Genomic DNA, 61,814 nt, shown 5'->3' with positions numbered 1-61,814 from the left:
AATTCAACATTTTAAAAATTGTCAACATTAATGTATCACAATATTCCACAATACGTTATGCTCTGTGAGAGCCTAGATGTTTGTTCAGCTTACTGCTGTAACTTCCATGCCTATAGCAGTAGATCTTAGTAGACCCTCAAAAATATCTATTGACTGAGAGATATTTTCTCTTCAAAAATTAGAAAATCTGGCATCATCTCCTCATAGCAGTATCCAGTGCCTCCTTTACTGATCTGTTGCTTGCTTGCCACTGAAGGCATTTGAGTTTATCATCCTTGTATAATAAATCAGATCCACATCTTTTTTATTTTAAACAAAAATCTTGGTGCTGCTAGTGGTTCACCTCAGAATAGAATAAAGTAGCCTTCTTCTCAGGTATCCTTCCTTATTAGATTTTCAGCTTTCCCAGGGGGAAGATAATCCTATTCCATATTCCATTGTTCATTAAGGCATATCAGAGTATATACAGGTTGTCTTGTATGGAAGAAGCAAGCACTCTTGGTACTTCCAGGGAGTAAGTTTTAAACTCACTGTTAATCAATATGTATCAAAAAAGCAATAGAAATTATTTTCAATCAGAATTAATATAAGTACACATAGTCAGTACACCCTTACAGATGTTCTGGAGAAAGTTCTTTGATACAGAGAGCCTACTAATTGTTGCCATTGACTGGTGTGAAGTCACCAGCATATATTGAAGAACATTTTTTTTTAAATCTGTCCTGCAAAACTCACCATTGCATCTTTATAGGACACCACAATGAACACCATTTTGTTCATTATACACTGTCTTTTCATGAAGAATTATAAGGAAAGTCATATCTGAATTGAGTATGAGGAGTAGTTGAAATGGAAAATTTTCCAGGATATATTATTCAGTGTAGAACATAGCAGCATAGCATGTTCCTATATGGCCTGGTTCTAGAACTTCCTAGACTGTGTATAGGAGCAGTCTGGGAAGAGCATGGCTTTGCTGTGAACAGAAAGGCAGATCTGAAGGTATGACAACTGGAGGATGTCAGCCAATGACAGTCCCGAGAGCATACTATCTTGAAAGATAGGAATGATGCTCTTCCATGGCTACCACATTTACCAATTCAAAAAATAAAAGAGGAAATGCTTTTCTCAAGAAAGACAGAAAGGAGTCATTCTTTCCTGAGCATTTGCCTTGCTTTTAACTCATAAAACATGAACTGTAAGACAGACAAGATTTTCCTTTTTGGGTTCACTGCTAGAAATCTCAGAGCCAAATTTATAGTCCTAAAAGATACACATTTTAGCTTCATTTTTGGCTCTACTTTGTTCCCACTCTTGTTTCAATTATCTTCTTTGGTTCCACTTTAATTTGTATTATTTTGTATTTTTCAGAAGTCTAATTTAAAAAGCTTGTAGAACATACGTGGATCTAGCTCACAGTTTGGATCCCAGCCCAGCTGAGCCTACTCTAGATCAGCCAACCCCCAGCCAACAAACCAGAAATAAATGTTTACTGTTACAAATATTATTACAGCAATAGGGCTGGTAAAATTATATTCTCTGATCAAATTAAACAAAACTGGAAATTACTAATAAAAGAGTAATATACATAAATACCCAACCATGGAAATAGAAATTTAAAAATAGCTCCAGGGATTTACTGATTGAGATGATGGATTTAAATATCATCAGAGAATTGCCCTCTCCTGATACTAATTAGCACATATGAACAAAAAGTTAAAAGAGCACCAACACCAAGAAAACAAGGAAAGGAGTATAACGTAATAGAATAAGCTCCCAAAGGTTTCTATTGCTATCATTTCCTGGGTGTCTAAAGAAATTAATAAAATTCTAGAGAACAGCAGGAGATACAGCATTGAACAAAGCTATCCTTACCTCACTCCTAGAAGCTGGACCAGGTAAGGTAACAAAAATAGTGAGATATCTCACCAATACTCCTAAATATGAATAGATGCAATTTAAATGATATATATTCCTCTTCTATTGGAAAGAAAAGGGTGAAACTGAAACCCAGATTAGGGGACTAGTTTTCCTGAGATCATGGTTCAAGGCCCTCAGAGTGAAATTAGAAATTATTCATAGCCAAAAGATAATGTTCCCATGGAAGAGTATATATTTATATATGCTCTCGTTCCTTTCCAGTCATTTCTGATACAAGCCATTTAACCAAATGTCGGAAGAGATTAGAGCTAGGTATTCCAAAAATTGCACTAGTATTAGTCAAACTCATCCCCCTCCTGCTAGCCTCTGAGGCTACAGAAGGGTGTGTAGAATACAAATTACCCTGCTCTAAAGGGCAAAACAAATTAGCCTTAGATAAGAAGATAGAGTCAAGGACATTTCACCAGAACAAATAGAATGTCTGGACAGAGCTACCCAAGCATGAGCAAACTTTTCAAAAGAAAATAGCAATACAACTATGCAAACATTCCACAGAAAAATTAAAATACGGCATGCAAAAGAAATCATCCATCCAAAGAGAAAATATACTTTTGAATTTAATAAAATAATGCAAAGCTATAATAAAGTGAGGTGAAAAGGGCTATAGGTCTAAGGAACCAACTGAGCATTAAATACCATTATAGAAACATCAAGAAGCAATGACTTTGTGGATTTTTATACACAAAGTATATATAGTATATATAGTATATATAGTATATATAAAGTATATATAGGAGAGTGAATAAATACCTAGACACAGCTCTCTTGTTCACAATTACTAATATCTCCCTAGTAGACAAATTGCACTCATCCCATTCCAAGACTCCCAAAGTAACATTAGCCTTAAGACCTATGAACTAAAAAAGGTAAATTATTTGCCTCCCGGACCCCACCTCACCTCAACATACAATTATAGGACAGACAAAGGCTGGCTATAATAAACACACTCAAAAAGGGGAAGGCACATAGCAGTCAATGATCCATAATAATTACGGAATCTTAAAAGGGAGATGTTTCTATATTCCCCTACCTTAGGATGCATGGGTAGTTCAGTGGTTAGAATGCCCGCCTTCCATGCGAGAGACCCAGGTTGGATTCCTGGACCATACACCCACCCCGCCCCCCCCCCAAAAAAAGTCTTTGGGCTATATTTCCCTACCCCACGCAAAGTGAATGTTCTGTGACTAAGCTCTTGTTCTACTTGTGGGAGTAGCTCCTCAATCCATTGTCCTCCATGACTTGTTCCACCCTTTGGGTGGTTCTTCCTCTTCCACAATCCTTGATCACTTCTGAAGAGGGTTCTGAAGTGAAGGAGTTTCTCAACCTGTGTCTTGCCTATAAAAAAATTCAGAACCCAGAGGGCTTTTTATATCTGAAACTGTGTGTTTATTTTAGTCCAGGCGGGTAGTGCTTTTGCCAAAACAGCTTTATAAAAGACTGGGTTTTCTATGTACTTAATTCTAGTCAAGGCCATGTGTCAAAAGTCACATCCATAATTCTTAAGAAAATATGCCTTTCTCTATAGTCTTAATTATGGTTATTTGGGGCCAACAGGGTTTCTGTGGGACCACACCATTAAACTTTCTGGGACTCCCTGTGTCCAGCTGACAGATTCTATTAGATACCATGTTAATCCTCAAGAGGTCTTAAAAATTAAGCCACACCCTTAATTTGGTCTGTGCTATTACTTGCTCAGTAGCACTATGGATTTTGTCCTTTCCTTGAGGCTATGCCATAATGGCCACACCTTTCATTTAGTAAAACAGTTTCATTTTACAAACTTACAATTTCTGGGCTTTCAATATTCACTATAAATTCTGCTCTTCTTAAATGCAATCAGCTTTTGCTTTCTGCCCTGAATTTTATTTCCCAATTCTTTAAGTTCAGTCAGTACATTTTCTGCTAAGTTATCACACACAATGGATTTAATAAAATATTTTGACCCTTCACAACAAGTTGCCATTTTTAGAGCCTCCTATAATGGTTTACTAGCCACTGTTGTCTGATTTCAAAGTCACTAAACATGTATTTTAGCTTTTTCTGTTATGGCAGCAACCATTTCTCAGTACCGGTTTTCTGAATAAGCCATCTATTGCTGCAGTAATACCACATAATGAACAACCTTGGGATGTCAGTGGCTTACAACAAACAACTTTTATTTCTGGCTTATCATTTGCAGCTCAGCTTATTTCACCAGCCTTTTTGCACTTGGATGCTGGTTGAAACTAGGTCCATATTTCTTATCTTCCTTAACCCAGCTGTTATCTGAGGCTGTTCTCATGGCAGGAGGTAGCAATGCCAGAGTGCAAGCCCAGCTTCACACACAAACATTTCAAGTCTCTGCTTGTACTATGTCTGTTACTATTCCCAGTGGTCAGAACAAGTCACAGGGCTAAGCACAAAGTCCAGGCAAGGGAAAGTACACTGTCCACTTTGAGGCCATGGCAAGGATATGGATGTATAAGACTACAACAGTTATACTGTTTTTATTTTTGTCACTTATTTAAAGTCTTCTTTGTGATCTAATATACTGTCAATTTTATAAATGTTCCCACTATCCTTATAAGGAAGTGGCATTATTGAGACCCTACATTTCTTAATTTTTTTGTCATCTTGATCTATTTATAGTTTAACAAAAGAGAAAAATTCTCTCTACCACTATTTTTTTCCTGTCCAGATTTCACCTCATAGTTTCTCCCCCCGACCCCCCGCCCCATTTTCAACTCATGTACTTTAGTTCTCATTACTTGGTGCCTAAAGATTCATGACAGCTAAATCCTCTTTTGTAGGTTGCAACTTTTATTGTTATAAAATGCCTCCAGACCTACACATCTCTAAGTATTCTCTTTCTGGATTTGATATTGATTTAATATTCGCCCCCAACTTAAGGGCATGCTGGTTTTTTAATTATATGGGTTTAAAGACAAAAATAGGTGGAGGCAGAAGGAGAATTGGCTTCCTATTGCAAGGTAATTCTCTCAGGCAAATGGGTTACAACATCTTCAACTAAGGGTGGAATAGCTTCATTACAGTAAGATCTGCTTCATCTGACAAGGAAGTTCAACGAAAGCTGGAAATTTAGGGTATTTCAAGAGCTCTGAAGCCTCCCAGGAACTCACATTTCTCCGGGCCCAAGTTCTTTGTCGATCAATGCCCTACTTTTCATATAAAAGACCTGATGAAACTGTGAGTTCAAATGATGCTATAATTTGGGCAAAGTTTCCATTTTTTACTTACTACTTTAGCCCTGCAGTTGAAAGAGATAAAGCTCTTTTAGCATGGCCACAATGCGACTTGAACTGAGATTTGTCATTTTCCTTAAGTTGACCAGAGCCAGTAGAAGCAGATACTTCACTGAAGTCCCTTAATATTGTTCTTTGGTGGTAACTTGGTCTCCCATAGCCTTTGATGGGCATGCCATCCTAGATGACCACATTTCAGTAAGAAAATCACCTCATTTCCTATGAACTATTATGAGCTTCCCAGACTCATACCTCAATATTCACATGATTTTTCACTGTATTCATCCCCAATTAAATCTGATAACCATTTCCAGATTTGCATTCCTACCGATTTTCCTGAATCTCTGTTGCCTATAACAAATACTAATTTTTATGTCAGTCAACTACTTTTTTGCAAAGGCCAGAAATGAACTCGGCCAACTTAAGCAATAAAGTTTACTGGAAGGATATATGATAGCTCAAAGTTCCAATGGGAAAGTTCAAAGAATGGAATCAGAAACAGGAACTAAGGGAGCAAATATAATTATCATGCCACAGAAAAATAGTGTTAGGTAATGGCTACTAGCATAGCCACTCACTATCACTGAACTCTCAAACTCTCAAACACTAGTCTCCATCTGCTATGAATAACCCATGAATCTCTGAGACACTCCCTCCGGATTCAAAGTTTGGAACAATAGAATCAAATTGTATGGGCCTTCTTTACATGCCTACACTCTGTCAGGCCATGGGTGAGAAATGTCCATCTCTTTGGCCTCCTGAATGCAAACTAAGAGTTTTGTGATCTAGCTTTCCTGCTACATATAAGTTTTCACTCATCATTTAAGAAATTTTCCAAATGAATCTCCAAATTTTGTAATGGTATAGCCCATCATTAAAAAATGTTTGAGGGCGGGCCGCGGTGGCTCAGCGGGCAAAGTGCTTGCCTGCTATGCCGGAGGACCTCGGTTCGATTCCCGGCCCCAGCCCATGTAACAAAAAACGGAAAAACAAAATACAATAAAACAAGAAAATGTTTAAAGATGTTTCCCTTTCTTCCTTCCTTCCTTCCTTCTATCCTTCCTTCCTTCTCTCTGTCTTTCCTTTAAAAAAAAAAAAAAAAAAAAAAATGTTTGAGTACACCCCAATATATGCATATATATCCATAAATTATATATGTATATACTAGAGTATGCGCAAAAATTTTTATTCACATTTATTCATAAATAAACTATATGTATATAGCTATACATAATGTAAATTATAAAACATGCAAAAGATGAGATATAAAGTGTAAATTTTAATATTTCTTCCAACATGATATAATGGACTATTTTCTATTCTTGACTGAAATGCACCATGTTTGGCAACCTGTTTGTCATTTTCCTCTTGGACCAAAACTATACTATTTCCTTGGGACCCGAGCAGTTAGCTATGGCTGGAAGTGATATGTCCCACTTCCAAGCACGGCCCATAAAAATCTCTTGGTTCCAGGTGTTCCCCTGCCAGATGAAGGAATTTCCTCAAAAACTCAGGGTAGAGGAGGTTGCTTTCACAATATGGAAAGAGTCTACGACCTTGAAAGACTACATAGAGCAGAACCCTCACCCCGCCACTTCACCCCACTGTTGACAAGACTTTGTATGAGTTAGAAATAACATTCTGTTTTGTTACAGAAGCTAGTGTTAACCTAACCAATACACCTGTTTAAATATTAACAGAATTAAAGAAGCTCCTAGTAAAAGTAAATACATCTAAAAACACTTTTTACTAAAGAAGTTTCATGTTTTTCTTTAAGTATGTGCTAAAAAAGTTGTACATTGCTCTAGGTCATTAAAATTTGATTTCCCATGTTCTGATATTCAAAGATTGAATACAACTGAATATTTTATTTTTATATTTCAGGTTTACTTATTCAAAGTGTTCAATTACAACAATAATGTGATACTTAGAAATAAAGCAATTATTACAAAACAAGTATAAGGGATGACAAGGGGTTTAAAAATACTTAAAGTATTAATGGAAACATCTGGAACTTTTATTTGAAGATTGTTTTTATAGTTTACTAATTTGTTGGGTCAGATGCTAGCTATATTTTAAGTAACAATGCTCTTGGTTTAGCCTTAGAAAATAGTGAGCTATAAAAATTCTGATAGGTTCTCTTGGTGCAAATCAAAGCAGTGAAGACAAGAGGTAAATTAATCAGCTTACCATTTAAAGGAAGGGAGCTGATAAATGTTTAGTAATTTTTCTATTCTTACTATTTTTACTCTTCTTTACTATCAAATAGAGGTAAGTGTAGAATCTCTGAGTATCAACTTTCTAGCCATTCATCATTTATTTCTACTGATTAAACTCATGAATTTGAACTTTGCTCTCTAATAGACTAAAAACTAAATCTGGATGGGTAGCCAGCATTTTCACTGGGGAACAGATTTTTTGTAGTACTTGATGCAAAATTTACAGCAAGTCTTCTAAAATTAAGGTAACCCTTTCCCCAGAATTATATAATATTTCCTGTATATGAATTCAACATTCAAATATTTTCTTTTGATAGCAAGAGCGGCATAGAGGACAAGTATATATTTCTCCCAAGGAAAACTCCTCTAAAGCAAGAAGACAATTGTAATGAAACATATGTGAACAAGACAAGAGAACAATCTCACGGGAATCCTGATTATTACTTCTTCTTAAAGATGCACACTGAAAATTACTGTTAAATGAGAGTGGTGTAAGGCAAATCGAACATTCAGAGATCTCCTGATGAAGCGCCTGTAACACAAGAGAAGAAATGAGTTTTCTTATGGGAGGTTATTAGTTTTATCATGCTAGAAAGTTACTTAAATTTAAGAGAGAAAATATATAACAGATATGTATCTTCAAAAAGACCAAGTTTCATTCTGTCTTAAAATAACTAGTTATACCTATATTCTGTTACTCTTTTAAAAAATGGAAAAGATATAGTAACCCATTTTTGATATACAATTTAAAACAAAAATACTTTATAAAATGCTAAACATTAATAATGCATGTCTTTAAGCAATAAAGAACACTTCTCAAAATACTTGGTTCAATGAAACTGCTAAAGTTCTTTTTAAATTTGCCTACTTTTATGATTTTTTTAAAGTAGGTTTTCCCTCTATATTCTTTTTTTTTTCTTCTTTTTTTTTTAACTACAGAAGCAAGAGAAGGACAAGCTAGAACTAATAGGAAAGTTTCCATGTAGGTAATAGGTATGGCATTTTTTTCCCCTTCAATGTTTTCATTTTTTCACAAAATAGCATCATCAAATCAAAATTTCAAACTAAACAGACCTCAGAAATAATCACTGACGCCATGACTAAGGACATGAGAGTGCCATTCCTAGAGCCAAACTACAGCTAGGGCATGATATATCCAGTCTTATATATCTGGGCTTGACATTACCAGTCATAACTCCTCAAATAAATCCTCCAGAAACTAAAAACCGAATCCAACAGAATTTCCCCTCATATGTCATGGTTGCAGACTTGTGATTTTATTGATTTAGTTTTTTGATGAGAGAGCCATCTAAAGCATACCTGTATTTGAATTTTCTCCCAGTCCTCTTCTGTAATTTCATGGCCACATTTTTCCTCCAACTGCTGTAGAATGCTTCTATTTATAGCTAAACAGTGATCAATTTCTGAAAAGAGCTCTTCTACATTTGTGTCATATGAACATAATATTCGGTGACTGATTTCAGTGAACTGAGAAGGACAAATAGAGGATGGGAAAACTTACACATCGATTTTGACATTTTTGGTATAGATATAAGGAATGCATTTTCTTGAGTCATGATTGCCTATTTTATTAACTTTCTTCAAATATCTGTTATCTGAATAACGCTTTTTGAGGAAATGGATATATGGCTATTTAATAATTAAAAATCCAAGAATACATATGAAATTAAAAATTGAGAAATGAATTAGAGTTTTAAAAAAACTGGTCACATTATCATCCTATTCTGGCACCATTTTACTCTAATCTTTATGAAGGACTGTCACTGTACAATGCCACCATTTTATATCTCTTTGCTTGCCAGTTAGCCATCTTTCCAGTATAGCTGCACATTGTAAGTAATCATTTAGCATGACTATTAGAAAGAGAAAAGCTGAGAAAAAAATAATCACTTTCTTTTAACCTAAGTTGTTCACTCTTCTTTTCTCACTGAGTTCTAAAATCATAATTTGAAAATCCATTGTCCACGGACCTTAACAATCTATTTACAAAAGAGATTTTTAGGATTTTTCTTTAAATTCTGCTTTCACTACTAACATAGATACCCCAGAGGCAGATACTACATTTTATCTAAAACCTTTTAAAAGTTTTCTCTGAAAGTACTGCCCTAGAGTACAGCCTTTAATGTTTCCTCAAGGTCAGTTCTTTTTATAAAATAATGTTTTTGATACAAAAAGATTTAGAAAATTGCAGTCATCTCTTCTATAACAAATGATTTAACTTGAATCAATTACTGGTTGGTTGTGGCATGTCATGCTGTCACCTCCTGATGGCAATCAACCAAAATTGCTGTTCTGCTAGAGAGCATGTATCTGCAATGTAAATTAGCTCATTAGTGATTAGTAAAATGGAGCAATGCCTATGCAAGATAGAAGTCACATGGATTGATTCATGGGTGATTTTTTCCCCAAAATGTTAAATTTTTGCACCATTAAGAAGTAATAGCTGATAAATGCAAAGTATAATATGATATCCTTTAGTCTGCTTTCTGCCTCTGGTCTCAGTTTGGTCATAAGCTTTAAGTTAGAAATGTTTACTACATGACCATCCCAGTTCCACCTTTCTCTATATGCCTTTCCACCAAGATACCATCACCCCTTTCTTAAAAAGGTAAAGTCCTGTACTTACTGTGTTATTAGACATTTAGACATCTGCTAAACTCTAGTAGAATTTCCATTAAGATGGTAGTTTTGTTACTGTTTTGGTTAAAAAGTTGTACAGATTTTAAATGGTTTGCCTGGACCCATTTCCCTAGAAGTCCTCCACAGTTTTTCAGGAGTTAATGATTATGGTAGGTAGAGCTATGTACCCTAGAAAAAAAGCATGTTCTTAATCTTAATCCCATTCCTGTGGATGTGAGCCCATTGTAAATAGAACATTTTGAAGACGTTATTTATAGTTAAGGTATGGCCAACTGAATAAAGATGGATCTTAATCCTACTCCTGAAGACCTTTTAAAGAGAAAGCCACAGGAAGAAGCCAGAAGTCAAAGGAACCTGGAAGAGAAAGGAGAGGGTATCCCCATGTGATACGAAGTCGAGGAACCACAAGATTGCCTACCAGGTAGAATGCTACCAACCCCAGAAGAAGCGAGCAGTCTAGCATCCAAAACCAGAGACAGTAAATCCTTATTGTTCAAGTCAAAACCAGTTTATGTGGTATTTGTCATAGCAGGTTGGAAACTAAGAAAATGTTACACAGTAGGAGAAACAATTACACAGATAAGTGATATAATGATTACAAAGGGCTTTAGGAGCCCATAAGTCAATATCCTTTAATGAGCTAGTAGAAATGAATAGTTTCATAAATTTGAGGTTTCAAAGTTTCATGGGTTTTAAAGATTGAGTAATCAAAATAGGAGGGAAGGCAATCCAGGTTTAGAAAATCATATAAGAAAAAACTAAAAAACAGTGGGGGCATGGGTATACAGTGAATGGCTGTTATTAAAGATTTGGGGCATAGGACAATATTTGATTTTATTATTTGTTTATCCACAATCTTCTTAAAATGGTGTATGAATACTAAGAAAAAACTTTTAGCATAATAAAATTACTTTAAGAACTTTCTAAAATGTACAAGTTATGAAATACTTCAGATCAGCACTGTCCAAATATAAATAAAATGAGCCACATATGTAATATTAAATTTTCTAGAAACCACATTAAAAGTTTTTAAAACTCGAAATTAATTTTAATAATTTATTTAATCCAACATACCCAACATATTATCATTTCAGCATGTGTAAATAAACTATTGATATTATTCCCTTATTCTTCTTATATTTTTATAACATTAATCACTTCCTGAAAGTTATAATATTCTTGACAAATATTTTATTGTTTTTCTCCCCCCAATCCATGAAGGTAGAGCACACTTGAATCAGATAGCTGTAGTCCTTCCATCACCTTGTACAGTAACCGACACATAGAGATTTTCAGTGTATATTTGATGAATGGATGGTTAGATGATGAGGATTCTCCATGCTCATATTGTGTATCCTTGAAGAAGAGCCTTGTAAGCTCAAAACCTTCTGATAGTTCATTATTTAAAATTAAACTTTGCAAAGTATAAAAACTCCAAGTGTCAGTCCATGAAAAAATTTGGTTTGCTTTTTTTATTAATATTTTTTATTTGTTAGAGAAGTTGTAGGTTTACAGAAATAGCATACATAAAATATGTAAAATACAGAGCTCCCATAAACCATCTTATTATTAACACCTTGCATTAGTGTGGTACATTTGTTATAACTCATGAAAGAATATTTTAATAATTGCACTATTAACTACAGATCATCATTTATAATAGGGTTTAACTTTGTTGTATAATCCTATGTTTTTCCTTTTAATTTTTATCCTAGTAACATATATATGACCTAAAATTTCCCCTTTTAACCACATTGAAACATATAATTTGGTGCTGTTGATTACAATCACAATGTTGTGCTACCATAACCATGATCCATTACCAAAACTTTACAATCAACCCAAATAGAAATTCTTTATAATTTATGCATTAACTTCCCATTCCCTACCTTCAAACCAGCATTTGGTAACCTATATTCTAGATTCTAACCCTATAAATTTGCGTATTCTAATTATTTCATATCCATAAGTTCAACCAATATTTGTCCTTTGGTCTGGCTTATATCACTCAACATGCTTTCTTCAAGGTTCATCCATGTTGTCACATGTATCAGAACTTCATTCTTTTTTTTCTTTTTTTGCATTGGCAGGCACCGGGAATCGAATCCAGGTCTCTGGCATGGTAGGACTCTGCCTGCTGAGCCAGTGTGGCCCACCCCATTCATTTTTAATGCTGGAAAATATTCCACCATATGTATACACCACATTTTGTTTATCCATTCATCTGTTGATGGACATGGGGGATTACTTCTATCCTTTGGCAATTGTGAATAATCCCGCTATAAGCATTAGTATGCAAATATCTGTTTGAGTCTTTGCTTTCCATTATTTTGTGTATATACCTAGAAGAGGGATTGCTGGGTCATGTGTTAATTCTACACTTAACTTTCTAAAGAACTGCCAAAATGTCCACAGTGCCTGCACCATTTTATGTTCACACCAAAAATGAGAGTTCCTCTGCCTCCACTTCCTCTCCAATATTTGTAGTTTTCCTGTTTTTATTTTTTCAGTAGCCAATCTAGTGGGTATGAAATGGTATCTCCTTGTGGTTCTGATTTGCATTACCCTAATGGCTAATGAATGATATTGTCTTTTCATGCACTTTTTTTTGCCATTTGTCTATCTTCTTTGAAGAATTGTCTATTCAAGTTTTTTGCCTATTTTAAAATTAGGTTGTCTTTTTAATATTGAATTGTAAGATTTCTTCATATATTCTGGATATTAAACCTGTATCAGATAGGTGTTTTCAAAATATTTTCTCTCATTTAGTAGGCTGTCTTTTCATGTTAATGATAAAAGTCCTTTGGTGCACAAAAGTTTTTTCATTTTGTTAAGGTTCCATTTGTTTATCTTTTTTGTTGTTGCTTGTGTTTTGGGTGTAAAGCCTAAGAAACCATTGCCTAACACAAGATCTGAAGATGTGTCCCTACATTTTCTTCTAGGAGTTTTATAGACCTAGCTCTTTATTTAGGTCTTTGATCCACTTTGAGTTAATTTTTGTATATGATTTGAGATAGGGTTCTTACTTCATTCTTTTGCTTATGGATATTCAGTTCTCTTAGCACCATTTGTTGAAGATACTGTTCCTTCCCAATTGAGTCGACTTGAAAGCCTTGTCAAAAAATCAATTGGCCATAAGGGATGCAAGGGTAGTTCAGTGGTAGAATTCTCACCTGCCATGCAGGAAACTTTGATTCACGGTCCATGTACTTCCCCAACCAACCAACCAACAAACAAAAATCAACAAATGGTGCTGCAATAAGAGGATACTCACATGGAAAAATAATGAAATCTGACCCTGCCATACAGCATACAAAAAAAAAAAAAATTGGCTACAGATGTGAAAGCCTCTCAATTTTATTCTACTGGTCTATCTATCTATACATGAGTTAGTTAGTTGTGTAAGCTTAGTAATAAGTTTTAGTAAGTGTCTTGGAGTATGCCTAGTATAAGTTTTAAATTCACGAAGTTTGAGTTTTCAACTTTGTTCTTCTTTAAGAAGATTTTAGATGATTTTTATTTCTTTTTCTTGCCTAATTGCTCTGGCTAGAATTTCCAGTACAGTGTTGAATAATAGTGGTGACAGTGGGCATCCTTGTCTTGTTCCTCATCTGAGAGGGACAGCTATCAATCTTTGAGTATGATGTCAATAGTGGGTTTTTCTTTTATACCCTATCATGCTTAAGAGGTTACCTTCTATTTCAATCTTTCAAAATATTTTTTATCAAGAAAAGATGTTGTAATTATGTAACTACACTGAGTGAAGCTGAAGGTGAGAATGATAGACAGAGAATGGCTGGGGCACATATGAAATCAGAAGGAAAGATAGACAATAAGGACTGAGAAGGTATAATTTAGGAATGCCTAGAGTGTACAATGATAGTGACTAAATGTACAAATTAAAAAATGTTTTTGTATGAGGAAGAACAAAAGAATGTCAATATTGCAGGGTGTTGAAAATAGATGGTCATTCATGTCTTAAAACTTCAACTTCTGTGTGACTAAAGCAAGAAATATTTATTTGGTGCAAAATTTATATTTTAACTAGTGCATTTCCTAATTTAACTTATATGGACAGTTTAACTGAACATAAGTACATGGAATTTTGAACAGGGCATGAATTTTTGTTGCTTTGTCCAGGTTAGTGTGATTCCCCAATAAATCCCAGAGTGATATGAACAGTGAATAAAGAAGTATTTGCAAAGTCCCCTTGGGGGAATGGGGAGAAAGGGGGAAATTTTCAACTTCCCTATTTGAAGAATTCCTGATATTCCTTTAAACAGTGGGGACAACAAAATCAGTAGGCTGAGCCCTCAATTTGGGGTTTGCCCCTATGAAACTTATCCCTACAAAAGACAGGCTAAGCCTACTTAAAATTAGCCCTACCCCCAGAGAACCTTTTTTGTTGCTCAGATGTGGCCTCTCTTTCTCTCTCAGCTGACATGGCAAGTGAACTCACTGCCCTCCCCCTCCTACATGGGACACGACTCCCAGAGGTATAAACCTCCCTGGCAATGTGAGACAGAAATTCTAGAATAAGCTGGGACTCGAGGGATTGAAAAATCCTTCTCGACCAAAAGGGGGAAGAGAGAAATGAGACAAAATAAAGTGTCAGTGGCTGAGAGATTTCAAACAAAATCAAGAGGTTATTCTGGAGGTTCTTACGCATTATATAGATAGCCCCTTTTTAGTTTATGGTGTATTAGAATGGCTAGAGGGGAGTGCCTGAAACTGTAGAGCTGTGTTCAGTAGCCATGTTTCTTGAAGATGATTGTTCAATGGTAAAGCTTTTGCAATGTGACTGTGTGATCGTGAAAACCTTGTGTCTGATGCTCCTTTTTATTTATGGTATGGACAGATATGGATAAGTAAAAAATATGGTTAAGAAATAAACACAGGGAAACAAAGGTTGAAATAAATTGAGTAGATTGAAATACTAGGGGTCAGTGAGAGGGAGGGGTAAGGGGTATGACATGTATGAGTTTTCTTTTTTCTTTCTTTTGCTGGAGAGATGCAAATGTTCAAAAAAATGATCATGGTGATGAATACATAATTATGTGATGATATTGTGAGCCATTGATTGTAACCATGTTGAGAATGTTTGTATGTTTGCTTGTTTACAATAAAAATATATAAAAAAAGAATGCTGGATTTTGTCAAATGCATTTTCTGCATCAATTGAAATGATCATGTGTTTTCTTCCCCTTTGTTTTGTTGATGTAGTATATTTCATTAATTGAATTTCCTGTGTTGAACTACTACCCTTGCATACCTAGGATAAATCCCACTTGATCGTAGCCAATACTTATTTTAATGTGCTGCTGGATTTAGTTTGCTAATATTTTATTGAAGACTTTTTTTTTGGGGGGGGGGGGGTGCATGGGCCAGGAATTGAACCTGGGTCTCCTGCATGGCAGGCAAGCATTCTACCACTGAATGACCTGTGCACCAGTTTGTTGAGGATTTTGAGTGTATATTCATAAGAGGTCTGTAATTTTCTTCTATCTTTATCTGGCCTTGCTATTAGGGTGATGTTGGCCTCATAGAATGAGTTAGATAGTGTTTTGGAAAAATTTGAACAGAATTGGTATTAATTCTTTTTGGAATGTTTGGTAGAATTCACCTGTGAAGCCTTCTGGATCTGGGGCTTTTCTTTGTTGGGAGATTTTTGATGACTGATTCAATCTCTTTTCTTGAAATTGGTCTGTTGAGATCTATTTCTTCTAGAGTCAGTATATATTGTTTGTGTGTTTTTAATAATTTGTCCATTTAATCTAGGTGGTCTAATGTATTGGTATACAGTTTTTCATAGTAATCCCTTTCAGTCCTTTTTATTTCCGAGGGGTCACAGTAATGACCTTCTTCTTCTCATTGTATTTATTTGTATATTCTCTTTTTTTCATGTCAGTCTAGCTAAAGCTTTGTCAATTTCACTGATGTTTTCAAAGAACCAACTTTTGATTTTATTGATGCTATTTTTTTTAATTGTCTATTTCATTTATTTCTGCTTGTTTGTCCTGCTTGCTTTTGGTTTAGTTTGCTGTTCTTTTTCTAGTTCTTCCAGGTGTGCAGTTAGGTCTTTGAATTTTGCTTTTTCTTCATCTTTAATGTGTTTATGGCTATAAATTTCTCTCTCAGCACTGCCTTCGTACTGTATCCCTTAAATTTTTATGTTTTGTACTCATTTTCATTCATATGAAGAAATTTACTGATTTCCCTTGTAATTTCTTTTAACCATTAATTGTTTAAAAGTGCTACTTGTAAATTTTCCAGGTCTCTGTTACTCATTTCCAGCTTCATCCCATAGTGGTCTGAGAAGATAGTTTATAATATTTCAATCTTTTAAAATTTATTAAAAATTGGTTTGTGGCTGAACATCTTGTCTATCCTGGAGAACAGTCTATGTACAGTTAAGAAGAACATTTATCTTGCTCTTTTGGAGTGCAGTGTTCTGTTAGGTCTAGTTCATTTATCATTACTCAAGTTTTTTGTTGTTGTTTCCTTGTTGATTTACTGTCTAGATATTCTATCTGTTGATGAGAATGGTGTATTGATGTCTCCAACTATTATCGTACAGCTGATTCTTTCTCCCTTCAGTTTTGCCAATGTTTGCCTCTTGTATCTTGGGGCACCATGGTTAGGTGTATAAATATTTATGACTTATTTTTCTTGTTGGATTGATTCTTTTATTAATACACAGTGTCCTTCTTTGTCTCTTGTAACAGCTTTTGACTTAAAATTTATTTTGTCTGATATTAGTATAGCTACCCCAGCTCTTTTATGGTAACTATTTGCATGTATTTTCTTTTTCCATGCTTACACTTATAACCTATTTGTGTCTTTGGGTCTAAGGTGAATCTCTTGTAAATAACATATAGGATCATGCTTTTTAAAAATCTATTCTGCCGATCTGTGTCTTTTGACTGGGGAGTTTAATTCCATTAACCCTCAATGTTATTCCTGTAAAGGGAGCACTTACTTCAGCCGTTTGCCCTTTGGTTTTTATATGTCCTGTCTTTTTTGCTCTCTTTTCCTTTATTGCAGCCTTCTTTTCTGTCTAGTTGATCTTTTGTGATGTATCTGACTGTTCTCATTTGTTTCCATATATTTTAAAAATACTTTCTTTGTATTTGTATTATACAACCTATGTCCATAACCTGCTAATTTGAAAGGGTACCAACTTACCTTCAATAGCATACATATTCTCCGCTCCTAAACCCTTCCATTTCCTCTCTTTAAGCTGTCTTTTTCTCACATTACCTCTTTATGTTTTTGCATGTCCATTATCTGGAAATATTTTCTTGTTCAATTGTATCATAACTCTTTTCTCTTCTAGTACCTTAAATATATCATACCACTCACTGCCTTTTCATCTCCATGGTTTCTGATGAGAAACCGGCACATAGACTTAATATATTGAGCCCTTACTTGAGATGAATAACCTTTCTCTTGCTGCTTTCAGAATTCTGGTTTTGGCATTAGACATTCTGATCAGTATGTGTCTCAGAGTACGTCTATTAGGGTTTATTTTGTTTGGAGTACACTGCACTTCTTGGGCATGTACATTTATGTCTTTCATAAGAATTGGGAAATTTTCAGTCATTATTTCCTTAAATATTCTTTCTGCCACTTTTTCCTCCTCTTCTTCTGGAACACCCATGATGTATATGTTTGAATGCTTCATGCTATCACTCAAGGTCTAAGATACTGCCCAATTTTTTTTTCTCTACCTGTTCTTATTGTATGATTACAATTGTCTGGTTTCTAGTTCACTGACTCTATCTTCAGGCTCTTCAAATCTGTTAAAAATCTATTGTATTTATAAGCTCTGTTACTATGCCTTTCATCCCTGTCATTTGTTCTGCTTCTTTGTAAACTTTAGGATTCCTCTTTTTGCTCACACATTGTCTTTTTATATCCTTTAAGCTATAATATCACCAATAATTTATTTCTGTCCTTATTTTCCTCCATCTCCTTACATTGATTTAGGAGATTTGTTTCAACATCTTTGATTAGTTGTTATACAGTGTGCTGGTTTGAAAGGATTTATGTACCCTATAAAAGTCATGTTTTAATCCTAATCAGTCCTGTGAGAGCAACAGTTTCTTCTAATCCCTATTCAGTACTATAGGCCGGAAACTTGATTAGGTTATCGCCATGGAGGTGTGATTCAATCAATTGTGGGTATTAGACTTGATTAGATGGAGACATATCTCTACCCATTATATGTGGATCTTGATTAATTTACTGGACTCCTATAAAAGAGCAGACATTTTGGAGAGTTTCTTTTGAGAACAACAGAGCAGAGTCACAATGAAGCAGAGAGCCCATGGCGCCAGAGACCTTTGGAGATGAAAAAGGAAAACGCCTTCCAGGGAGTGTCATAAAATAAGAAGCCGGGAGAGAAAGCAGACATCACCATGTTCACTATGTGCCTTCCCAGTTGAGAGAGAAGCCCTGAATGTCATCAGCCTTCTGGAACCAATGTATCGTTCCCTGGATCTTAGATTGGACAGATCTTAGACTGGCCTTGCTTTAATGGGGACATTTTCACAGTACTAGAACTGTAATCTAGTAATTTATTAAATCCCCTTTTTAAAAGCCATTCCTTTTCTGGTATATTGCATTCTGGCAGCTAGCAAACTGGAACACAAAGTTTGTTTCTTAAATATTTTTTCCTCGACTGAGCCATATTTTCCTTTTTCTTAGTATGACTTGTAATTTTTTGCTGATGTCTGGGCATCTGATTATTTTGATGTGTTAACTCTTAATGTCAATTTCTTTCTTTACTAGCATTTTTTTCTGTTGATGGCCTTTGTGTTAAGGCTTTTCTTTGATGCTTGCTCCAACTTGTTCTGGATTTTCTCAGCTCTTCTGCACCTGATTCTTGCCCTGGATACGTACAAGTTTTTAAATTTGCTCTTTTGTGTGAAATTGTTTCATCTCCAGGAAAAGCTTCCTTGCCTCTGTTGCTTTTCCAGCAGCAATCATGATCCATTCTGTTTTTTGAGCAGAATTTTCTCCCCAGAAACTATGATTTTTTAAAATTCTCTCCCTCACTCAGTGTCCAGTTGTCATTACACTTTTCAGTTCTGGGATCTGTTCTGTACAAAAGTTCCGTTCCCACCCCAACCCCCACCCTTTTTTCCCATGAGGCTTTTCTGCCTCCTGTTTCTTTCCTGTTAGGGTAACCTGCCCTGGGGAGTCAGGTGGGAGTCAATCCAAAAAGGTTTGTTTTGCATTTAGTGGTCCAGCAAACAGTGGGTTGAATGTTACGCACCTCTTGCCAACAGTTCTGCTCAGATCTTTTCCTCTTAGGGCCACTTTTTATGTGGCACTCCTCAGCTGCTTGTGTTTACCCTTGGGTTTCTGTGGACCTGTATACTCAATATAAAAAAATCTGATTCACTGCTGTGAGTGCTCTGTGGCATGTGTCTGTGGCAGGGGGGACCCAGGGCATGCTGTTTCTGTGTGATTCTAAACCTATACAGGATCCAGTAAAGTGGAGAGCTCCAGCAGACTGGTGGGTTTGGGAGGTAAATCTCAAACCTGATTTTGATGTTTTTTTTTCCGATTCAGCATTTGTGGAGTCCTTTTCCAGTCTCTGTTATACTCCAGAAATCCAAATAATTTAAATTTTGATATCCACTTAGCTACCACGTTCAAATTTGTTAATGAATTATACTTTAATTTTAAAAGAAATTAAGCAGCATTTCTTAAATAAAAAAAAATTCTCTTTATATATAATGGTGGTTAGACACTTCAAATAAATTTTATTCAATCTAAATAATTTTAATTTGCCACGTATAATGTCTGCATGGTGAATAATAAAAATGATTAAAACAATTCCTAAAGGGGATGGGCCTCAAAATAGTTTGGGAATTGCAGAGCTACTATATAACAGGCACCAAGCTAGACTGTGAGAATGCAAAGATAATACATGGTCTTTCCAAAAAGGAACTCACAATTTAACAACAAAAAATAGGTGTGGGAACAAAATAATTACAATTTAACATGTTAAGTACTGTAGGAGAAGCCTTAGAAGATGTAAGGGGAATGCGAAGGTAGAGGGAGGAAAATGTGACAGACTTCTTAGAAGGTGAAGTTTGAAAGGAACTCTGGAAAGATTTAGGAGGTGGGAGGGGGATTAGGGGAAGAAAGGAATACATAAATGCAGAAGATGTAAAAGTATGGCATGTTTAGAGTTGCAAGTCACCTGAGCTAAGGCTACCTTCTAGGTGGTTGTTCTGCCATCAGCCTTTCTTTTAGAGCATCTATGTTGCATATCATCTGTGTTATTTTCTAGAACACCATTTTCATCATGTAATTCAATTGATCAATGGTTTCCTACAGTCTAAAACTTGAGGTCCCTCATAGGCTTACTCCAATCCTTTCCTCTGAATAGTTTCCTATATGAACCTATGATCTGGCTCCAAATGAGTTAATCCTGTTCTTTGATTCTTGTATTTTTCTGTTTCCATGAACTTTACCCACATGAATGAATACTGAGAATTTTACATATGCTTTCCCAATTTACTTAAGCTAGAAATAATTTCTCTCTTATTGTCCCTCTTTTCTGAACTCTTATAGGATACTTCTTGTCTCCTTCATTTGACACTTATCACCCACTAGCTGTTGTTATCTTTTTTCTGTGTATATTTCTTATCTGCTTGAATAAGTACATACCTTACATTCATGGAAGGAACCTGATTCATCTTTGTCTGGCTTTTAGTATACTGCTCTCTATAGTACTATTTAATAAAAGTTCTTGACTTGAAACTTGCAAAAGATTAGAAATGAGGGCACGTATTTCAAAAGCAACAGAAATTCCTACTGGGGAGGATTAAAAAAAACTCATCTGGAATGATTTTGAAGTTACTTCCAGTATCAAGATTCAATAAAACAACATTTAGTTTATAATCATAAGATCGCCATCAGCTTTTTAATATACTGACGATATTTCAGTATATATTTATGGCAAATTCTAATAGTAAACCAGTTTTGATTGGCCTTATCCTTATAGTTTCAAGTGCTCAAAAGTTAACAAGGGTAATACTATAAAAAAGCAAATCAACATATATTTATTGACCACCTTTTTGTCAATTTAAAGCAATTTCCTATATATAGCTATTATTAAATATTTCTTAACTGTTAGATTCTTATGTATTCAGGGTTCCTACTTTATTTACTTTCTCACTGTTTATAAGTGTCAGATGATCTTGTAATTGTAAAATAACTGAAAGAGAAAGATTTGGCAAAAAAAGTGACAACCGAGTTTTAGTTTTCAAACTAGTAGTTAATGTTATAATTATACAAAAATAGAGAAAATACATAAACATTTTCAATTTGAAAATAATGATCGATTTTTCCTTTTAAGGCTATTTCATATATTTGCTAATTTAATAATCATGAGTTCAGGTTACCGATATGTAAAACAATTACTGGTCATTTACAAGCAACATACCAACTAAACATTAAAAAAATATATACTAACAAAAGTACCCAGGTGAACTTTGTCTACCCAGAAGGCCTTTTTAAGTGATCCATCTTAATGTCAGCAAATTGCTTACTAATGTGTTGACTTACGGCAACTCTCAAAAGGAAAATGAAAAGCCTGGAATTTACTGCATATCAATGAATCAGTTGATAAGCTTTTACTGGTTTAATATCCTCCCAGTCTTGCTGCCTGGAGCCACTTCAAGTTAGCAACAGAATGTTTGCCATCTCTATGTGATAAAGGAAGTTAAAGGACTAAACAAACTTTCAGACCATTATGCTGTTTGGTGAGATTTAAATGAAAATTTCAGGAGAAATCACATGTAAGCAGGGTGTGGGGAACAAGGAGAACCTAAGTCAACTACATAATTTTACAAGTCACTAACCTAACTTTTTAAACAATAGTCAGAACTTTTAGCTTGGGTGGAGATAATATAATGCATTTGAAAAGTTTTAACTGCAGCAATAAAAGACCATGCCTCAATTATATGATATATGCTAGCAGAACTTCTCGATAAGGATCAAAGACATTCAAGGACCAAACCACTGCATTCTGGGCAACACTTTGGGCTTTCTGTACACACTGGTGAGAGATATTAGCAAAACAGTTTAGTGACCTTTCCAAGCCACTTTGATCTGAGTTCCTCGAAACTTGAATGAATGAGTGGACTACTGTATCATCCCTAGACAACTCAAATATCCTCTTTGACAAAGACATGTTTGGCTGAATTTTAATTCTCTGACACTTACTTAGGAGTACAAAACTCAACATTTGACCTTTTCATTTCTTACAACAACATTCCAATATATTTAAAAGAACCTACATTGTAACACTGAATCACTTTTAAGTTTGCTAATTGTTCAGGTTGTTAGGAATGTGCTAATGACATTTTAAAGCAAGACAAATTCGTAAAAAGAAATTCTGTTTATGCAAGTATTCTGAGTTGTAGAAAAATGACTCCTATATTTTATTAATTCGTTAACACCCAATAAAGGCTTGAAAATGAAAATAAGACTTCATTAACTCCCCTGTAATAGAGGAGTGAAAATGCAAGGCCACAGTTCTTTTAGAAGTAAGACAGATTTATAAATTAGAATGACCTGAGCTAATTGAATTTAAAGTATTAAAAACATATTCATCATGGCTGGATCTTGAAAGAAGCATTTCCTAATTTATTGTGTCTAAAAATAACAAAGTTGTCTTTGTTTTCTAGTCATTGGACTTCAACTTCTCTTTGGTCTAAAATAGTGTTCCACAATATGGCAAAGAAGTTTTCACTCATTTGCCAGCCAAGTAAGAAAAGTAGGTTCAATGCAGGGAAGTTTTTATACAGCTAAATGTTTTCAGGATGAAGGAATGTCCTACTTCCTACTTTTCAGTATTAAGATAGTTTTTATGAAATTATTCTGATGGAATATGGTGGGTTTTTTTTTTTAACTCTTACTTGGATAAAGTAAAAAGTTAAGAAATTGGCAACAACATTTTTGGAGCCCCAAATTTATTTTATAGTTCTGTAGAATCCAAAAGTCTAGAAACTACTACATGATTCAAATGGATTATCTGGAGAGAAAAGAGAATCTTTTACGACCTCTTGATTTTATTGATTAATGAAGGCAATGGATTAAACATTTAGCTATATTTGAATTTAGAATGTATCACATGATTTAATTCTTCTAATAATTATCATTTCAATTTTTTAGATTAAAAATGAATACAGTGCAGATAAGTAGTGGTTGCATGTCACCCCCAGATATTAAACACTGTACTGTTTCACAGATAATTAAGAATTCACCATTTGTGGTTACATTAATTACTGCATATTTTGCTTTTTTTTTTTTTTAAATATGGGCAGGCACTGGGAATCTAACTCAGGTCTCCAGCATGGCAGGCAAGAATTCTGTCACTGCGCCACCATAGCCTGCACCAATTTCTAACATTTAAATATTAGATCTTTAAGAGTTCATAGACTGAAAGTTCCATTCACATTTAAATTGGCAAGAAGGCAATGGGATGAACAGATATTTGAAAAGAAACAGAAGGTTGTTTCCCATATACTAGGAGTCAAAAGGCAAGCCCATCTAGAAAACCCTGGCATTTTTTGAATGTTATTAACTATTACAAAACTAGTCTCTTACCTGAGAGCCTGACAAAATCACTTTTCACTTTAGTTTTGGAATTTATTATTTTTAAAAATGGATATATTACTAGGAAAACTATACACATTGGTTCATCTCTGAGCTGGGTTTATTTTAATACACACTTTCAGTTCTGAAAATCTTTCAGAAGCATAAATTAAGGAAGACTGTAAGGAGAAACTGAAGTCTGGGTCAAGAACACAAGATCAACATTTATCTTTTTATTTTAAATATCTTATTCTGTGATGTCTAGATTTTAAAGACTCATTTTACTTAAAAGATTAAGTTAAAATGTTTTTATGGGTATTTAAAGGAAAACAATTCAAACATTTTTTGCTGAAACACATTTGTTTCTTGATGAAAATAAAATATTTATATCATTATACAAATGACAATTTTGGGTAAAAATAGTAGGTACTATAAAATTAAAAGTTTGAAGTGTTTATGAAAGCACTTCTGTGGATGATAATTACTCTTTTTATGAACTCTTCAGGGTGCAGAGTTATTTTACATGTCTTTATCATTTATTTGTTACTCAGCTGTCCTAATTTTGGGGTGTAAAATTTGTATTCCACTTACATGATTACATCTTTTTAAAAGAGCATAAGTAAATGATCACACCCCCATATACTTTAATGTAATACATATAAGCAAATATTCCATATTTGCCAAAAAATTCAAATAATCATTTTGCCTTGTCAAAAAGACAAATAACCATCAAATGTATTCTTACACTGTTTTTTTTCCCTGAGGACTAGCTTTTAGAGAGTAGTGAAAGCCATTAAAGCAATCATTCAAAATATAGTCAAACAGAACTGAATTTGAGCTCCAACTCACTTTCCTGAACTTCATGAAATTTTATTAGGATCATGATTTCTGTCATACTCACTATTATCTCCCCACACCTAACAAAAGGCAGACAAATAGCAGATACCCAGTAAATATTTTAGATTTTATGCCACCAGTTTTATTTTATGCATTTATTTACATTATTTATATATTATTTTACTAATTAATTTTTTAAATATTTAAATATTTAATCCATCTGGACCATTTTTTTGAAATGGTACAGTAGGAAATAAGGTTCTTCTCTCCCCGACTCCCTGAATGGATAGTTTTCACAAATTGATTGATTTCCCCACTGATATAAAATAGCACATCAGTCTATAGTCTAGGAATCCCTATATAATTGGATATGTGACTTGCTACAGTTTCATCAATACTTCGTCTATTATTGCATAAGAATCTTAATGACCAAAATTATATAAATTGATAGCTAACAGTGCTGTTTTACCCCAACAGTTTTTCTTTTCAAAAATTTATTAATTATTCATGTGTTCAGATAAACTTTATAATTAACCTGTAAAATTCCAAGTGCATGGTTAATCCTACTCTTTTAGGAGTTAGAAAAGAATTACACTAAACTTCTATAATATGGGGAACATGGACATTTTTATACACACACAACATGTCAATCATTTTATTCAAGCCTTTATTTCATCATAAAAAAGCTTTTTCTTATTAATATCTTGCACATTCCTTGTTAATTTTTAAGTGTAGATATCATGGAAAGGGGTAATTTCCCATTGTTCTGTCATCACTGATATACAGGAAACAACTGATTACTGCATATTTATCTTGATCTAATATTTTTGTTCCCATAAATTTTCAAATGACTTAATGCATTTTATATCCATGTATATGGTATATATATATGTGTGTGTTCTATATATCTATTATTATATAGAGATATATAAACACGAACACATAAATACATAAACATTTTGTATTTCATTTTCTTGTATTATTGCATCGGGAAGGATTGACCAAAGTATGACAGTGGATATCTAGTTTTGCATCTTTAAGGTTTTACTTTCTAAAATAAGTGGTTTTACTTTCTGATATGCTGTCTTAATATTTTGATAAGGAAGTTTAATTCCTGTCCTAATTTCCTTACTATCATTATTAGAAATAGCTGTTTTATTTATTTTTAACAAAGATTGAGATGCTTATATGATTTTTCTCAGCTATACTTTTCTGAGGATCCAACTTGATCAAGTCGCATTTATTCTTTCATTGCATTATTTTTATCAATTAATTGCTAAGATTTTATCTATTATCTTCATATTTATATTCAAGAGTGAGATTGGTCTGTAGGTTTCTTGGGCTAAAGTTCTCAGGTTTTGGTCTCAGGATTTCATATGTTTATAAAAAGACTGGAAAGCTTACTGTCTTTTTCTATAGTTGTTTTAGTTTGCTAAAGCTGCCAGAATGCAATATACCAGAAATGGGTTGACTTTTATTAAGGGGATTTATTAAGTTACAAGTTTATAGTTCTAGGCCTTAAAAATGTCCAAACTAAGGCATCCAGACAAAGGTAGCTTGATTCTGTAGAAAGGGCTGGATGGCATCTGGGTTTCCTCTGTCACATGGGAAGGCATGTGGCCAGCATCTACTGGCCCTTGTTCCTAGTTCCATTGCTTCCAACTTCTCATTCAAGTGGCTTCCTCTCTAAGCATCTGTGGGCCTTCACTTAGCTTCTCCAGGGCAAAACTCTGGATTCTGGCTTGCTTAGCCTCTCACAGGAAGGCACATGGCGACGTCTGCTGGGCTGTGCATCTCCCAACATACATGTCTAGACATCTGCTCTCTCTGTGGGCACTCCAAACATCTCCAATTCTCTGCATCTTTGTGAGCTCTGAGCTTTCTCCAAAATGTTTTCCCTTTTAAAGTAAGCTAATCAAGACCCACCTTGAACGGGTAGAGTCACACCTCCATCTATTCAAAAGATCACACCCACAATTGGGTATGCCACATCTCCATGGAAGTAATCTATTCAAAATGTCACACTCACAATTGGGTGTGTTGCATTGCCGTGGAAACAACCTCATCAAGAGGTCTAAACAATTGGTCTGTCCCCACAAGATATGATCAGGAAAAGAACATGGCTTTTCTGGGGGCACATAACAATTTCATACTAGCACACTACTCAAACATAAGAATTTCTTGGTCTTTAAAAATCTAGGACTGGTACCTCTCAGTGGCAAACATCTCTGAAGATCGTTCATATTTCTTTCCACGTGTCGTTTTTATAGGAAGCAATTTCAATTATTTTTTTATTTGGCATAAAGTTGTATACAATAGTCTGCAGTAATTTAAAATTATTTCTAAATATATGAGCATTCCTCCCTTTCTGTGTATCTGTATTATCTAATTTTTTTTTTTTTTAACTCTGGTGGGATTTTATCTTACAGTTTTGTTTTTTTTTAACCTGGGTGAGTAGTTTTCCTTATAGTTTTCCTTTAAAGAAAAAATCCAGATCTTGGTTTCACTAACCTGTTTTGCTTTTATCCTTTTTTTTAATCTTTGTATTATCTACTTCCTACTTTTTAAAAAATTGTGTCTTTCTAGCTTCCTGATTTGAATGGTCAGTTCATTAATATTAATCTTTTTTGTTCAATAATAAATATACTGAACACTACTAACTTTTCTCTAAGTAACCACTTTAACTATCACAGAATATTAGTGTTCTCATTGTGTGAATACCTGAACAGTCCATAATGTAGATTCTTAATTTCCAAAAACATTTTTAAAGTAATTCAATTTATTTGGATTTTCCATTTTCTTTTTGCATTTGCTGTATTTATCTTTGGGCATGCCTTTAAATAGAGCATTTTTGTTTCACTCTGTTTCAAATGTGTCTCATGAGAAGCTATAGCTGATTTTTTTCAATGTTTAATAGGGAAATTACCTCAATCATATTTATTGTAATTACTATGGTTTTTTTTTTGCTTTTTAAAAAAAATGCAGTTTATTGAGATAAATTCATACACCATTCAAACCATCCAAAGTATACAATCACTGGCTCACAGTATCAACACATATCATCACATCAATTTTAGAACTTTATCATTACTCCAGAAAATAAATAAAAATAGAAAAGAAAATCCAAATCCTCCCATACCGCATAAGCCCTGTTATTGACTCATAGTATTGGTGTGTTTCATTTCAAATAACTGCTGTTGAAATAATTTTTTAAAAATTTATGTGTATAAGGCTAGAAAATTCATATGGTATAAAAAGGTTTAAAATGAAAAAGAACTATTTCCTGACCTTGTCTTTCTCCCCACTCTTTCTATCTCACTCTCTCTGCAAAGGGAACTGTTAAAATTCCTTTTAGTTTGTCCTTAAAAAAAACCAAATCCATCTGTTTCTCATTTATATACTTAAAAAATTCTATAAAAACATTTTGCACCTTCCTTTTTTCACTTAATTATGTATGTTAGAAATCCTTTTATATCAAACATACGCAGCTACTGTGGTCTTTATAATCGCTATGTAGTAATCTATTATGTGGATGTTACTTATTGGTGGACTCTTAACATATTTTTCTCTTTTATAAACTGTGCTGTAGGGAATATATTCATGAATATATCTTAGCTAACATTATGAGTATATATGTTGAGTAAATTTCTAGAGGTGGATCAAAGGGAACTGTCAGAAAGAATAATTGTATCATTCTTAATTCTATCAATGGTTTATAAGAATCCCTATTTTTCCTTAAATCTCATTAGCACTATTTATCCATGATCGATTTTTTTTTTTTTTTTTTTTTTTTTTTGCATGGGCAGGCACTGGGGATCAAACCTGGGTATCCGGCACGGCAGGCAAGATCTCTGCCACTGAGCCACCGTTGGCCGCCTATTTATCTAAGATCAAGCATTTAAATTCTTTCCAAAGTAATAGATGACATGCGTTCTTATTTTTGTTTTAATTTGTTTAATTATGGGTAAGCATCTTTTCATCTCTATTCCTTCTTCTCTAAAGTGCTTGTCACATAATTTTCTTCTAGCCTTTTAAATTGCAAATACATTTTACTGATTTTTCATGGGTTTTTACTTTTTCTCTCTATACCAAAGTTTTGAAATTGTATGTAGTTTTCAGTTGGTTCTTTTATGGATTCTGTGTGCATGTGTGTGTGACATCTGGGTTTCCTCTGTCACATGGGAAAGCATGTGGCCAGCATCTACTGGCCCTTGTTCCTAGTTCCATTGCTTCCAACTTCTCATTCAAGTGGCTTCCTCTCTAAGCATCTGTGGACCTTCACTTAGCTTCTCCAGGGCAAAACTCTGGATTCTGGCTTGCTTAGCCTCTCACAGGAAGGCACATGGCGACGTCTGCTGGTCTGTGCATCTTCCAACGTACATGTCTAGACATCTGCTCTCTCTGTGGGCACTCCAAACATCTCCAATTCTCTGCATCTTTGTGAGCTCTGAGCTTTCTCCAAAATGTTTTCCCTTTTAAAGTAAGCTTTAATCCTACTTAGAAAGGTTCTTTTCCACTCCCAGGTTATGAGTTTATTTTATAATGCTTTCTTCTAAAATTATGCTTCAATTTTTATGTTGCTATATTTAACTCCTTGCTTCATCTGGTATATATTTTGGTATAAGTAATGAATCCCATTTTTGTTGTTTATATCCTTTCCTTTTCTTCTCTCATCTTTCCTTTCTTTCCACTCTAAGACCAACTACCTGGGATTTAGAAATTCTGCATCCTTTTTCTACACTGCTAGCTTATCTTCACATTTTAACTATTAACATTTTGCTATATTTGTATTCTCTCTTATGTGTGCATGTTTGTATGTATGTATTTATGAGTGTATAAGCTATTTAAGTGTTAGTTGCAACATCACGCCTCACCCCTAAATGCTTAAGCACGAGGACATTGTACCTGATATGCACAATACTATAACATATTATAGAAACAATATTGATACATTATTGTCTAATATACAACCCAAATTCAAGTTCCCAAATTGTCCTAACATAGCTCTTGCTTTTGTTTCAAGATATTTAATCAAATATCTCTCATTACATTTAAATATTATCTGTCTCAGACTCCTTTATTCTGGAACAGTTCCCCAGCTACTTTTTTTTTTTTTTTACGACACTGTCATTTTAAGAGTCCAAACCAGCTATCTTGCAGAATATTCCTCATATTTGATTCACCTGATTTTCTTCATTAGATTTAGGTTAAACATATTTGGCATAAAAATACATTGGTGATGTATGTCCTCAGTGCATCATGTACACATTTGGGGCACATGATGTCAGTCATTTTGAGCTGTGGCTTAAGGAGATATCTGCCAGATTTTTTCACTATAAAAACTTCTTCTCTCTTTGTAACTTATAAGTAATCTGTGGGGTGAGTCTTTGAGATTCTGTGAATATCCTATCACTCAACAATCTTTCACCCAATAGCTTTTAGTAATTTATTGACATAAATTTTCCTCAAATTGTCCTTTTTCTTTACTCCATATAGTATGAAATCGTCTATAGAAACTTGGGTAATATGAAGTCCAATAATCTTTTCGATTCCATTAAAACATGCTGATATTTTTAAATTGTAGATAAAAATTATAGATTAAACTTTCAAGAGCATGAGAATAGCGAGTTCCATCAAGTTGGGAAGGTAGAAAGAAATCATCAAATTGCAAGAGTCATTAGATAACTCAGTAAAATTGGTCCATATCATAAAGGATAGCCTCTGAGTTTTATCCATATAGGCTATAAGAACCAGTGACAAGAGTATATAACTATAGCTAATATATTACATTAAATGTAATTTTAATGTACTTAAAATGAGGTTTGGGTTTAGATTTCAAACCTTTATGGACAAGGGAAATAAGTGAGAAAGGTGAAGTATGAATAAATCAAGAAGAGTTAGGAAATTAGTAGAGAGATGTGGGAATTGTTGAATTGTAGAGCTAATTAAAAAACTAAAGTGAACGCTAAGTAAAGGAAGGACTATGGTTAATAATATAATTATAATAATAATGTTTCCTCAATGGGAACAAAGGTACCATATTATTTCAAAATCTTTATTATTGGGAAAACTGTGGGATATCTGGGAACTCTGTGCTTTCTGAATGATTTTTCTGTAAATCTAAAACTTCTCTAATAAAAAAATTAAAGAACTGAAAGCAGAAGCAATTATAGAATTCCTTTTGTGTAACAAATTATGAGCATAACCTCACTAACTTAAAATACTTTACAGAATTCTCGCCTGCCATACTGGAGACCCAGGTTTAATTTCTGGTGCCTGCCCATGCAAAATAAAAAAAAAACCTTTACAGGACAACAGTCTCAATTACAGAATGTCTATTACCCATCTACCTTTACCCCCATCTATGAAAATTATATGGGGCAAGATTGCCTATTAGAGTTTCTTAGTGGACTTGTTTTTAGTGAGTAAAAAATAATTACTAGGATTTAATGTGACAATTGTGACATATTTATATGCAGAACAGATACTTAAAAAGCAGTGTTTATCAAATCCTAAATCACAGCCGATTAGCAAGCTATGCCATTAAGTTAGGTGATCCAGAATTTTAATAAATGAAATAGAATAGAAGGTATAAGAATACTTTGCATATAGTATGGAAAAGTTTTATTTTGTAAAAATTTTATTTTTGTTAAATGTATGTAACCGTTATTGTATAAAATGTGTTTTATACACATTTGAGGATGAGAAAAAAACTGAAAGCCAGTGCTTTAAAGTGCTTGTAATTTGTTCTCTCAGATAATTTCAACACCTCTCCCCCACCATTAAAATAACCCCAACAATTCTGTTTTTGCTTATCAAGCACTTCTTAGATATTAAGCTTAAATGAATTGACTATTCAAATGTTCTGGGTTTATTTTTAAAAACCTCAAAAGGAAAAAAAACAAATCTGTAACATATAAACTAAAGTATATTTTATTCTTCTGTTTCCCTTTATCAATTTTACATACTTCAGAGGTTTAGTGATGATCTGTGAGACTGGAAGACATGAACTGCTTTGAAAATGTATACATTGTAACAGAGGTGGGAGGCAAAAGGAAGAATAAACACCACATGTAAGGTGAGCTAGTATACTGAGCACACTGGGTATAGGAGTGGATTAGAGGTGGGGGTCCAAAGTGATGAGGAGGCATTTTGGAAACAGAGTAGAAGGGAATAACTAGGCATACAGAAAAAGTATGATTTGTGGGTAGGTGAAAATAATGGATTGGAACAGAGTTATGGATACAATGACTTTCCTCAGAGAGGTGAAAACTGAAATTATGAGAGATGTTGAATTCACAAAGCATGTACCAAGGAAAACAAGAAGACTAAAGAGGAATCCTTAGGGGTGCACAGATTGATAAAAGCATAGGTTATTTCATCAAGAAACATATTAAATCTTATGAAGAGGCAATGGGAGGGCAGTGGTGAGGAAAGAAATCACTTGCTATTTACCTACCAGCTGGGTTTTCCTTATCTTAAAGAAACTGAAAATAAATTTACTTAGTTGGGAGGATTTATTTGCAGAGGTTAAAGTGCTCTAAGAAGAGTGATTACAGGGTTAAAATGTGGAAAGTAAAGATATAACCTATGTTTTCTTATTAAAAAATATTTTGGAACCTAGAGTAGTATTGTCCTTATATATAAGCAAAAATACCAATAGGACCCTTGTGGCCCCAAGACTGATCTGAAAATCTACAAGTGTTTGCTCTCTCTTTTTTTTTATGTTCATCATCATTTCTTATAACATCTGCATCAATTCAGAAAAAGCAATAAAAAGAAAACAGAAACAAATTCATACATACCATCCCCCTTACCCCTCTCCTTCACCAATCACAAGCATTTCAATCTATTAAATTTAATATTTGTTCCCCCTATTAATTTTTAATCCATATGTGTTATACAAGTGTTCTCTTAGCTTCATGCTTTATATACTTAAAAATTCTTTTTTGCATTCTCAAAATAACCTATAAATGTAGGGTATTTTATATTTTACAAAGTAGAAAATGAATGAGTTAACTTCTTTGTGCATCATAAAATCACAAAAAGTTAATAGTGGCTCCAGGAGAATCAACTGAGTCAAAATCACTAAAAGTTAATAGTGGCTCCAGGAGAATCAACTGAGTCACATGGCTCTTTGTTTATGTGAAAGCAAAGTATAGCCTGTACTTTCAAAAGTTATGATAATGCACACAAACAAAAATACTTATACCCCTAAGATAAAATGAGTATGGTAGGGTGAGCAACAGTGGCTCAGTGGCAGAGTTCTTGCCTGCCATGCTGGAGACCTGGGTTCGATTTCGGGAGCCTGCACATGTCAATAAATAAATAAATAAATAAATAATGACTATGGTATATGTAATTGAAATTTTATAAGAGAAACTAATGGATTATTTCTGGATTTAGAATGAACAACACACTAGGAAATATCCGAAACTACTAAAAACAACTCAGAGAACAAGTTGTTGAGTTGAAGTCTGTCAAACTAAAAAATATAAAAAGGCATAAAAAATATAAAAGGATGAAAAGCAATCATGGGAGACAATCATTTATGGAAGTGAGAATGAACTACAACATTAGAGATTAATTTATTTCTTATGAAAGACATTGGTTAGAAAATGAGATATCTAAAAATAAATGTTTACCTTAGGGAGTTTTACAGATTGAATTGCCTGCCCCCAGAAAATTATGTTCAAGCCCTAACCCCTGGCCATATGAATGTGACCCATCTGGAAACAGGATCTTTGAAAATGTTATTAGATAAGAGGAGGTCAAACTGGATTAGGATGGGCCCTTAATCCAAAATGACTCATGTCCATATAAGAAGAAGAAATCTGGGGATAGTCGATAACAGAGACAGAGACAGATTGACAGCCATGTGATGGAGGCAGAGATTGAGTTATGTTTTTACAAGGAATGCCATGAATTGCTGACCACCCACCAGAAGCTAAGGGAAAGGCATAGAATGGATTTTCCCCCGTAAGAGGAAGCATGAATCTCCCTACACCTTCATTTCAGACTTATAGTCTCCAGAACCATGAGAAAATAAATTTCTGTTGTTTATGCCAACTGATCTGTTATACTTTGTTATAGCAGCCCTGGCCAACTAAAATAGGGAGTGAGTAGGAAGAATCCAGGTCAAGCTGAAACTGTTACATTAATAAATGGACAATAACTATTTCATGGTTCCTTCTTTTGCCTCAAAAAGTGACAATATTTAAAGAAAAATGACAAAATGTCCATCCTTAGGTCCACTTCCCTCCCCCCTCCTGCTCCTTGTTGGTTCCCCAGGATTGAGCTCTGACTGAGGCTGGGTAGCAAGACAGCCTCTTCGGTGAGGTCAGCAACATTAAGGAGCTCATCCTCAATCAAGGTGTTGTAGAAAGTCTTGATATCTTGAAGAATGCTCTTGACTTCTGTTACACTATGTTGATAGCCATACACTTCTGACCAAAATGTTGGCCATGACCAATTCTACGGATACAGTTTTCCTTGTTGGTGGGAAGGTTATAGTTGATGATTAAAGAACACTGCACATCAATGCCTCCAGCCAGCAGGTGGGTGGTAGTCAGTACTTTGCTAGAACCAGTATGGAACTCTTGCATGATCACATCTCCTTCCTCTGGGCTCATATTGCCATACATGGCAGAGGCAGTGAAGTCTTGGGTATACATTTTCTCAGTCAGCCAACTGACTGTCCTTCAAGTGTTGATGAAGATAACTGCCTGGGTAATGGTAAAGGTTTCATACAAGTCACAAGTGGTGTCCAGCTTCTTTCATTTCATTACATATTGAATTGGTGGATACCCTCCATCCAGGGTCCACCCTTCCTACTTGACAAGAATTCGAATGGGATCCCTCATAAACTTCTTGGTCACTTCAAGCACATCAGAAGACATTTGGACCTCACAGTAAAACCACCTCAGTATTGCTGTTGTGATTTTGGAATATATCATAGATCAGGTCCTTGAATCCACAGCTCAACATTGCTTCATCCACTACAAACATTTTGTTATATTTGGGAGACAGGAATCACTGATTAGGCATATCAAACATATAGTTTGAGGTACCCACAATGATATAGGGTGCCTTTGTATCTAAAACTCAGCATGCACCTTGGTGCCCCTGACGTAGGTGTGGCAGGAGGCACCCAAGTAATCCATAATGCTGTCACTACCTTCTGTATCAGCTGAGATAGTTCCTGAGTGGGAGCCAGGACCAAGTCTTGGATGGCCTTTATATCCAATTCAGTCTCATGCAGAAACGAGATGGCCATTGAGCTTGAGCAATCAATCACATTATAATCTTGTTGAAAGAAAACCATCAATCCATGTGTCCAAGGCATGAACCAGGCATGTAAGTAGTACAAAGCCAAGCTGGGAGAAACAAGGGGTTACTTAGTCCCTGGCTGATATAAGATGGGCACCACCATCACGTGCCACTCCACCTAGGTCTGGGAGGTTAATAAACTAAAAGAAGCGGATATCTAAAAAGTAGGTTAACACATTGTTTTCTCAACAGTAAAAGAGGAAAGGTTCAGAGTCCAAGAAAACCTGAAAAAGGCACATATTCTTTTTATTTTAAAAACTATAGGAAGTTTAAAGAGATTTGCTGTTTCTTCTTCTGTAAAAGGGGATGTTTGAAGAATAATTAGCATCAAATAATGCAAAACTTTTCACATGATTACCTTATAAGTAGGAATGGGAGGCATTTTTCCCCCTAGAACTCTGCCCTCTTCCCCTAAATCTCTTTTGCTCTCTTGTTCATGCTAAGGGGAGTGAATGACTTGGAGAATGTTATTTTTTCATAAATAAATGCAGAATTGCAGATTTTCTATTATCCACTTTCTACTAAGCTCCCCTTCTCCTGCCTACCTTCTGAGTCTTCCAACAATGGCAAAATTTGCTTCAGGAATTCCTGATACTGCCAGAGCCACTCAATGCTATATCATCAACCAGAGGATATCCCTTCCTAATGCCAGGGGGAAAGAACTGGCATCTCAAGTTAAAATTCAGAGTGTCCTTTCCATATAAACTAAAACTATCCACTCACCGGTCAACCTCTTTGTCTTCAAGATACACAATGTTTTTAAGTTATTTGTTCATATGTTGCATTCAATACTATCCTACCCCTGAGGGCAAATCAAGTACATTTTCTTGATCGAATCTGAAGCATAATGGTACCACAGCAAGTCATTATTCTGATTTTCTTTTGTATGTATGAATAATTACAATGTTTGGAAAAATTATTTCAGTGATCAGAAAGGGATGAGAAAAAACACTACTATACTGCTTTATAGCCAAGATTAAGTTCACTTACTTTTAAGATTCCTAAATAGTTCTGGGACACTTTGAAAGAGCTCCCTCACCCCCAAATAAGTAAAATGATTAAGAGGTTAAGAGACTACAATGTGAGGACACACTAAACAGATTACTGACTCAATCTGAAAGATAAAAACAGTGGCTCTTTAAAAGAATCATGAAGCATATGGTTTTGGCGAACATTAACTTATTCACTCAAAGCACAGAAAAATATCTATATAAATATATATGAATATACACATGATACTTCCATAAAGTATTTTCTAGTATAGGAAAATATGACCATGAGGAGCTTTACCTTAGTGATTTGAGACTAACATTATATAAGAACACTTTTTATAGTACTATTAGAAAAAAAAAGAAAATGCTGACTACTACTAAATCTAAAGCAACTGACAAAGATTAACTTGAACAAGATATTAATATTTAGAATAAATAGAACTTTTCAAATGCCTACACTGTGCTAGGACTTTATAAATATTACATTTGTTAGAATACTGTACGGGAAAAATTTTTACTTTCATATTACAGAGGAGGAAACTGAGGCTTGTTAGTAGGTATTTGTCTGAAGCCACAAAGCTTATGAGGGTACAAATGGCATTTGAACTGAGGTTTGTCTGGCTCCAAAATCTACATTCCTTCCAATCTGTGTGCCTCCTTCCTTTTTGTATAGTGTTAGAGATTAAAAAAAGGATCAAGGTACTAGTAATGGAAAATTGTTAAATAAAGAAAATAAAAATAAAAGATAAAAAGTAGTTAAAAGAAAGAGTAGATGGAAAAAATTAAACAAAAAACTATAAGACTGTAAAAGACAAACAGTAAACCCTATTGTAAATGATGGACTATAACCAATAGTACTATTAAAAAAATGTTCTTTCATGAATTGTAACAAATGTACCACCCTAATGCAAGGTGTTAATAATACGGTGGTATATGGGAAGTTGTATTTTTCACATGATTTTTCTGTAAACCTACAATTTCTTTAATAAAGATAGAAAGGGTAGAGACTTTAGTTACTTATTTCTAAAGCTTCTAAAAATTGATGATCGCAAGAGGTTCCAGGAGATATTCAATAAAACTGTGGCACTCTGAAGGTTTTATTTTCCTAATTTTCCTTCCAGTTTTACTATAAATCTAAGACAAAAATCTATTGTTTTTATTTACTTAAAATTTAGGGGATGTGAAGAACTTAGAATTGTTTAAATTGTTTTATCTGATGACATTAAACAATTGGCATAAAATGGTCAAATGAGTTTTTTTACATTTAATTTCAATTTTCCAATTTTATGATTTAACTAGAAAAGCAAATCTAAAAATATTCCATGAAATTTACCATCTAGATTGGAAATCCAAATTAAGCTAGACAGTACCTTTAGCAGCATCACAAACATTAAAATAATGTCCAAAAAATGAAGTAAGACTCCAAATTCTACTGCCTCTGTTAGCCTTATCAAATTGTTAGCCAAACAAATAAATCACATTATTGCCAATGACGAAAAACTCTATATAGAGACTACTGGAGAATTACTTGACCTATACCTACCTACCTTTTCTTCAAAGAATTTTTTTCTTAATTTGGCATCTGTAGGAGGTACAGTTTTTCTCAGGTTTCTATACCACTTCCTAACAATATGTCCTCTCCAATAAGCTTGGATTCTAAAACAAAGATATTTGAAAATAACTAAATTATCATTATTTTATTTTAACAAATATTTCTGTACTTACTATAAGCCAAGGCACTCAGGAGACAATGGTAGTCAAGAAAATAAACAAAATCACTCTATCTTTTAAACTCAGTTATCATTAGCTTGATTTCTAATTATATACTTTTAAGTTACTATGGCATTTTTTGCTAATTAGGACTTGGAATCACAACTGATTTGCTGAAACAATTCTTACCTTGTTGCACATTTTATTTTGAATAACCGGGCTCCATCATGTATTACCCTGGTTTGATACTGGTTCCTTCTACAAAGAGGACAAGTTTTTTTATTCGTGAACTTCTCAAAAGCCTGAAGGCATGCCTAAAGAAAGATATTTTCCTTTAAATTTTATGAGTAATTACTTATAAACAGTTTTACTTCTAATATAATTATAGTGTTCTTTTCTCTCATAATTATGAGACAGTTCAATTTAGATTGTGAAGTTTCATCAGATGTTAACACCTTTCTTATGAAACCTGTTCCAAAAATGATATTTTACAAGAATATACATGCAGATACATCAAAAACTTCTGAAAATCACTACTGTAAGGTAAATCATCTTTGTGTATAAGACTAACATGCAGTTAAATCATATGAATTAAGCTATCATTCACTTTGATGTACATTATTAATGACAATCTGTTATACAAACATTGTGGTTCTTTTGTCACATAAAATTCACGATTTTAAAAACAGGATGAATTGTGTACTGTAGCCTAAAGTCATGTTTCTAACTATAAATGGTGATTGTAGACAAAATAAATGACTCTTTTTAGGAGACTTTAAAATGAGTAAGACTAGGGTAGATTTCTTTAAGTTACAAGAATGATGTATTGCATACTTTCTCATAGGAGTTAAAACAGGATTTACTTACTCTGTGAAATACATGGGAACATGAAAGCAGCACCTGTTCATGAGTAAACAAAAAAAGTCTGACATTTCAATTAGTTTAGAAGAAAAGCAACTTAAATGCATTAATTAAAAGAAAAATTCTCAATGCTTAAAAGAGAAACTGTTTCTTCTGAAAAAAATTTTAAAAGCAGATTAATAGCCTTAATACGTATAATATTTTGTGTTTAAATTTAGAATAGCACAAGTATATAATTTTAAAAAAAGTTAAACTTTTTTTAGTATCAAAAAAACCACATAAAGTTTGATATTATGCCATTAAAATGAGTACATAAACTGAAGAAATAGAAAAATTTCAGGGTAGATAAGAATAAGTACAAATTGGAATGGGAGAAGACAAAGAGAAAGAGCACAGTACTCTTGGGACGTGGGGTAGAAAGAAGCAGAGAAATGTAAAGTAAATGCTGCTTTTTAGAGCTTTGTACAACCAAATTACATTTTAATTTTTAAAAAATCAGTTTTATTGAGACATAATTCTGACACTCATAAATTTAAATAGCAATAAATTGTGAAAAAATAGGAATGCCTTTTTTTAATGCAGTGAAAGTGTACTTACAAGAAAACTTCACTTTTCTTTGACCCAAATTCCATACCACATAATGATACTCTAGGCTGTGACAAAAAAAAAAAAAAAAAAAAAAAAAAAAAAAACCCGAAGCTTAGACTGAATTAAAAAAAAAAGGTAGCTGGTTTTTAGTGGAAGGAAGGGGTGAAACCAGAACAACCAGTATGTGCTATTGAGCTGGCAAACACAAAGGATCAATGGCTAGCAGCCAGCTGAAGGAAAAGGCTTTCAGCTACAGGGGCATTTTTTCTTCTCCTTCAAGAGAAGAAAGTTAAGGAAACTTCTGGGACTAAAGAAGGGGGATGGGTGGGTGGGCAAAGGCATTTCCCCTTTTTGTCAAGAATTTTACTTTAATGAGTACATTTGTTAACACTCCCTGGTAAGACCTGATCTGTGTAAAACTCCCCCCGCCCCCCCAAAAAAGTATACTTTTTTCTTAAATGGGAAGAGACAAAGAAGGTATATCAACATTATATGTTGATATAAAAATAGAACTCAGAAGTTCTAAAACCCTTTCTTGAAACATATTGCCAATAATAAGTCTAAATTGGATAAGCTCAGTAAAGGGATCCTTTTATATTACCACCATTTAATCTGTTTAATAGCAATTTTTTATATAGTCAGCTACTACTTTTTTTTTTTTCCATGGGCAGGCACCAGGAATTGAATCTGGGTCTCCTGCATAGCAGGTGAGAACTCTGCCTGCTGAGCCACCGTGGCCCGCCCCTAAACTGTAGTCTACCCCAAAACGTGGCCCACCCCTAAACCGTGGCCCGCCCTGTCAGTTACTAATTTTTATAGAATAATTTTTCAAGGTATTTTATCAACAGATATTTGATGATCTGTACTGAATAAAATTATACTTCTGTATATTAAAACTACTGTACTTTTAAATATCTGTAACTACTTCCTGTTGGCAAACATTCTCTAAGATAACAAAATTAATTATTAAGTAGTGGTAAATACCCTAAAAATGTCATCAAAGTTAGGATTAAATTCCAACTGAAATTTCTGAGTTGGTTTCTGTAAATCATTTAAATTGTTTATTATTTCCTCATCTGTTAAATGGGCATAGTATTTACCTCAGAGATATACTAGATTAATTGAAGGTACTCTGAAATCATTAAATATTGGGAAAATGCCAAGTATTATTTATAACTAAGGAAAAATCTAAAAAAGGAAATAAAAGCTAGAAGTGCAAAATAAATAGAATAGTGTCTGTATCTATAATCAAACAAAAATAAGAGAATTTAGTGAAAAAGTTATAAAAAATAGAATGGAAGAAATGTTGGGCAGGATGCATGCTGATGCCCCCTAAGATATTCAACTTTATGCATTCATTCTTCATATAACCAGGTTAAATATAATTAAGAAGGAGTTTGCTGAGACCAGAAAGATTCCTGATAGCTTTATTAACTCTTTTGCTATACTAAAATATTACATTTATCCTAGGGGGCAATTCTGTGGTTTAAAGAGTTTAATCTTACCAAAATACCCAACTTTTATATAGTTATGATTAGGTCCTTATATAGAACTAGAATAAAATAGCTATGTTTAAAATAACTTATGAATTTGAACTAGTCAAAAAAAAGTTATGTCTTCGAACATACTTGTTAATGGTAAAACTTATCAAAACAAATTAAGTTTGAGTGTTTATGCACTAAGACAGTAAATAAACCCTGGGGTTCCCAGGCTCTGAATTCTAAGTTTGTTTTAACATTATTTGCTGTATTTCTTTCAACAAATATCCAAGTGCCTGCTATATAGGAAGCATAATGCTACATATTATGGGAAACCATTCCAGGGTAACCATTAGCTCTAAAAAAATTCTAAGAATATAAGTGTCCTTAATTACTAGGAGATTACAATTTAGGTAAGCAGAGAAAATATGTATAGAAAACACCTACGATACAGATTATATATTATCTGTAAATCTGTAAACCCAGGTTTTTTAATCACAATTTACTATTGAAAAGTTACATGAATAATTATAAAACATTTTACTTTTCTTAAAGATTCTTCCACAAATTCCTTGAAGATATTCAATTACACTTTGTTCCTTTACTACCCCAATTCATAAAGCAACTTAAATTTCCTTTTTGTTTTCTTCCTTCCTACATTGGGATAAAAATGTTTCCTGTATTCCATATCAATTGTTTCCCTCACCTTTCAACTGTTTAGGACTAGCATTTCTTTTGTTCAGACTTTTGTACTTGAGAATATCATTTGGTAAATAAACAAAACTCTTTAATGACAGTGTTCAGCTCTCTCTCAAATACATATTTCACTTAATGGAAGAGGACACATTAGTATTTGAGGAAGAGGACACATAAGAGGATGAAACTGGAAAGAAGCCTGGAATCTTAAATTCCATATCAGTGTCTAGTCACTAGAAAACAACTCCACTAAACTCATGTAACTAATCTTCTTCATGCTAAACACCTGGGGATGAAGTCCAAATTCTTCTTTACATATTGGGCATGGCTGCATAGAATCCCCTTGAGTGACAGATCTCTGTTTCACTTTTTCCCATTCATCTGTTGATAGTGGCAATGGAGGAGGTTCAAATAGGCCCAACTTCTGTGCTAAAGTTAAAAGATTACAAAATATGAGTTAAGATATATTTTAGAATATGGCAAACATATATAATTTTAATGACATTATTTTTTAAATATTAAAGCAATACATTTGTAGCATAACTACTTTCACAGTATATAGAATACTGCTTTTCTATGGGGGCATAGAAATCAGTGATAATAGTACCTTACATTTACAATGATATTTTATGTTTTCATTTACAAAGAATTTTTCCAAATCTTGTCATTTTCATAATACTACTATAAGCAAGCAAGATTAATATCTAATTTTACAGATGAAAATTTTAAGCCTACTAATTTTTCACATGGTCAGGTCCTTGTCACTTCTCACTTAATTTTTCTCCATGCCTTCAGCATTGCCTGCTTCCAATTTATCTTGTCTCTATCACCAGTGACCTTTATAAAAGGTTTATCAAGAATGCTCTTCCCCTGCTAAAAATCCTTATGACTTTTAATTACTATCAGGATAAATTTCCTTAATCCAACAACATGAAAGTACCCACCATATATCTATTCTGGGTCAAGCATGGAGCTTAAAATTCATTGGGAAATACTGCTTTGAAAAAGTAACTGCAATATACTGGGGCAAAATGCTAGTTAGAACACGCACAACTACTTACACCAACTCCCGCAAACACAAACAGAACCATAAATGAATAAAAAAGCATCAACCTACAAGGGTATTTTCAGAGATATAAAGTGATACATCTTTGAAACAAGAACTGGAAGGTATAACAAAGAAACATGCAGAGCGCAAAAAAAAGAGCTCTTGAAAATTGAAAATTTTATAGCAAAAATGAAAAAGTTAACACAAAGTTTGAAAGAGAAAGTTAAGATAATTTCACAAAATGTAGAAAAAAAGGTATAACAGAATATAGAAAATGAAAGAATTAAAGTATCAGTCTAGGAAGTCTGACCTCCTAAACACAGGTATTTCAGGAGAGAAAAAAAACCCATAGAAAATGGAAATTCAAAATTTTAAAGGAACTAATTCAAAACATTTCCCATAAGTTCTAATTTGATAGAGTCCACCAAATGCCCAGCAAAATAAATGAAAAAGGCCTACCCCAAGTTCCATCACTGTGATGTTTCAGAATAGTAAAGATAAAAAGTAGATCTGGAAAACTTTCAAAGAATAAAAAACATATTAACTAGGTCTCAAAAAGGGATCCAGAAATCAGGAATCAGAATGGCATCCAACTTATCTATAGCAATATGAACACTAGAAGACAATAAAGCAGTTCTTACAAAATTCTGAGGAAAAAAATTGACTTCCAAAATAAAAATTTCCTATCAATCAAATCTGAAAGTAAAATAATCCCTTTAGACATATAAATCCTTAAATTTATCTCCTATGCATTCTTTCTCAGGAAGTTACTAGAGACGGTACTTCACTGAAAACAGGGAGTAAACTAAGAAAAAGAAATTCATGAGATCAGGGGAAAAAAGGATCTAACACAAAAGAAAATCAAAGTGAATTTGTAGGATGAAGCTGAAAAGAAATCCTAACAAAGTCAAAGTGAATTTGTAGGATGAAGCTGAAAAGAAATCCTAGGTTGACAGCTCTGCAGCACCCCGAGAGAGCAATCAGTACAGAATTATGGAGGGTTCCAGAAATAATGTTTCCAAGAAGATGAAACTGAAACATTTCCTAGAGTATTTCAATGTATTAAGAGAATATTTGTGCCTCTAAGAGATACTGTGGGGATGAATTAGTGATGACAATAAAACTAAATAAATGAAAAAATTAGATGTAATTTCAGAGAAATCTTGGGGAGGGTGGGAATATGATATGTGTAGGGAGAGGTGGGGTGGAAATATAAGATGATAAATCTTTATTTTCTATGATAAGAAGTCAAGATACATTACCTAGAACTGAAAATTTTAAAAATAGCAATATGAGTATATTGTTTATAAATACTAAAGAAAACACCATAAGAAAGAACTAAGGAATTTGAAAATGATAGCCTCAGAGTAGTGCCAAAGAAGGGGCAGGGGAATGCTATATTTTTGTTATAATCCTCAAAGAACTATTTAACTTTAAAAACTATGCACATGCATAACTTTCATTAAAAATAAAGTAATAATAGTGTGGTAAATATTATAAAGAATGACATCATAAAGGCTGTTTTGGAACATATCAGAAGATATAAACTTGTATGTCTGTGAAGTGGGGAGTCAGGAAAGTAACATTTATCAAAGTGACACCCTATCAAAGTGACATTTAAATGGAGTTCTGTAGGGTGAAGAAGAAACAGTAAGGTGAAGAGGAGAGGGAAGAGAATGAAGGAAGAGTTTTCCAGATGGAGGAAAAAGGCTTCTGGAGGAAAAAGATGTGAAAAGGGCCTTTAGGTAAAACAGCACACAGCCTATTAAGTAACTGAAAGACCAGTAGGACAGAAGAAACTAGAGTCAAAAGAAGAGTGGTACTTGATGAGCTGGGGAAGCAGAGGAGCTGGATTATTAATATATTTATTTTCTTGCTCACATTATCCCCATCATAATTTTTAAACTTCAGTACAGACATACTTTTCTGTATAACTATAAGGATTTCTTTACCATAAGAATTATATTGAACTCAGATTCATTACCTCTGATAAGCCAAATTATGAATGACCAGATTATCTTACCTAAAGTTAATGGTGGAGGTTTGGGATCAAGAACATATTCTTTTTCTGGATCTTCCTTTTTTGAGCCCTGTGTAGCTTTTTTAAGTCCAGTATCTATTACTGCTTTTGCATCTCTTTTTAGAGATTTGGATCTGTTCTCTCTCTTTTGTACCTTTGTCTTAGAATGATCTGCTATGGAAAGATTTCGAAGTTGAAAATCATGTAAAATGTGATCTTGTAAAGCCACTGCAGTGACTGCTAGGTTATCTTTTTTAGATGAATGATCCTAAAAAGTAGAAAAAAGCAGTACATGTATGGTATATTATATATATTATATAATGTACCATTTTTTAAAATTATTTTGTATGCTATATGGCAGAGGTCACATTTTATTCTTTTTCCATGTGAGTATCCTGTTATTGTAGCACCATTTGTTGAATTTTTGTTTGTTTCTGTCGGTTTTTAATGTTTGTTTTTTGGGAAGTACATGGGCCAGGAATGGAGCCCGTGTATCATTTAGGGGAAAACTGTAGCCTTAATGCTCAATCTTGATAACATATTACATCAAATATAATAATGTTTTAACCCATTGTTATCGAAGTCAGAATAAACTCTAGTCTTATAATTTATGTTAATATAGTAATATTTTTTCATTTAATTACTAAAACCTTATGCTGTTTCCCTACAATTAAAACAGGCAAATCTTGCTTCTGTTCTATTAAAGAGTACTTGCATTTACGTACACATTTTCTGGGAAAACAATGCATTTTCTATACAGAATAAAAACTACCATGCAACTAAGATAGGCTTGCAATAAGTACTATAGTAGATTATTTTTTCTCATCTAGCTGCCCATTGCTCCCATGTTCACTACATTTCCCATTCCTGCTGAAAATTCCTAGCTGAATCAAAGTTTGCAAATTAATTTTTATATCCTTAAATCAGTGAATTAAAATATATTTCATGAGTAAAATGATGTGTATGTTTTAACAAAGAATTGTGTACCTTATTTTTTAACATGCTGAAACAGGAAAAATTGTTTTATATCACATCCCTTTAATTCTTCCACTGTAAAAAACATAGTCAACAGAAAGTTAAAATTAGAGCACACCTAATTTTACAAAGTTTGTGGGAAAAATATATTTTAAGGATCTAATTGATTCTCAAGTAATGGAATGCCTACTGCATCTAGCACTAAACTATCATTCTAATTTTGGAGGAAGGGGGAGGAATTCAAAGCAGCTATGACTTGATTCATCCCTGTTCTCAAACAGTACACCATCTAGTTGAAGAGAAAATATTAATACAAATCAGAATAATTCATTGCTAAATATAATGATATATTTATAAAAGAATTTCAGAATAAAAGACCAGAGAATAGTAAGTGAAAAACCTTCTAAAGAGATAACATTTAACATTAAAATGGGATTTAAAGGGCAGACAGAGGGAAAATGAATATGCCACACTACAGGTACAAGAAAAATAAAGGCTCTGATTAGGAAATCAGCATGATATATTTACCATTTAGGGAAGAAAGGTAACAATGAAGAAATTGGAGTGGAGGAGGAATACTGGTTAAATTCAACCTGTCCAGATAATGGAAGTAAAGATTATGGGGAACAAGTAAACTTGGGTTCCAATCTTGCTCTATCACTTTTCTAGGTAAGATCCTTAACATATCTGAATTTCAGTTTCCTTGCGAATAAAACTGGCTGTGGGGATCCAGAGCCTAGGATCCCCCTCAATATGAAGAGCCTCCTCTCCACACTGAGAGCAGGTCATTGCACGTAGCCACTTATATGACCAGGACAGACAGTAAAGGTCACCAGATTTCCTCAAGGGAGAAACAGTGTACAAACAGTATCATAAATAAGGCATTGAAACCCCCCCTCCCCTGATCATTGCTGATAACCCCCAACCCTCTGTGTCACGAGACCCTACTGAAACTCTGTTGTCACACTCTATGAAATTTCTTTGTCCTTAAGTCTTATAAGCTGCCCTCTGGCACTCCCTGCCCTTTGTGAAGTGCTAACCTTCATTTTCCATGGCCAGCGACCACTTTGCAAAGTACTAACCTTCATTTCCATGCAAGATCTCCTGTTTGTAAGTCCTAATAAATTCATGCCTAAGTCCATGCCAGGCAGTTCTTTGGTCTTAGGACTGAGCTCAGTTGTAATAATTGGTGAGCCAGCCAGGATACCCAAGACACCAAGGAGCTGCTAGTCATAGTGGGCATGGGTTCTGGGAAGGGAGTATCCATGGGGGGAAATCCCAAGTTGGCCTCTATCGTCTATGTGGGGAGGGATGGCTGTCCTCCTAAATGAATGGGGACCTCTGTGACAGTATGGCAATGCTCTGAAAACTCTGGTGGGGTTGCTTACTGCTTTGGAGCAGATGGCAGGACAACTAAATTTGAGTAAAAAGAAAAGGGACCACCAAATAGCAGCAGCCATGCAAATGAGAGTCCTGCAAATGGCTACCAAGGCAGAATAAATGGCAAAAGCCACCACATGCCATTTATAGGAGGAATTACAACTAGAAAGAGGCATGTACCTTGCCCAGAGGGAAATGAAGGACTCTGGATGATTGCCTGCACCTGGTGGACAGTCAGTTAAAGACTCTGGCATGCAGATACGCCTGAGTTAGAGGCCATAAATTGCTTCGGGCTCCAGTCCAGAGGATTTCAGCTACTCTAGGGGACACCAAAGTGTGGAACCCCACAGACTCCTTGGAAGAGGAAGGGAAGGAGGATGAAAAGTGCCAAAAGATGCACCCCATAGTACAACAATGGAAGGCAAGTTTCTACATGGTAAGCCACTCAGGTTAGTGATTAACAACAAGAAAAAACCTTTTAAAAACTGTGCCCTTTAAAATCTATAGTATTATTAAATTTTAGATGGAAAACCTTTTAAAAATATCTAGTTCAATTCCATTTTATAAATGAGAAAACATATCCAGAGACTAGGCAACTCCTTCAAAATGATACAGCTGGTTTGTGGCAATGGCAGAATTAGAAACTTAATCCTTGTTTAGTATCAAGAGTTAAATTTCATAAAGACATACTCTTCTTTAATTCTAGTATAAAACCAGTTAAAAGAGATAGGGCTTGAGAGCAACAACTACCATTGTGGTACTCAAGTAATTTATCAATCTAAGTAACCATAAACTAATAAGCACACCAATTAAAAAGACAAAAATATATACATATGAGACAAATATACAGAAACAATTTAAAAATACAGTCAACACACTGTCTTTCATACTTTCGAATTCATTCTTTATATATTTTTTATGTGATTGCATTTGCATTTACGATAGCCAGAGGCACACAAACATAAGTAAAGCTACATTGATTCTAGGCCATCATAAATTTGCACAAATTAAGTAAGAATATCTTTGATAGTATTAAGACTGACTATTTACATAACTACTGTGGGTCTTGAGGTAAACTGAGGCACATAAGCCACCTCTTGGTTGAACTTCAAACCATCTCAATCTTATTGAGTCCTTAAAATATTAATAATTAAGCACTGCAAATAATCATTAACACCCCAAGTTGATGTCTGACTCTTAACACCAGGTTCCTGGGCTCGAACTTCCAGAAAGTCTAACGGGATCCCATGGTAAATTGGCATGAATTTGTAAACTAAAAAAAAAATTTCCTCCACTATACACTATATTGATAAGACAGACCCTTTATTATGAACTGGCTCCTATTATTTTTAGGAGAAATTTTGAAAACCAGAGTTCATAATGTCAGCTCTCCTCAGACCATTTTCTTTTTTCGGTACCGTGGTTGTGCTTTCTCATTCCACCGTTCCCGCCTTTGGCTAGGGAAATTCTTTCCCTCTTGCTCACTTATTTTCCTTCGTTCCCTTTCCTCTGGTAAAACAGCAGCCGCGGCCTCGGCTTCGCCGCGGCTTACCCAGCAAACCGACCTCGAGTTTCCTCGGGCCACTTCCCCAACGGCGCTCAGAAACAGCGGCCGTTGCCTCAGTAACCGACCACCTTTGCGGCCGCTCCCCCATTGCGCATGCTCGTCGCTCTCCCCGCCCCACCCCGCTCCGTAGCGCGCGCGCCAGCTCTCCGTGAAGGCCCCTTCTGCCTTTCGGGAGCTCAACGCGTTTGTGTTTGTTCGGAGGTTTTTGTGGAACAGGTTCTTTGAGTGTTAGTTGTAGGAAAGAGATGTGAGGGAATGAAGGAACGCAAACAAGTGTGTCCTAAACGTCACATTTCAACCTCAAACCAGTAGGATTGCGTCGTCCGAAAAGACTGGGTTACGGAGGACCAGCTCTTTGCACGATCAATCTGCCCTCAGCTCGGAGGCTCCCGAGGGTCTGTGGCTTGAGCGTCTACCTCTCCGCACGTTCTCGCAAGACACAAATATTTATGGGTTACATAACGAAAACTTAAACATGGGCAAGTCGATGGACAAAAGGGAGCAGACCCCAAATGAAATTCGTTAGTTCAAACTGCGAACAGCAAACAATCGTACAATAAAAATTCCGCGGGGCCGCGGATTGACGAGCGATATCGAGAAGACTCGCGCCTGGCGGCACCTGGGGACACAGTAGAGTGAAGAGAATATCCTACTATGGTTTATAGAGAAGGCTGTCAACCAGCCTTTTTGTCTGTATAGGCTGAGATACATAAGCCAAAATTAAAGGCCCCTTTTCTATTTCATACCATTGAAGTAAGTAGATAAGGTAGTTTGGTTTCATTTGACCAAAAGAGAGGAAATCATTGCATAGCAGATAAGGGAAAGGAGTTGATGAGTCATCTGTTATATACCAAGAGAGTTTGAGGGAAATAAACCAATGAATTAATCCATGTTTGAATCCAGGCCTACGAAGACCTGAATTGAGCGATTGCTCATTATCTAGGGATCCAGTTAAAGTTTCAAACCAAATTAAGCAATGCCCTTAAGATAGTTAAATAAAGCCTAAAATTAAGATTACTGTGTAGATGCACATTTGTGCCTAAATTATGAGAATATCATTGTTACTTTTAATTGATCTCATTTTCTGTGTAACAGTGAACACTACCAATAGATTTATTGTCACAGATACATTTGACATGTAAATGATGATGTTTTAGAATATTAGCTTTTATATGTCAAGAGTTATGAAGGTGTTCCGTAGAAAGTTGTTTATACTATATAACTATCATAGAGTGAGAAAGACATACAGTAAAACATCTTGCACATTAATGGAATAATTTATACGAAGATTACAAAAAGAAGCAGTAATAGTATCCTTTTTGCAACTTCTTCCTCTTTTTAAAGAATTTCCTATGACTTAGAAGAGCTGTCTTCCCCTATGGACACTTGGATAACTGAAGCCCAGAGAAGTAAATTCCTGAAGTTCTCTCGTTTAGAACACTGCAGATCTAATACTTGAGGTTTCTGTTTCCAAATGTGGGTTTTAATTTTATTTTTAAAATCACTTTGCTGTGCCTTTTGCAGATGGCCTTTCAGTGAATAACACTGAAGTAAACCTAAATGTTGTTGGGATCTCAATGTTTAATTGAGCTTCTTAGTATTTGCAGTGCTATGCAAGTTAAAACAAAAACTTAAGAGATCCATTTAAATATTAGAACAGTTTCCCCCATTAGCTGTGAATGAATAAACTGAGGTACAGTTACTGCACTTTTTAGCTAGTCAAATGTGCCCTGCAGACTTCTGGCATCACAATCCTCTTGTATTAAATTCAGATTCTTTGGTTCTAATCTAGATCTGCAGTATTAGCCTCACTGAGGGGAGGACCAGAATTTCCCCTTTTTTAAGCAAAGTAGTTCTTAGTCACAATGAAATTTGAAAACTATTGAGCTAGAATTTTAAAATTTAAGTAAATAGGATCATAAAATTCAAAGCTGAAATTGAAGGTTAGAATTATTAGCCCAAACTCTATCATAAAAGAGAAATATGAGAAGTTAAGTGATTAAATATGTTAAATTTTATAGATAAGTAGTAACAACTTTATTTTTAAACAATTTTGTTAATACACAATAAATTGCACATATTTAAACCATAGGATCTGTGTTAGTTAGATTCAGTTGTCAACTTGGCCAGGTGAGCATACCTAGTCTTGTTGCTGCGGACATAAGCCAACGGTATGTGAACCTCATCTGTTGCCAATTATATCTGCAGTCAGCTAGGAGGCGTGTCTGCTGCAATGAGTGATGTTTGACTTAATTGGCTGGTGCTTAAATGAGAGACTGCAACGTAGCACTGCTAAGCAGCTTGGCATTCCTCATCTCAGCACTTGCAGCTCAGCCCAGGCCTTTGGAGATGCAGAAAGAAGTCACCCCGGGGAAAGTTGTTGGAACCCAGGGGCCTGGAGAGAAGACCGGCAGAGACCATCCTGTGCCATCCACGTAAGAAAGAACCTCAGTGGAAAGTTAGCTGCCTTTCCTCTGAAGAGCCAACAAAATAAATCCCCTTTTATTAAAAGCCAATCCGTCTCTGGTGTGTTGCATTCCGGCAGCTAGCAAACTAGAACAGGATCTGATGACTATATATGTATGCACATACACTTGTGAAGCCATCAATACAATCAGAATAATAAACATATCCATCACCTCAGAAGGTTTGTTTGTGCCCTTTGGCAATCCATTCCTTTATACCCTCCCCACTCCATCCCCAGGCAAGTACTCATCTGCTTTCTTCTTGTATAAATTAATTGCATTTTCTAGATTATTTACATATATATGTATGTATGGGTATGAAATCACATAGAATGAGTGTAAAATCACATAGAATGTACTTCTTGACTGAATTTACTCAGCATGGATGGAACTTATTTTGCGTTCCATCCATTTTATGGCGTATGTCAATAGTTCATTCCTTTTTTTAGATTACTCATTTTTTTTATCTCATTCTTTTTTAATGGACATTTAGGCTGTTTGCTGCATTTTGCTGCAGTGAGCATCCTTGTACATTCATCTTTAAGAACACATTTGACCTTGCGTCTGATGCTCCTTTTATTTAGGGTATGGACAGATCAGTAAAAAAGTATGGATAAAAAATAAATAATAGGGAGGATAAGGGGTGAAATAAGTTGGGTAGATTGAAATAGTAATGGTCAACAAGAGGGAAGGGTAAGGGGTATGGGATGTATAAGTTTTTTCTTTTTATTTCTTTTTCTGGAGTGATTCAGTTACTCTAAAAGTGATCAGTTGTGAATACACAACTATGTGATGATATTGTAAGCCATTGATTGTGCACCACGTATGGACTGTATGTGTGTGAAGACTGCAATAAATACATATATTTTAAAAAGAACACGTTTGAGTGTATATGGGTCATTGAGAACATAAGTGGTGTTCCATTATATGGATAGAGTACATTTTGTTTATCCATTCATCTGTTGAGGGATATTTGAGATGTTTCCAGATTTTGATAGTGTAAATAAAGCTGCTGAGAAATTTTTTTTTTTTTTTTTTTTTTACATGGGCAGGCACCGGGAATCGAACCAGGGTCCTCTGGCATGGCAGGCAAGCATTCTTGCCTGCTGAGCCACCGTGGCCTGCCCTGCTGAGAAGTTTTATACAAGTGTTCGTGTAGACATATTTCTCTTGGAGGAACACCTTAGAATGGATGGCTGGGTCACACGATGGTTGTTAAGAAACTGCCAAACTGGTTTCTAGTTCTTGTACCATTTCACATTCCTGTCAGCAATATAGGAGTTTAAGTTGTTCCACATCCTCACTAACACTTGTTTTGGTCAATCTCTTTAATTTTAGCCATTCTGATGGGTGTGTTTAGTGGTATTTCATGGTGGTTTTAATTTCAATTTCCTAATGAATAATGATGTTGAATAACTTTTCGTGTGCATTTCATATATTTCTTTGGTGAGGTGACTGTTTAAATATGTTTCCCATTTATAATTGGGAGGTTTGTCTTATTGAAGTGTAAGAGTCCTTTATATATTCTAAATACAAGCCTTTATTGGATATTTGTTTTGCAACTCTTTTTTGCAAGTCTGAAACTTTCATGTTCATTTTCATAACAGTGTCTTTTGAGGAACAAATGTTTTAAATGTTGATGAAGTCCCATTTATCTATACTTTCTTTTATAGCTCATGCTTTTGTCATACCAGTTGTTAAACATGATGTGAGAGAAGGAGCAAGTTTCATTTTTTGTTGTTGTTATAGCTATCTGATTGTTCTAGCCCCATTTGTTGAAAAGATTGTCCTTTCTTTATAGAATTTCTGTGTCAACTTTGTCAAGAATAAATTGGCTATATATGAATTGGTCTATTTCTGGGCACTCTTTGTTTTTTGCATTGTTCTATATGTCTATCTTCATGTCATACTCCACTGTCTTGATTATTATACCTCTATGATAGGTCTCTAAATCAATAATGTAAATTCTCCAACTTTACTCTTCTTTTTTAATTTTTAAAATATATTTTGGATCATTTTCTTTACCATGTGCATTTTAGAATCATGTCTTCTGGGATTTTGTTTGAATTGCATTGAATCTATTGAGACACTTGAAAATAATTGGCATCTTAATAATATTTAGTTTTCCAGATCATGAACATGGTATAACTCTCAATTTATTTAGGTCTTCTGTAATTTTGCTCAGCTTTTTTTGTTTGTTTGTTTTGTTTTGCGGTTTTTAGCATACAAGTCTTGCAACTATTTAGCCAAAATTATTCATTAGTGTTTTGAATTTTGATGCTCTTGTATTTTTAAAATTTTGTTTTCTGTTCATTTGTTGATATAAATACAACTGACTTTTGGGTATTAACCTTGTTTTTGAGGCTTTGCTAAACTCACATTAGTTCTAGCAGCTTTCCTATAGATCCTTGGATTTAATAGTCGATCATGTTGTCTGTGAACAAAGACATTTCTTCCTTTCCAAACATTATGCCTTTCTTTTCTTTTTCTTGCCAGGTATGACCGTCTACCTAACATGAAGTTATAGATATAGATTTTTTGTAGATTTCCTGATTAAAAGTTTTCTTCTATCCAGCTATTCCTTCCTTTGCCTGGTGGTTTTTTTTTTTATATCAAGAATGGATGTTTGATTTTGTCATATGATTTTTGGTATCTATTCAAATGACTATATAGTTTTCCTTTATTAGTCTATTAAGATGGTGTGTTACAATGATTGATTTTTTTTTAAGGGATTAAGCTCAGGTTTGTTTTTTAACTATAAAAGAACAACTCTTCAGAATTCTTAAGGAAAGGAATATCTTAAACTCGGAGAAAAAGACACCAGAATACAAAATTACAATTTGTGACTTCAGACATTCCCCATCTCCTCAAAAGGCAGAGATGGGAAGAAGACAGTTGAAACCAACAAGCAATTCTGTAAAACAAATTTAGAAACCCTTCAAATAATTAAAATCTAAACTTGTTTTTTTCATTTAATGTAGCAAAAGGCCTGCTTTAGTGACATGCTGCTCCCACCATAAAATTACCCCAGTACTCCCTTGTCAGGAACATAGGGCTTAAGTTGACCAGCGAATTCATATTGCTAAACCTTTGTGTGTAAGCGTGTTCGTCTTTTAAACCAGAGCTATCAGACTCATGTGACTACTTCCACCTGTTACCAGACCAATCCCCACTTCCTTCAGAACGGGTGGACAAGGCACGATGAAACTCCAAGTGGTAAGGAGTGAATAATAACCCCAAATAGTCAACTTTTCAAGCAGTGCTTCACCCATCCCCACTCAAAAGGAGATTCTTATTTCTTACCAGACCACCTACTAGGATCAAATTTGCCTTCCAGTGATTAGAATGGTTTTCTCCTTCAGAAAACACACATATCCACACACCCATCTATGTAATTTTTTTTGTTTTTATATTTAAATATAAAAATACTATTTTGCTTTGTGTTATAAATGGAGGACCAAGCAATAGGAGCTTTTTCTTCTTCTTAAGGTAGAAGAAGAAAAACCCATCAATTAATACTCTGCAGTTTGTCTTCAGAATAAGGCATTTAGCCTCAAGGGAGGAAAGCATAACAGCAAGAGTTCAAGGACATTTTCCTCCTAATCTCCCTAACCCTTCCTTCTCTACTAATTCCCACTTCAAAAGGAAAGTTGGTTAGAATCTTTTTTAAAAAATGGAACTTCCCCACCAAAATGGGAGGAGGCTGTATTCTCAGATAACTATAGAGTAAGTCAGGCCCTCTTTACCTTCAGCTAACCTCACAGAAAAAATCATACTCTGTCCAGTGTATGCCTACTGGACAAACACCTGATTTAAACGGAAGCAGTGGTTATGCTTTCCCTCCTTCCCCTTCCCATTAATACACTACTTCCTCAGTCTTCCAAAGCTTCTGTGATAGTATCAAAAGGGGTGTGGGGTGGGTGTGAAGATATTAAAAACTTGACCCCTCTACCTGGCCCCAAAATGCAAGAGTTATTAACTGGGTATGAGATATAAAAAAGACCTTGATATTTTGCCCTTTGAGTTACAGTTAGTAGGACAATTGGGAGAGAGGAAAAGTGGGAGTGGAATGAAGAACTGGGAGGGGTTTGATGGCTGGAATTCTAGCCCATTTAGTTCTTGCACTGGAAGGGCTCATCGCTGATCTCCTTGAGAAGACACATGCAAAGAGGTCACAGTTCGCAAAGGGGAAGCGATCTTCAACGTAACCCTTCTTATCTTGGCCATCAGTCTGGGAAATGTGAATGCTGGCACCATGGTTGGCCATGTCGGGAGAGAAATCATTGATGTTGAAGGTTTCATGAAATCCAGTTAGGCACTGGATGTTGTCCAGGACCCCCTTGGGATCATAGGCATGGATGTGGTACTGGTGCTGCTTGCTTAGTTTCTTGATGGACTACTCAATGTACTTCAGACCATTCTTTTCTCTCATGGCCTTGGTGTTGAAGTTGGTATGGCAGCCTGAACCATTCTAGTTCCCAGCAATGAGCTTAGGCTTGAAAGTCACTGTCATGCCAAAGTCTTCACATACACGAAGCAAGATGAAATGGACCACCTAGAAATGATCTTTCTTGTCAATTCTTTCCCATGGTCCCACGTGGAATTCCTATTGAACAGGCATGACCTCAGCATTTGTTCCCCTGATCTTGATGCCAGCACACAAGCAGGCCCAGTAGTGGGCCTCCACAATGTCTCTGCCATTGGCTTTGTCTGCTCCTCACCACAGTAATATGAGCCTTTGGGCCCAGGGGAGTCATTGGAAGGTCAACTGAAGGGGTGTCTGTTTGTCCCCATCAGGGTATATTCCTACTCCATTCCAAACCAGGGGTGCTGGTTACTCACCATGTCCATTATCTGTTTATAGAAGTGCTTTAAATTGGTCTCTTCAGGCTTTCGGTTGTACTTGCAAACTTCACGAACACCAGCTTATTAGGGTCCTTGTAGAAAGAATTTTGAAACATGGCAACAGGGTTGAGACACATGTCACTTTTCAAGCCTTCAGACTGAAAAGTACTAGAGCCATCAAAATTCCATTCGGGCAGCTCCTTTATACACTTATGTTCACTAAGTGTGTAGAAGTCCAGGGTGCAGGTCTTACAGTGCAATCCTTCTCCAGTGCCATCGTTCCAAATATGCATGGCTTGTACTTTCTTGCCCTGGGGAAGAGCCACGTATGCCTGTTTGATGCCTTTGTTCAAGTGGGAGCTTACTGAGGTGGCCATGGTGGAAGGTGTTCTGTGCAGTAAGCAGGGCAGAGGGAGGGGAGACCACAAGAGCAAAGTAAGAGGAGGCCGGGTGTGCAGGTCAGATTCTCAACTCTTCTCTCATGTACATACTCTAGCTATAGAGATGCAAAATTATTCATATTTGAATAATTATTATATTTGAATACAGATTTTCTTCATGGGCCACATTTTTTTTTCAGAAAAAAAATATTACCAGAGTTGTAATAGTGAAATCATACTGTATCTATCGTTTTGTGTCTGGCTTATTTTACTCAGCATTATGTACTCTAGGTTCACCTATGTTGTCATATGCTTCAGGACCTACTCCAGTGGCTTCCCTGGTTCCCATGGCCCATATTACTATGGTGTGGGAGCAGACAAAGCCCATGACAGAGACATTATGGAGGCTCACTACCAGGCAGGCATAATATTCCATCATTTGTATGTGCTACACTTTGTTTACCCACTCATTGGTTGATGGACACTTGGGTTGTTTCCATCTTACAGCAATTATGAATAATGCCACAATGAACATTGGTGTACAAATATTTGTTTGTTTTACTTCTTTCAGCTCGTCTGGATATACACCTAGTGTTGGTATTGCCAGGTCATAGGGCAACTTGATATTTAGTTTTCTAAGGAATTGCCACATAGTCTTCCACAGTGGTTGTACCATTATATATTCCCACCAGTAGTGAATAAGTGTTCCAATTTCTCCACATCCTTTCTAGCATTTGTAGTTTCCTGTTTGTGTAATGGCAGCCATTCTTATAGGTGTGAGATGATATCTCATTACAGTTTTTTAAAAATTTTTATTAATAAAACCAATCAATGTACAGTATGAATATTCCTTTTTTTCATCACGTAGTTGTATATTCATCATGATCACTTCTTAGAACATTTGCATCAATTCAAAAAAAGAAATAAAAAGAAAACAGAAAAAAATTCATACATATCATATGCTTTACCCTCCCTTTCATTGATCACTAGCACTTCAATCTACTAAATTTATTTTAACAGTTGTTCCCCCATTATTCATATTTTTATTAATTTTTAAATTTTAAAAAAATATAACAAACAAATGTAAACATTCTTAACTTATGATCATTCTGTTCTACGTATATAATCAGTAATTCACACTATCATCACATAGTTGCATATTCATCATGATCATTTCTTAGAACATTTGCATTAATTCAGAAAAAGAAACAAAAAGAAAACAGAAAAAAATTCATACATACCATATCCCTTACCCCTTCCTTTCATTGATCACTAGTATTTCAATCTAAATTTATTTTAACATTTGTTCCCCCTATTATTTATTTTTATTCCATATGTTTTACTCATCTGTTGATAAGGTAGATAAAAGGTGCATCAGACACAAGGTTTTCACAATCACATAATCACATTATGAAAGCTGTATCCTTATACAATCATCATCAAGAAACATGGCTACTGGAACACAGCTCTACATTTTCAGGCAGTTGCCTCCAGCCTCTTCATTACCTCTTGACTAACAAGATGATATCTATTTAATGCGTAAGTATAACCTTCAGGATAACCTCTCGACTCTTTTGGAATCTCTCGGCTGTTGACACTTTATTTTGTCTCATTTCACTCTTCCCCGTTTTGGTTGAGAAGGTTTCCTCAGTCCCTTGATGCTAAGTCTCAGCTCATTCTAGGATTTCTGTCCCACGTTGCCAGGAAGGTCCACACCCCTGGGAGTCATCCTACATAGACGGGGGAGGGCAGTGAGTTTGCTTGTTGTGTTGACTGGAGAGAGAGGCCAGATCTGAGCAACAAAAGAGGTTCTCTTGGGGATGACTGAAGCCTAATTTTAAGTAGGCTTTGACCTATCCTTTATGGGGTTAAGTTTCATATGAACAAACCCCAAGATTGGGGGCTCAGCCTATTGCTTTGGTTGTCCCCACTGCTTGTGAGAATAGCAAGAATTCTCCACTTGGGGAAGTTGAATTATCCCCCTTTCTCACCATTCCCTGAAGGGGACTTTACAAATACTTTTTATTCACTGTTCAAATCACTCTGGGATTTATCGGGGCATCACTTTGGACAAACCAACAAAATCTTATGCCTACTCAAGGTTCCAAGTGCTTATGGTGTTCAATTAAGCTGTCTACATAAATTATATTAGGAAACGCACTAGTCAAAATATAAATTTTGTACCAAATAAGCATTTTTTGCTTTAGTGTCACATATAAGTTAAAATTTTAAAATATTAATTGCCATCTATTTTCAGCATCCTGCAGTAATGATATTCTTTGCTCTTCTTCATGCAAAAACATTTTTAAAATTTGTACATTTAGTCACTATCATTATACACTGTAGGCATCCATAGATTATACTATCTCAGTCTTTATCGTCTATCTTTCTTTCTGATTTCATTTGTGCCCCCAGCCCTCCTCCCTCTATCATTCTCACATTCAGCTTTGTTCAGTGTTTTAACATAATTGTATTACAGTTAGGTAGTATTGTGCTCTCCATTTCTGAGTTTTTACAATCAGTCCTGTTGCACAATTTGTATCCCTTCAGCTCCAATTACCCAATATCTTACCCTATTTGTATCTCCTGATGGTCTCTGTTACCAGTGAAATTCTCCAAGTTTATTCACCAATGTCAGTTCATATCAGTGAGACCCTACCGTATTTGTCCTTTTGTTTCTGGCTAATCTCATTCAGCATAATGTCTTTAAGGTCCATAACTTTATTCTGTCTTACAACTGCATAATATTCCATCGTATGTGCATACCATAGTTCGTTTAGCCACTCATCTGTTGATGGACGTTTTGGCTGTTTCCATCTGTTTGCAATTGTAAATAATGCTGCTATAAACGTTGGTGTGCAAATGTCCATTTGTGTCCTTACCCTCATTTCCTCTGAGTAGATACCTAACCATGGTATTGCCGAGTCATATGGCAATTCTATATTTAGCTTCCTTAGGAACCACCAAACTGCCTTCTACAATGGTTGTACCATTTGACATTCCAACCAACAGTGGTTAAGTGTGCCTCTTTCTCCACATCCTCTCCAGCACTTGTCATTTTCTGTTTTATTGATAATGTCCATTCTCATGGGTATGAGATGATATCTCATTGTGGTTTTGATTTCCATTTCCCTACTAGCCAGGGAAGTTGAGTATCTTTTCATGTGCCTTTTGGTGATTTGTGTTTCCTCATCTGAGAACTGTCTCTTCAGGTCTTTTGCCCATTTTGTAATTGGGTAGTCTGTCTTTTTGTTGTTGAGTTGAACAATCTCTTTATATATTCTGGATCTAGACCTTTATCTGATATATTGTTTCCAAATATTGTTTCCCATTGTGTAGCTATCTTTTTACTTTCTTGATGAAGTTCTTTGATGCACAAAAGTATTTAATTTTGAGGAGTTCCCATTTATTCATTTATTTCTTCAAATGCTCGTGCTTTGTGTGTAAGGTCTAGGAAACCACCTCCTAGTATAAGATTTATAAGATATTTCCCTACATTTTCTTCTAACATTTTTATGGTCTTAGATCTAATGTTTAGGTCTTTGATCCATTTTGAGTTAATTTTTGTATAGGGTGTGAGATATGGGTCCTCCTTCATTCTTTTGCATATGGATATCCAGTTCTCTAGGCGCCATTTATTGAAGAGACTGTTCTGTCCCAGGTGAGTTGGCGTGACTGCCTTATCAAAGATCAGTTGTCCATAGATGAGAGGGTCTATATCTGAACACTCTATTCAATTCCATTGGTCAGTATATCTATCTTTATGCCAGTACCATGCTGTTTTGACCTCTGTAGCTTCATAATACAGCTTAAGGTCGGGTAGCGTGAGACCTCTGGCTTCATTTTTTTTCCTCAGGATACTTTTAGCTATTCGGGACACCCTGCCCTTCCAAATAAATTTGGTTATTGGTTTTTCTATTTCTGAAAAGTAAGTTTTTGGGATTTTAATTGGTATTTCATTGAATCTGTAAATCAACTTAAGTAGAATTGACATCTTAACTATATTTAGTCTTCCAATCCATGAACACGATATGCCCTTCCATCTATTTAGGTCTTCTGTGATTTTTTTTTTAACAATTTCTTGTAGTTTTCTTTGTATAGGTCTTTTGTCTCTTTAGTTAAATTTATGCCCAAATATTTTATTCTTTCAGTTGCAATTGTAAGTGCAATTTTTTCTTGATTTCCCCCTCAGATTATTCATTACTAGTGTATAGAAACACTACAGATTTTTGAGTGTGGATCTTGCAACCTGCCACTTTGCTGTACTCATTTATTAGCTCTAGTAGATTTGCTGTGGATTTTTCAGGGTTTTCAATATATAGTATCATATCATCTGCACAGTGATAGTTTTCCTTCTTCCTTTCCAATTTTGATGCCTTGTATTTCTTTTTCTTGTCTAATTGCTCTGGCTAGAACTTCCAACATAATGTTGAATAATAGTGGTGATAGTGGGCATCCTTGTCTTGTTCCTGATCTTAAGGGGAAAGTTTTCAGTTTTTCCCCATTGAGGATGATATTACCTGTGGGGTTTTCATATATCCCCTTTATCATTTTGAGGAAATTCCCTCCTGTTCCTATTCCTTGAAGTGTTTTCAACAAGAAAGGATGTTGAATTTTGTCAAATGCCTTTTCTGCATCAATCGAGATGATCATGTGGTTTTTCTGCTTTGATTTGTTGATATAGCGTATTACATTAATTGATTTTCTTATGTTGAACCATCCTTGCATATCTGGGATGAATCCTACTTGGTCATGGTGTATAATTCTTTTACTGTGCTGCTGGATTCGATTTGCTAAAATTTTGTTGAGGATTTTTGCATCTATATTCATTAGAGAGATTGGTCTGTAGTTTCTTTTTTTTGTAATATCTTTGTCTGGCTTTGGTATGAGGGTGATGTTGGCTTTGCAGAATGAGTTAGGTAGCTTTCCCTCCTCTTCATTTTTTTTGAAGAGTTTGAGCAGGATTGATACTAATTCTTTCTGGAGTGTTTGGTAGAATTCACATGTGAGGCCATCTGGTCCTGGACTTTTCTTTTTGGGGAGGTTCTTAATGACTGATTCAATTTCTTTACTTGTTATTGGTTTTTTGAAGTCATCTATTTCTTCTCAAGTCAATGTTCATTGATCATACCTTTCTAGAAAGTTGTCATTTCGCCTACATTGTCAAGTTTATTAGCATAAAGTTGTTCATAGTATCCTCTCATTACTTCCTTTATTTCCGTGAGGTCAGTGGTTATGTCTCTTCTTCCATTTCTGATCTTATTTATTTGCATCCTCTCTCTTCTTCTTTTTGTCAATCTTGCTAAGGGTCCATCAATCTTACTGATATTTTCATAGAACCAACTTCTGGTTTTGTTGATTTTATCAATTGTTTTCATGTTCTCAATTTCATTTATTTCTGCTCTAATCTTCATTATTTCTTTCCCTTTGCTTGCTTTGGGGTTAGTTTGCTGTTCTTTCTTTAGTTCTTCCAAGTGGACAGTTAATTCCTCGACTTTTGCCCTTTCTTCTTTTTTGATATAGACATTTAGGGCAATAAATTTCCCTCTTAGCACTGCCTTTGCTGCATCCTATAAATTTTGATATGTTGTGTTTTCATTTTCATTTGCCTCAAGATATTTGCTGATTTCGCTTGTAATTTCTTCCTTGACCCACTGGTTGTTTAAGAGTGTGTTGTTGAGCCTCCATTGCCTTTGCTGCATCCCATAAATTTTGATATTTTGTGTTTTCATTTTCATTTGCTTCAAGACATTTGCTGATTTCTCTTGTAATTTCTTCCTTGACCCACTGGTTGTTTAAGCCTCCACTTATTTGTGAATTTTCTGGCACTCTGCCTATTATTGATTTCCAACTTCATTCCTTTATGATCTGAGAAAGTGATTTGTATGATTTCAATCTTTTTAAATTTATTGAGACTTGCTTTGTGACCCAGCATACGGTCTATCCTTGAGAATGACCCATGA

At 34.8% G+C, this 61,814-nt stretch overlaps 1 protein-coding gene, 1 non-coding gene and 2 pseudogenes across 9 annotated transcripts; all 4 read right to left on the bottom strand.

Annotated features, from left to right (window-relative positions):
• Positions 1-7,045: 7,045 nt before the first annotated feature.
• Positions 7,046-48,239, bottom strand: RNF32 (ring finger protein 32). Of its 8 annotated transcripts, none has more exons than XM_077151156.1 (9): positions 48,013-48,239; positions 45,227-45,289; positions 44,243-44,507; positions 41,458-41,600; positions 38,416-38,448; positions 37,738-37,862; positions 37,386-37,494; positions 8,720-8,887; positions 7,046-7,931 (listed from the first exon to the last, which is right to left on the bottom strand). In XM_077151156.1, the coding sequence occupies exons 2-9, from the start codon at positions 45,239-45,241 to the stop codon at positions 7,689-7,691; spliced, it is 1,101 nt and encodes a 366-aa protein (XP_077007271.1). In that variant the 5' UTR covers positions 45,242-45,289; positions 48,013-48,239; the 3' UTR covers positions 7,046-7,688. The 8 variants fall into 8 exon arrangements, 6 of the variants coding, with proteins under 6 accessions (XP_077007271.1, XP_077007262.1, XP_077007278.1 ...); XM_077151147.1 differs by having other exon boundaries at positions 48,080-48,239; XM_077151163.1 differs by having other exon boundaries at positions 48,160-48,178.
• LOC143674882 (eukaryotic initiation factor 4A-I pseudogene) lies at positions 33,698-34,810 on the bottom strand (annotated as a pseudogene).
• Positions 34,846-34,978, bottom strand: LOC143653757 (small nucleolar RNA SNORA48). The gene has a single exon (XR_013161522.1). It is a non-coding gene; the product is annotated as a small nucleolar RNA SNORA48 (small nucleolar RNA).
• Positions 48,240-54,656: 6,417 nt separating the features above from the next.
• Positions 54,657-55,854, bottom strand: LOC143682469 (glutamine synthetase pseudogene; annotated as a pseudogene).
• Between the last annotated feature and the right edge of the window lie 5,960 nt (positions 55,855-61,814).

Source organism: Tamandua tetradactyla, chromosome 1, assembly GCF_023851605.1.
Source record: "Tamandua tetradactyla isolate mTamTet1 chromosome 1, mTamTet1.pri, whole genome shotgun sequence".
NCBI lineage: Eukaryota > Metazoa > Chordata > Mammalia > Pilosa > Myrmecophagidae > Tamandua > Tamandua tetradactyla.
Note: the sequence above shows the minus strand (reverse complement) of the source record. Positions and strands in the feature narration are given on the sequence as shown.

Coding starts and splice junctions, on each gene's coding strand:
- RNF32 (XM_077151156.1), bottom strand. Junction 37,495..37,737: donor AAAATAAAATGTGCAACAAG/GTAAGAATTGTT, acceptor TCTTTGTTTTAG/AATCCAAGCTTATTGGAGAG. Junction 8,888..37,385: donor AAAAATTCTTTGAAGAAAAG/GTAGGTAGGTAT, acceptor TGTCCTTCTCAG/TTCACTGAAATCAGTCACCG.